The sequence below is a fragment of the Papio anubis genome, chromosome 15 (assembly GCF_008728515.1).
Source record: "Papio anubis isolate 15944 chromosome 15, Panubis1.0, whole genome shotgun sequence".
In the NCBI taxonomy this organism is placed as follows: Eukaryota; Metazoa; Chordata; class Mammalia; order Primates; family Cercopithecidae; genus Papio; species Papio anubis.
The window spans coordinates 77,132,625-77,196,013 of record NC_044990.1 but is presented as its reverse complement, the minus strand read 5'-3'; the positions used below and the strand labels follow the sequence as shown (position 1 = coordinate 77,196,013).

At 44.1% G+C, this 63,389-nt stretch overlaps 1 protein-coding gene across 1 annotated transcript; it reads left to right on the top strand.

Moving 5' to 3' along the window:
• Positions 1 to 21,161: 21,161 nt before the first annotated feature.
• On the top strand, positions 21,162 to 60,195 carry SLC15A1 (solute carrier family 15 member 1). Its single transcript, XM_021929733.2, is given in 22 exon segments — positions 21,162 to 21,206; positions 21,208 to 21,295; positions 21,400 to 21,541; positions 23,485 to 23,604; positions 25,607 to 25,706; positions 25,927 to 26,017; positions 28,150 to 28,233; positions 31,507 to 31,589; positions 34,994 to 35,080; positions 35,638 to 35,727; positions 37,660 to 37,704; positions 37,797 to 37,829; positions 37,916 to 38,004; positions 38,790 to 38,871; positions 41,321 to 41,440; positions 43,135 to 43,281; positions 45,035 to 45,084; positions 55,326 to 55,433; positions 55,547 to 55,655; positions 56,180 to 56,323; positions 57,585 to 57,692; positions 59,076 to 60,195. Coding segments are annotated over 22 exon segments (2,157 nt in total). The 3' UTR covers positions 59,268 to 60,195.
• The last annotated feature ends 3,194 nt before the right edge of the window (positions 60,196 to 63,389 follow it).

Sequence of the window (63,389 nt, the reverse complement as noted above, 5' to 3'; positions counted from 1 at the left end):
GATGCTGTCCCAGAGGCTGGTATCTGCTTCCCTTTGTGTTCTCTCCTCTTCTCTCCTTCTGGAGTCTGCTCTGAGGAAGAGTCTCTCTTCTCTCTCTCTCTCTCTTTTTTTTTTTTTTTTTTAATTGAGATGGAGTCTCGCTCTGTAGCCCAGGCTGCAGTGCAGTGGCGCAATCTCGGTTCACTGCAAGCTCCGCCTCCCAGGTTCATGCCATTCTCCTGCCTTAGACTCCCGAGTAGCTGGGACTACAGATGCCCGCCACTGTGCCCAGCTAATTTTTGTAATTTTAATAGAGACGGGGTTTCACCGTGGTCTCGATTTCCTGACCTCGTGATCCGCCTACCTCGCCCTCCCAAAGTGCTGGGATTACAGGCGTGAGTCACTATGCCCGGCGGGTCTCTCTTCTCTTTAACCTGAGCATGTATTTGTGTATTTACCCTCAGCAGTCTTGCATTTAAAGTGAGCCTGACTCTTAGTTCTGAAGGAAAGGTGTTCTTCTAGACTAAAAATATCCAGGTGTAGATCAGGAAGCTAACTTGGAGAGCAAGGGTTGCTGTACTAACATCCGGGAAAATCATCTCACCTGACTACCCAGCCCCTACCTGAGGCAGGACTTAGGACTGTCCTGAGATCTTTCCTGTTTTGCCAAACAGCTTTGTGACATGTTGAACCCTGGAGCACTCTGTGGCCTGGCTCACCTTTCCCTGAAGCTGAGAGCAGATTGGAAATCAACTGTCTGTCAGCATGTCCAAAGGTGGCGGGATCCTGGGCCCCAGAGGGATCACTTCTTCCTGAAGGAGGACAGGAATGGCGTTCAAAGATTCATGCCTGTAGTTACAGGAACAAGATGCTGAAAGTTGTAGGTAATTTACAAAACCGCGAGAGGTCAGCCATGTCAGGCCTCTGCAGCCTATGATTTTAGATAGTCATGTGTGGAAGGCTTTTTAAAAGACAGGAGGATATCTGAAGCTAAAGCAGTAAGTTGTGACTGTTGTGGTTGAATTGTTTATCCTCCAAAATGCATATATTGAAGCCCAATACCTTGGAGTGTGACCTTTCTTGGGAATAGAGTCATTGCAGATGTAATTCACTAAGATGAAGTCATACTGGGGAAGGGTGGCCCCTAATTCAATATGAGCAGTGTCCTCACAAAAAGAGGAAATCTAGACTGGACATGGTGGCTCGTGCCTGTAATCTCAGTACTTTGGGGGGCCCAGGTGGGAGGATCACTTGAGACAAGAAGTTTGAGACCAGCCTGGATAACAATGCAGACCTTGTCTCTACAAAAATTTCAAAACTTAGCCGACATGGCTGCACACACCTGTGGTCCCAGCTGCCCAAGAGGCTGAGGCGGGAGGATCCCTTGAGCCCAGGAGTTCAAGGCTGCAGTGAGCTATGATCGTGCCACTGCACTGCAGCCTGGGCAACAGAGTGAGACCTTATCTCAAAAATAGCAACAGTATTAAAAATGAGTAAAAAGAGGAGATTTGGACACAGATTCACACACAGGGCAAACGCCACGTGAGTATGGTGGCAGAGGTGGAGGTCATGTTCTTTCAAGACTGGGAACACCAAAGGTGGGCCTCAAAACACCAGGAGACAGGCATGGGACAGATTCTCCCTCGCATCCTCCGAAGGACCCACCCTGCTGACCTCCATCTCAGACTTGCAGCCTCCAGAACTATGAAAGACCACATTTCCATGTTGTAAGCCACGCAGTTTGAGGCACTTTGTAAGGCAGCCCTGGCAAACTCCTACACTGACCAGGAGCTGTCCCCATGCTGGAGCCATGGACACCCAAGCTGAGGGAGGAACTGTGTTAAAGAAAGGTGAAGGCAGGCTGTCCAGCACACGCCAGACGGTGCGGGGCTTGACTATGCACGCAAGAGGTACAGGCAGGGCAGCTCATGACCCACGTAGGCGGGAAGAGTGGCCCTGTGACAGCAGGGGCTGATGACAGGTGGCCACTGCCAAGGAGCCGGGGCCAGGCTGCAGCTGAGTGGTATCATGTTCCATGTCTCTCTTGTGAGGGTGCTGGGCAGAAAGATCCCCCCCCCCCCGCCACCTCACCAGAACCCTCGGAGGTCCTGAGGGAGGTGGAGCCCCTCACAGCCTTCCCATTCTCTTGTGTTCTGGAAGGACCACCAGGCGTCTGCTGAGACTCAGGTCAGCTGCAGTCAAGCCTTGGCCTGGTGGCCTGCGTGCAAGGTCCACAGGGCTAGGCTGCTGTCCACATGGCATCATGCTCGGTCACTTGATAAACCCACAGGCTCCGGCACGAGTTTCCCCACACGGTTTCTAAGTTAATTTCCTGCTGTTGGGGGTTACTGAGATTTCTTCATTCCTGGAGTCTAATACCTCGTTTGCTTTGAGCAGTGGTGCAGGAGAGAGAAGCAGGAGTTTGATGAAAGTGGCATTCGAATACCACACATCAGCACGTTCTATGTCTATGTCCCTGTTTGTTTATGGATTAGAGGAACTGCAGCACCTTCCTAGTGGGGAAGAAGGTAGCCGTGGAAAAGGAGGCCTTTTTTTGGTGGGGACGGAGTCTCCCTTTGTCACCCAGGCTGGAGTGCAGTGGTATGATCTCAGCTCACTGCAACCTCCACCTCCTGGGTTCAAGCAATTCTCGGGTCTCAACCTCTTGAGTAGCTGGGATTACAGGCAGGTGGCTACATTTTGTATATTTAGTAGAGATGGGATTTCACCATGTTAGCCAGGCTGGTCTGAAGCTCCTGGCCTCAAGTGATCCACCTGCCTCGGCCTCCCAAAGTGCTGGGATTACAGGAGTGTAGCTAATTTTTGTGTATTTAGTAGAGACTGGATTTCACCATGTTGGCCAGGCTGGTCTCAAGCTCCTGGACTCAAGTGATCCCCCCACCTTGGCCTCCTAAAATGCTGGGATTACAGGTGTGAGCCACCATGCCTGTCCCCGAAAAGGAGGCTATTTCTATGAAGAGCAGTTGAGGATGGGCGCAGCCTGGGTGCCAGCTATGCCTTCATGGCGGTCCCAGCAGGAGGACCCCTGGTATGGAATGCAGCCCATGCTCCAGTCACCAGCAGTGCAGCCATCAGGGACACCTTTTCTGATCGGAATGAGTGGCCCTCGCTCACTTGTCAAGCCAGGACTCCCTGGGCTGCATCCGGCCTAGAAGCCCACACTTTTCTAATCCATACCAGAATGTGGGTGGACAAGCAGAGTCCCCGAGGCTGGGAAAGGTGGCAAAACATTCAAATCCAAGAAGAAAAAGAATCATCAAGCTGGGCAAGAAACAGCCTCAACAAGAGCCACTCCAGACACAAGGGCTTTGGGCTACAGGCGCTGAATTTCTTCTAAAGCTAACCTGACTCTGATGGTACAAGAGCCCATTTAAGGAAAGAAAAACACTTTTCATTGCTCGATCAAAGTTAATCCATTTTGGAAAAAAACATCAAACCAAGTGTGTGACACCAGGCACCCACATCCTTCCTGTTTCCCACCACCCCACCCCTGTCCTCAGGGCAGTCACAGTGTAGCCTGGTGTAGGTCCCACCGCTGCTTTTTGAAGTGGCACATGCTTTCTTTTCTTAACAAGAAGTGGGAGACACCTATGCTAAAAGAGGCTCTGTGACGTTTTTTTGAAGTAGAACCCCTCACTCTGCCAGGGCAGCAGTAAAGGGCCTAAAGAACCCTGAGAAAGGAGAGAGGATTTGGGAAGCCGAGGAGGCAGAGAGAGACCACATAGCACGCGGAGTTCTGAAAGGGTTCAAATGGAGACAGAAAACTAGTCATGTGGACGGACAGCTGGGGTGGAGGAGGATGGAGCTGCAGTCAGACCCTAGAGGGCCTTGAATGCCAGGCCAAGGAGCAGGGCTTCACCTGCAGGAAGGAGAGAGCATGCAAGGTTTGGGAACAAGGTTCTCCACGCAGGGAAGCTAAGCTAAGCTGGACAGGCCAGGTGGAGTACAGAGCAAAGCAGGTGACCCTGGACAGGGGCCATGCCTAGCACGCACCTCCCCGCCCCAGGCATGTTTCTGCATCAACTCACAAGCGTGGTTTCGGAGCAACAGGCCCTTCACTCTCCCTAGCTCCTGCCTGGTGCACACCATAGCAACGTCCACCTAAAAAGCAGTTTGAAAGACAATATGATGCTTGTCGTGATGGCTTGTATTTGAGAAGACCACTTTGCTCTGGTCCACACCATCCTCATCCCCATGGTCTGACTTCCAGTGTGACATCATCAGGCCCTTCTACTTTGGGTCAATGTAAGTGATCCTGGAGGGGGCTCTTTCTTCTTCGATGGCCACCTCCTCACCCCTGCCAGGGGTCCCCCATGGTAAATTCTTGTCTGTGTTTTAAGTCAGTCCATTCTAAATATCCATCCACACTCAATTAAGAATCTGCCAAGTTGGCTGGGCACAGTGGCTCACACCTGTAATCCCAGCACTTTGGGAGGCCGAGGCAGGTGGATCACTAGGTCAGGAGATCAAGACCATCCTGGCTAACACAGTGAAACCCCGTCTCTACTAAAAATACAAAAAAATTAGCCGTGGTGGCGGGTGCCTGTAGTCCCAACTACTCAGGAGGCTGAAGCAGGAGAATGGTGTGAACCTAGAAGGCAGAGCTTGCAGTGAGCTGAGATTGCATCACTGCACTCCAGCCTGGGTGACAGAGCAAAACTGCGTCTCAAAACAAAACAAAACAAAACAAAAAAGAATCTGCCAAGTTGTCTTCCTGCGATGCAGTGAATAAAAAAACCTCATTTTATTCATTGTAGATTCAATCTTATTAACTAACTTTCAGAGAAAGTGGTAGATTGTGTCAGTTTGTTCTTGCAGTAGTATAAATAAATACCTGAAACTGGGTAATTTATAAAGAAAGAAGGTTTAATTCACTTATGGCTCTGCAGGCTGTACAGGAAGCATGGTGCTGGCATCTGTTCACTTCTGGGGGGGCCTCAGGAAACTTACAATCATGTTGGAAGGCAAAGGAGGAGCAGGCATGTCACATGGCTGGAGTAGGAGCAAGGAGTGAGCAGGGAGGTGCTACATACTTTTAAACAACCAGATCTCATGAGAATTCACAATTGTGAAGATACTACCAAGGGAGAGGGTGCTAAACCATTCATGAGAAACTGTCCCCATGATCCAATCTCCTCCCCCAGGCCCCACCTCCAACATTGAGCATTATATTTCAATATGAGATTTGGGCAGGGACATGCATTCAAACTATATAATTCCCCATGGCCTCCCCAAATCTCATGTCCCTCTCACATTTCAAAATAAAATCATGCCTTCCCAATAATCCCCCAAGGTCTTTTTTCTTTTTTTTTTTTTGAGACGGAGTCTCGTTCTGTCACCTAGGCTGGAGTGCAGTGGCGCAATCTCTGCTCACTGCAAGCTCTGCCTCCCAGATTCACACCATTCTCCTGCCTCAGCCTCCTGAGTAGCTGGGACTACAGGTGCCTGCCACTATGCCCAGCTAATTTTTTTTGTATTTTTAGTAGAGATGGGGTTTCACTGTGTGAGCTGGGATGGTCTCGATCTCCTGACCTTGTAATCTGCCCGCCTCAGCCTCCCAAAGTGCTAGGATTACAGGCGTGAGCCACCATGCCTGGCCATCTCCCAAAGTCTTGATTCATTCCAGCGATAACTCAGAAGTCCAAGTCCAAAGTCTCATCTGAGGCAAGGCAAGTCCTTTCCACCTATGAACCTGCACAATCAAAAACAAGTTACTTACTTCTAAGATACAATGGGAGTATAGGTGTTGGGTAAACATTCCCATTCCAAAAGGGAGAAATCGTCCACAAGCAAGGGGCTAAAGGCCCCACCCAGGTTCAGAATCCAGCAGGGCAGTCACTAAATCTTAAAGTTCCACAATAGTTTCCTGTAACCTCTGTGTCCCACGTCAAGGGCACACTGATCCAAGAAGTGGGGTGTCAGGGCCTTGGGCAGCTTTGCCCTTGTGGCTTTGCAGTGTTCCGCTCCAGAGGCTGCTCTTACATGTTGTTGAGTGCCTGTGGCTTTTCTGTGCTGAGGGTGCCAGATGTTGGTGGATCTACCATTCTGGGGTCTGGAGGATGATGGCCTTCTTCTCACAGCTCCACTAGGCAATGCCTCAATGGGGACTCTGTGTGGGGGCTCCAATCCCACCTTTCCCCTCCATACTGCCCTAGCAGAGTTTCTCTGTGAGTGCTCCACCCCTGCAGCAGGCTTCTGCCTGGACATCCAGGCTTTTCCATATATCCTCTGAAATCTATGCAGAGACTCCCAAGCCTCCTTCAGTTTTGCAGTCTGTGCACCATATGGAAGCCACCAAGGGTTATGGCTTGCATCGTCTGAAGCAGCAGCCTGGGCTGTATCTTGGGCCCTTTGAGCCAAGGCTGGAGACTAAGTGGCTGGGATGCAAGGAGCAGTGTCCTGAGGCTGCATAGGGCTGTGGGGCCCTGGACTGGCCCATGAAACCATTCTTCCCTTCTAGGCCTCCAGGCCCTGTGATGGGAGGGGTTGCCAGGAAGGTCTCTGAAATGCCTTAGAGGCCTTTCCCCCATTGTCTTGAGTGTTAGCACTTGACTCCTTCTTAGTTATGCAAATATCTCTGGCAAGTGGTTGCTCCACAGCCTGAATTCCTCTGCTGAAAAAGCATTTTCTTTATCTGCCACATAGCCAGGCTGTAAATTTTCCCAATTTTTACACTCTGCTTCCCCTTTAAACATAAGTTCCAGCTTTAAGTCATTTTATTTGCTCCCACTAATGAGCATAGGTTGTTAGATGCATCCAGGTCACATCTTGAATGCTTTGCTGCTTAGAAATTTCTTCTACCAAATATCCTAGGTCATCGCTCTTACGTTTAAAATTCCACAAATTCCTAGGGCATGGACACAATGCAGTCAAGTTCTTTGCTAAGACATGACAAAAGTGACCTTTGCTCTAGTTCCCAATAAGTTCCTCATTTCCACTTGAGACCTCTTCAGCCTGACCTTCATGGTCCATGTCACTGTTTGCATTTTGATCACAACCATTTAGACAGTTTCTAAGAAGTTCCAAACTTTCCCTCATCTTCCTGTCTTCTTCTGAGCCCTCCACACTCTTCTGACCTATGCCCATTCCAAAGCTTTTCTACATTTTCTGATCTCTTTATAGCAATGCCCCATTCCTTGCTACCACTTTTCTGTGTTGGGCCATTCTCGTATTGCTATAAGGAAACACCTGGGTAATTTATAAAGAAAAGAGATATAACTGGCTCACGGTGTTGCAGGCTGTACAAGAAGTGTGGCAGCATCTGCTTCTGGTGAGGTCTCTGGAAGCCTCAAATCATGGCAGAAGGTGAAGAAGGAGCAGGCATGTCACACGGCAAAACGAGGCGCAAGAGAGAGCAAGGGGGTAGATGCTACATATTTTATTTTCGTTTTTTAAATTATACTTTTAAGTTCTAGGGTACATGTGCACAACATGCAGGTTTGTTACATATGTATACAAGTGCCATGTTGATTTGCTGCACCCATTAACCTGTCATTTACATTAGGTATTTCTCCTAATGCTATCCCTCCCCAAATCCCCCACCTCACAATAGGCCCCAGTGTGTGATATTCCCCACCCTGTGTTCAAGTGTTCTCATTGTTCAATTCCCACCTATGAATGAGAACATGCAGTGTTTGATTTTCTGTCCTTGTGACACTTTGCTCAGAATGATGGTTTCCAGCTTCATCTATGTCCCTACAAAGGACATGAACTCATTCTTTTTTATGGCTGCATAGTATTCCATGGTGTATATGTGCCACATTTTCTTAATCCAGTCTATCATTGATGGACATTTGGGTTGGTTCCAAGTCTTTGCTATTGTGAATAGTGCCACAATAAACATACATGTGCACGTGTCTTTATAGTAGCATGATTTATAATCCTTTGGGTATATACCCAGTAGTAGGATGGCTGGGTCAAATGGTATTTCTAGTTCTAGATCCTTGAGGAATCACCACACTGTCTTCCACAATGGTTGAACTAATTTATATTCCCACCAATAGTGTAAAAGCATTCCTATTTCCCCACATCCTCTCCAGCACCTGTTGTTTCCTGACTTTTTAATGATCACCATTCTAACTGGCGTGAGATGGTATCTCATTGTGGTTTTGATTTGCATTTCTCTGATGACCAGTGATGATGAGCATTTTTTTTCATGTGTCTGTTGGCTGCATAAATGTCTTCTTTTCAGAAGTGTCTGTTCATATCCTTTGCCCACTTTTTGATGGGGTTGTTTGTTTTTTTTTTCTTGTGAATTTGTTTAAATTCTTTGTAGATTCTGGATATTAGCCCTTTGTCAGATGGGTAGATTGCAAAAATGTTCTCCCATTCTGTAGGTTGCCTGTTCACTCTGATGATAGTTTCTTTTGCTGTGCAGAAGCTGTTTAGTTTAATTAGATCCCATTTGTCTATTTTGGCTTTTGTTGTCATTGCTTTTGGTGTTTTAGTCATGAAGTCTTTGTGCATGCCTATGTCCTGAATGGTATTGCCTAGGTTTTCTTCTAGGGTTTTTATGGTTTTAGGTCTAACATTTAAGTCTTTAATCCATCTTGAATTAATTTTTGGATAAGGTGTAAGGAAGGAATCCAGTTTCAGCTTTCTACATATGGCTAGCCAGTTTTCCCAGCACCACTTATTAAATAGGGAATCCTTTCCCCATTTCTTGTTTTTGTCAGGTTTGTCAAAGATCAGATGGTTGTAGATGTGTGGTGTTATTTCTGAGGGCTCTGTTCTGTTCCATTGGTCTATATCTCTGTTTTCGTACCAGTACCATGCTGTTTTGGTTACTGTAGTCTTGTAGTATAGTTTGAATCAGGTAGCATGATGCCTTCAGCTTTGTTGTTTTTGCTTAGGATTGTCTTGGCAATGCAGGCTCTTTTTTGGTTCCATATGAACTTTAAAGTAGTTTTTTCCAATTCTGTGAAGGAAGTCATTGCTAGCTTGATGGGGATGTCATTGAATCTATAAATTACCTTGGGCAGTATGGCCATTTTCACGATATTGATTGTTCCTATCCATGAGCATGGAATGTTCTTCCATTTGTTTGTGTCCTCCTTTATTTCATTGAGCAGTGGTTTGTAGTTCTCCTTGAAGAGGTCCTTCACATCCCTTGTAAGTTGGATTCCTAGGTATTTTATTCTCTTTGAAGCAATTGTGAATGGGAGTTCACTCATGATTTGGCTCTCTGTTTATCTGTTATTGGTGTATAGGAATGCTTTTGATTTTTGCACATTGATTTTGTATCCTGAGACTTTGCTGAAGTTGCTTATCAGCTTAAGGAGATTTTGGGCTGAGATGATGGGGTTTTCTAAATATACAATCATGTCATCTGCAAACAGGGACAATTTGACTTCCTCTTTTCCTAATTGAATACCCTTTCTTTCTTTCTCCTGCCTGATTGCCCTGGCCAGAACTTCCAACACTGTGTTGAATAGGAGTGGTGAGAGAGGGCATCCCTGTCTTGTGCCAGTTTTCAAAGGGAATGCTTCCAGTTTTTGCCCATTCAGTATGATATTGGCTGTGGGTTTGTCATAAATAGCTGTTATTATTTTGAGATACGTCCCATCAATACCTAGTTTATTGAGAGTTTTTAGCATGAAGGGCTGTTGAATTTTGTTGAAAGCCTTTTCTGCATCTATTGCGATAATCATGTGGTTTTTGTCTTTGGTTCTGTTTAGATGATAGGTTATGTTTATTGATTTGCATATGTTGAACCTGCCTTGCATCCCAGGGATGAAGTCAACTTGATCATGGTGGATAAGTTTTTTGATGTGCTGCTGGATTTGGTTTGCCAGTATTTTATTGAGGATTTTTGCATCGATATTCATCAGGGATATTGGTCTAAAATTCTCTTTTTTTTGTTGTGTCTCTGCCAGACTTTGGTATCAGGATGATGCGGGCCTCATAAAATGAGTTAGGAAGGATTCCCTCTTTTTCTATTATTGGGATGGTTTAAGAAGGAATGGTACCAGCTCCTCTTTGTACCTCTAGTAGAATTCGGCTGTGAATCCATCTGATCCTGGACTTTTTTTTGTTGGTAAGCTATAAATTATTGCCTCAATTTCAGGGCCTGTTATTGTTCTATTCGGGGATTCAACTTCTTCCTGGTTTAGTTTTGGGAGGGTGTATGTTTCCAGGAATGTATCCATTTCTTCTAGATTTTCTAGTTTGTTTGCATAGAGGTGTTTATAGTATTCTCTGACGGTAGTTTGTATTTCTGTGGGATTGGTGGTGATATCCCCTTTATCATTTTTTATTGCATCTATTTGATTCTTCTCTCTTTTCTTCTTTATTAGTCTTGCTAGCAGGCTATTTATTTTGTTTATCTTTTTAAAAAATCGCTCTTGGATTCACTGATTTTTTGAAGGGTTTTTGCGTTGCTACCTCCTTGAGTTCTGCTCTGATCTTAGTTATTTCTTGCCTTCTAGCTTTTGAATGTGTTTGCTCTTGCTTCTCTAGTTCTTTTCATTGTGATGTTAGGGTGTCAATTTTAGATATTTCCTGCTTTCTCTTGTAGGCATTTAGTGCTATAAATTTCCCTGTACACACTGCTTTAAGTGTGTCCCAGAGATTCTGGTATGTTGTGTCTTTGTTCTCATTGGTTTCAAAGAACGTCTCTATTTCTGCCTTCATTTTGTTAATTACCCAGTAGTCATTCAGGTGTAGGTTGTTCAGTTTCCATGTAGTTGTGTGATTTCGAGTGAGTTTCTTAATCCTGAGTTCTAATTTGATTGCACTGTCATCTGAGAGACAGTTTGTTGTGATTTCTGTTCTTTTACATTTACTGAGGAGGCTTTACTTCCAACTGTGTGGTCAATTTTGGAATAAGTGTGATGTGGTGCTGAGAAGAATGTATTTTCTGTTGATTTGGGGTGGAGAGTTCTGTAGATATCTATTAGGTCTGCTTGGTGCAGAGCTGAGTTCAAGTCCTGGATATCCTTGTTAACCTTCTGTCTCGTTGATCTAATGTTGACAGTGGGGTGTTAAAGTCTCCCATTGTTTTTATGTGGGAAAGTCTCTTTGTAAGTCTCTAAGGACTTGCTTTATGAATCTGGGTGCTCCTGTATTGGGTGCATAAACATTTAGGATAGTTATCTCTTCTTGTTGAATTGATCCCTTTACCATTTTGTAATGACCTTGTCTCTTTTGATCTTTGTTGGTTTAAAGTCTGTTTTATCAGAGACTAGGATTGCAACCCCTGCCTTTTTTTTTTCTTTCTGTTTGCTTGGTAGATCTTCCTTCATCCCTTTATTTTGAACCTATGAATGTCTCTGCATATGAAATGTGTCTCCTGAATACAGCACACTGATGGGTCTTGACTCTTTATCCAATTTGCCAGTCTGTGTTTTTTAATTGGGACAATTAGCCCATTTACAGTTAAGGTTAATATTGTTATGTGTGAATTTGATCCTGTCATTATAATGTTAGCTGGTTATTTTGCCCGTTAGTTGATGCAGTTTCTTCCTAGCATGGATGGTCTTTACAATTTGGCATGGTTTTGCCGTGGCTGGTACCAGTTGTTGCTTTCCATGTTTAGTGCTTCCTTCAGGAGCTCTTGTAAGGGAAGCCTGGTGGTGACAAAATCTCTCAGCATTTGCTTGTCTGTAAAGGATTTTATTTCTCCTTCACTTATGAAGCTTAGTTTGGCTGGATATGAAATTCTGGATTGAAAAATCTTTCTTTAAGAATGTTGAATATTGGCCCCCACTCTCTTCTGGCTTGGAGAGTTTCTGCTGAGAGATCTGCTGTTAGTCTGATGGGCTTCCCTTTGTGGGTAACCTGACCTTTCTCTCTGGCTGCCCTTCACATTTTTTCCTTCATTTCAACCTTGGTGAACCTGAAAATTTTGTGTCTTGGGGTTGCTCTTCTCGAGGAGTATCTTTGTGGTGTTCTCTGTATTTCCTGAATTTGAATATTGGCCCACCTTGCTAGATTGAGGAAGTTCTCCTGGATAATATCCTGAAGAGCATTTTCCAGTTTGGTTCCATTCTCCCTGTCACTTTCAGGTACACCGATCAAATGTAGATTTGGTCTTTTTACATAGTCTTACATTTCTTGGAGGCTTTGTTCATTTCTTTTGCTCTTTTTTCTCTAAACTTCTCTTCTCACTTCATTTCATTAATTTAATCTTCAATCCCTGATACCCTTTCTTCCACTTGATCAAATCAGCTACTAAAGCTTGTGCGTGCATCACATAGTTCCCTTGCAATGGTTTTCAGCTCCATTGGGTCATTTAACATCTTCTCTAAACTGTTTATTCTAGTTAACCATTCATCTACCCTTTTTTCAAGGTTTTTAGCTTCCTTGCAATGGGTTCAAACATCCTCCTTTAGCTCAGAGAAGTTTGTTATTGCTGACCTTCTGAAACCTACTTCTTTCAACTCGTCCAAGTCATTCTCTGTCCAGCTTTGTACCATTGTTGGCGAGGAGCTGTGATCCTTTGGAGGAGAAGAGGAGCTCTGGTTTTTAAAATTTTCAGCTTTTCTGCTCAAGTTTCTCTCCATCTTTGTGGTTTTATCTACCTTTGGTGTTTGATGTTGGTGACCTACAGATGTAGTTTTGGTGTAGATGACCTTTTAGTTGATGTTGATGCTATTCCTTTCTGTTTGTTAGTTTTCCTTCTAACAGTCAGGTCCCTCAGCTACAGGTCTGTCGGAGTTTGCTGGAGGTCCACTCCAGACCCTATTTACCTGGGTATCACCAGCGGAGGCTGCAGAACAGCAAATATTGCAGAATAGCAAATATTGCTGCCTGATTCTTCCTCTGGAAGCTTTGTCTCAGAGGGGCACCTGACTGTATGAGGTGTCAGTTGGACCCTACTGGGAGGTGTCTCCCAGTTAGGCTACACAGGGGTCAGGGACCCACTTGAGGAGGCAGTCTATCCATTCTCAGAGCTCAAACACCTTGCTGGGAGAACCACTGCTCTCTTCAGAGCTGTCAGACAGGGACGTTTAAGTCTGCAGAAGTTTCTGCTGCCTTTTGTTCAGTTATGCCCTGCCCCCAGAGGTGGAGTCTACAGAGGCAGGCAGGCCTTGTTGAACTGCAGTGGGCTCCACCCAGTTCAAACTTCCCAGCCACTTTGTTTACCTACTCAAGCCTCAGTAATGGTGGATGCCTCTTTCCCAGCCAGGCTGCCGCCTCACAGTTTGATCTCGGACTGCTGCGCTAGCAGTTAGCGAGGCTCCGTGGGCATGGGATCCGCTGAGCCAGGCACGGGATATAATCTCCTGGTGTGCTGTTTGCTAAGACCTTTGGAAAAGTGCAGTGTTAAGACAGGAGTGTCCCAATTTTCCCGGTACAGTCTTCCTTTGGCTAGGAAAGGGAAATCCCCTGACCCCTTGTGCTTCCTGGGTGAGGCAATGGTCCGCCCTGCTTCAGCTCGCCTTCTGTGGGCTGCACCTACTGTCCAACCAGTCCCAATGAGATGAACCACGTACCTCAGTTGGAAATGCAGAAACCAGCTGTCTTCTCTGTTGATCATGCTGGGACTTGCAGACCGGAGCTGTTCCTGTTCGGCCATCTTGGAAAGGGCAGCTATGTTGATGCTACATACTTTAAAATGACCAGATCTAAGGTCGGGTGTGGTGGCTCATGCCTATAATCCCAGCACTTTGGGAAGTCACGGTGGGTAGATCATTTGAGACCAGGAGTTCAAGACCAGGCTGGCCAACATGGTGAAACCCCACCTCTACTAAAAATACAAAAATTAGCCAGGCGTGGTGGCACATGCCTGTAGTCCCAACTACTCAGGAGGCTGATGCAGGAAAATTTCTTGAACCCGGGAGGCAGAGGTTGCAGTGAGCTGAGATTGCCCCTCTCCTGTCCAGCCTGGGTAACACAGTGAGATTCCGTCTCAAAAATAAAAATAAAATAAAATGACTGGATCTCACAAGAACTCACTGTGGCAAGGACAGTACCAAGAGGGATGGTGCTAAAGCCCCTGTGATCCAATCACCTCCCACCAGGCCCCACCTCCAGCATTGAGTATTACATTTCAATATGAGATTTTGGTGGGGACATACATACAAACTACATTGTGGATGAAGAAATGGAAGCCCAGAGGGTAAGTACCTTGATCAAGGCCACATGGCTAGGAGGAATGTCTCTACACTGTGGTTCGATATCCTGATTCCCAAAAGCCCATGTCTTTCCACTGGCTAGATGCAGGGGCAATACTGAGAAAGTTCTCTCCTTAACTGAAAAACCACTTTTGCCATTAGCAAGGCCAAACTGTGTTCTTGCAGGGACCATTGGCTTCCTGGGGCTTTTGTGGGACTGACTTTGGGAACTTTACTCCTTTACTCCTGGCTTAGGAAACCATTTTCAGAGCAAGCACCAGAGTTTAGATTCTGCCAAATCCAGCTTAAAAGCCAGGTGCTAGGTATGCACTTCTAAGCTCCAAGTAGAAAAATATAGTTTAGGAAAAAATTAATAAAGAGAGCATTTCACCAACAAACAAAATGTGGCAGGAAATTTGAGTCTTAGTTATATGTAAATAGTGATTAAAGACCTGTATTTACAGAGTTTGGGGCAAACTTCTGTGTATTAGTTTCTAATTACTGCTGTAACAAAAAACCACAAGCTTAGTGGCTTCACACAGGTGTCTTCTTGTAGTTCTGGAAGTCAGAAGTCCAAAATGAATTTTACTGGGCTAAAATCAAAAGTCTTTTGGGGGGAACCCTCCTTGCCTTTTCCAACTTCTCCAGGCTGCCACATTCCCTGGCTTGGGGACCCCTCCCCCAACACTTGCAGTCACTCCCCTGCTTTTGACCTTTTCTGACTCTTTTTAGGGCACTTGTGATTATATTGGGTCTGCCTGGATAATCTAAGGTAAACTCTTCTTCTCAAGCCCCCAACTTAATCATGCCTGCAAGACCCTTTTGCCATAGAAGGGAACATATTCCTGAATCCCAGAGATTACCATATGGACATCTCTAGGGGACCACGATTCTGACCACCACACCTTGAAATTTCAGAAACACGTCCTCAAAGCAGTATGTGAAGCTTACAGTATTCCTTCAGTTTCACTCTTGGTCATGATAGAAAACAGTTATCCCTCTACCTGAAAGTGAGGCCTTGTCTCTTAGATCTCAGCAAAATGCCTTGTTCCTTCCAACTTCCGAAGTCTAACTCCTAGAGGTGCACTCTCGGCAGCCTTCCAGTTGCTGAGGGAGTTATTAATTTCTAGGTAATAAAACATCAAAGTTAGAGTTTCCATCCCGAAATGGTTCAAAATATGGAGCATGCTTTATATAAACAGTAGGAAATATTCACATGGATGGGCGATTTCACTGAGTTGTGGGGAAGAAGGGAGTCTCTTTTTTCTCCTGTGTTCCCTGTCCCCCACCAACCCCCAAGTCAATAATCATATAAATATATAATATACATTTATTTCATCAAATTCTTTAGCCAAAAGAAAGCAAAACCACTGCTGGGCCTAGAATAGCAAAAAGAGCCCGCATTGATTCAGCAATTGCAATGTGTTGGGTGTTAACGAACAGTCCTATGCGAAGTCCAGATTCTAAGCTGGGTTTGGCTCTGATCATAGTTCAACACAAGGGACTCCAGAGTGATACTAGAAACATTGGGCTACTCAAATATGCCTCTGAGGTTTACTAGGAGGGAACCAACGTAAACACGATTGCACCAAAGTAAACAGAATCTTGTGAGAGTTGTTACTTGAGTTCAGTCTGAAGTCTCGATGTAAACACCGCTTCTGCACTTGAGCTAAGATAGCAATCCTGTTGACACAGGTATATTAAGATAAGAAATGCTGACTGCAGTGTTACACCCAGTAGACAGCTCTGGATTCTATCAAAGAAGTTAGCAACCTCTGCCCTGTAATAATAAAAGCAGTTCTCGGAATATACACTTTCAGAAAACAAAATGCCTTCTCAGTGATGTCTGGGTACTGAGTCTCAGATTTACACTTGCAGGGATTTCCTTTCCAGTAATTTAGTTCTGTGTATAATGATGTTAAGACCTAAGCTTTCTGAATGGCCTCTTTTCTGTAACTGTAGTATGTTTGAAGTGGAGAAAAACTTTACCACTATTATTAAGCAAATAACAGGTACAAAATATTTAGCAAAGGCAAACGGACAACTCTGGAAAGGTGAAATCTTTCCCTGCAAATAAAAATCCGGGGAACACAGGAAAGGAAGGTTTGTGATGAAGCCCGGGCTCTCCCTGCTGGATTTGGGTGATTTGGGTGATTTGGGTTTTCAGAGCTCGCTCCTGCTTCCCTGAAGAGGGCCAAGGATAACACGGACCTTTGTGTGACTTCACCCCTCTCGTTGGCCTTGGGAGGCAATGGTCAGGCCATATTACCCAAAGTCTAAGTAGGCGAAGCGTAATGTGGTATTGCCATGTCCTCAAGAACGCACAGCACTGCAGCAATGACGCTTTGCACTCTCAGACTGGTTTGCACCAAGCTTGCAAAATGCAAGCTTGCCCGACCAGCCCTTCCTATTCGCTGGAGACTGGTGCTTTCCTGCCTGGTGTGAAAGATGGCCCAAGTCCACAGCGGGTGCACTGCCTCACCACGGACCTCCCAGGACACATAGGCCACGCTCGGCACAGGAGGGCTTGGTCACAGAAAGATGCTGCGGAGGACAGACACCACACATGGTAGCGTGGCACCTGGGTCTGCAGCAGCCTCCCTGATACCCTCTGGGCCTGCAAGATGAGGGGAAGGAGCCGCTGCTGAAACCTGGAAGGAAAGAGTTGTGTGGGAAGGGCTGACGTCAGAGAAGCCGTGACTGTCACTAGAGGTGATGGTCTGAGGTGACCTTGCAGGGAGGGCACCAGAAAAACAAATACCCCAGCGTTTCTTCCCTCCCTCTGATCTTCCCAGGGCTCCCTGTTGGCCAAACCGATGGGAGCCAGGTCGAGACCTGGGACATGGATGAGCTCCTTGCAGGTCAGGCTCGGGGCTGAAGAAGAAGGACCCTCCTGGAAGGGCTCGTGGAACCCACAGTGCAGAGCTGGATCTGAGCGCTGTGCTCTGTGACTGATAAACGGGCCTTAGGAAACGTGTCCCACAAACACTGAATTTCCGCTCTGCGGGAAGCGGCGCAGGGGCGCGCTGAGGACTCTGAGGCAGTCGCGTCTCCCCGGTAATAATGCACTGAGCGTTGTGGGGTTTGCAGGACTCTTCCAGCAACCCCACAGGGCCGAGGCCGTCCTCATTTGATTGTCGGACTGGCCCAAAACAGATGGGCTCACCCACCATGCAGCTGGCATGAGACGGAGGCCGGCGTGAGACTCGGCCGCAAGGCTGACTCCATGGCCCTCATTCTTAGTGTATTGCCCTGGAAGCAGCCCCATCCCACGACAGGTCTCGCTCGCGAGGAAACCAGGTTATTCGTGTGGAGGAATCTCTGGCCAGAACTCCAACAGGCAGGAAGAGTTGGGAACTGGGGTCCTGTGAAACCAGTACAGTGTATTTCCTGCTTAGGACAAGGACTAAAATAGCATCTAAAATGTTCTTTATTATTTTTTCTTTCCTTCTTTCCTTTTTTTCTTTTTTGAGATGGAGTCTCGCTCTGTTGTCCAAGCTGGAGTGCAGTGGCTTTAACTCAGCTCCCTGCAACCTCCGCCTCCTGAGCTCAAGCGATTCTCCTGCATCAGCCTCCTGAGTAGCTGGCCTGCACCACCACGGCCGGCTAATTTTTGTATTTTTAGTAGAGACAGGGTTTCACCATGTTGGCCAGGCTGGTCTCCAACTCCTGACCTCAAATGATCCACCCACCTTGGATGGAGGTGTGAGGTACCACGTCCGGACCTAAAATGCTCTTAAGGGAGTAAAAATGCAAGACCATCTGGTAGGAGGCCCCTGGGGCCACCCTGAGCTGCAGGAGTGGAAATAACCCCAGCACGGGCTGACCCGACCAGGAAGGAAGGCGCCTGCCCGGGAAGGGGTGGTGAAGCCTGGAGGGCCCCGTGGTCAGGGTCAGGAAGGGAGTTCCTCTGCCGGGGTTGTGGCTTTGTTTATTGTGGGATAGGGCTTTGAACTTGCACATAATGAAAATATAAGGCAGTAAATCTACAAGGAAGGGCCCCAGAGGGAAGTGGTGTGGGAGATGGAGGAGGGCACTGTGGCGGAGGCTTCAGCAGGCTGTATGGCTCCTGTATTCGATTTCTGCTCTGGATAGCTGGCATGGTCTTCCTGGCGTTTGGAGCCAGGGAAGTGATAAAACTTTCTTATGCAGAGCCATCAGGCAGCAGGACATCACAGCCTGCATGTGGTCCTCCAAGTGTAGTCTCTAGACCAGCAGCATTGACTTCATCTTGACTCTTGTTAGAGATGCAAATCTCAGGTGCAGAGAGAAGTCAGTCTTTTCAAATACCAGCCACAGTGGCAGACATTGACTTCCGGTTGAATTGCTTTTCATGTGGGCAGCTCTGCTGTAGTTTGCAACACATGGGCTGCCGTAGGGCTTTAAGGATTTAAAAATTTGTTATGGATACATAATAATTATATATATTTATGGGACACATATGATTTTTGATAGAGGCATACAATGTGTAGTGATCAAATCTGGATATTTGGAACATCCATCACCTCAAACCTTGATCATTACTTTGTGTTGAGAACATTCCAGATCTGCTATCTATTCTGTTTGTTTTTTGTTTTTTGGTTTTTTTTTGTTTGTTTGTGTTTGTTTGTTTTGATAGAGCCTCACTCTGTGGCCTAGACTGGAGTGTAGTGGTGCGATCTTGGCTCATTGCAACCTCCACCTCCCAGGTTCTAGCAATCCTTCTGCCTCAACTTCCCAAGTAACTGGGACTACAGTTGTGTGCCACCGCGCCCAGCTAATTTTTGTATTTTTAGTAGAGATGGGGGTTCGCCATGTTGGCCAGGCTGGTCTCGAACTTCTGACCTCAGGTGATCCACTCACCTCGGCCTCCCAAAGTGCTGGGATTACATGTGTGAGCTACCATACCCAGACTGTATTTTGAAATATACAATAAATTTTTGTTAACTGTAGTCACCTTATTATGCTACAAACACCAGCTCTTATTCCTTCTAGAGAACTGTGTTTTTGTATCCACTAACCTTGCTTCATCCTCCCGCCTTCCCCTACCCTTCCCATCCTCTGGTAACCACCACTCTACTCACTACCTCCATAAGATCAATTTTTTAGCTCCTACATGTGAGTGAGAATATGTAATATCTATCTTTCTGTGCCTGGCTTATTTCACTTAACCTGATGTCCTCCAGTTTCATCTGTATTGCTGCAAATGACAAGATCCAATGACAACCTTCATAGAAATAGAAAAAAAAATCCTAAAATTCTTATCAACCACAAAAAGCCTCGAAAAGCCAAAGTCATCCTGAGCAAAAAGAATAGGGCTGGAGGTACCACCTGATGTCAAAATATGCTACAAAGCTATAGGAACCAAATCAGCATGGTACTGGCATAGAAACAGACACACAGACCAGTGGAACAGAAAAGAGAACCCAGGAATAAATGCATCAATTTATAGCCAACTCATTTTTGACAAAGCTGCCAAGAACAAACCCTGGGAAAAGAACAGTCTAAAGATTAATTTTCCAGTGTAGTGATTCCCAAAGCACACTGCCTGGACCAGTGGCAACACCCACACCTGGGAGCTTGTTAGAAATGCAAGCTCAAGTGTCTCTCTCAGGCCTACAGAATCAACCCTGGGAGTGGGGCCCAGCTATCTGTTCTTGCAAGCCCTCTGGTGATTCTGAAGCTCACTCCAGTGTGAGACCCACTGCTATGGGGTCACCGATTCCTAGATTCCTAATAGAAGTGGAGCATGTTCAGGGAGCCCTGGTGACAAAGAACCCTAATATAAGGAAATCGGGGTGAGTGAGGGGGAAGGGGATGGACGCCCCATGGGAAACAGCGTAGTGTGTGATAGACACGGACGAACACAGGGCAATGTGTTTGTGTAGCAGCAAAGTGAGGAGGTGTAAAGACTAGAGACAAGGGCACAGCTCAGCTCTTGCCATAATTCTGGGGAGACAGAAGAGCAGGTGCTGATGGGGTGGGGATGAGGTGCTCCTAGGATGCAGATGGGAGAGTCCACTGGGCTTGACATGCACCGGCTCCCTTGTATTCTCTGGCTGTTTCTTCCTGCTCTTCTCATTCGTTCTCCTGACATAACCCCCTACCAGTGGTAGGTATTGTATAGGACGTTGGAAGTGGGGATGTCGGTGTGATGAATGGCACGTGATTCTTCTACCTGCAGAACCTGGTCCAGAAAGGAAGCAAAAATATAAACTGCCCATCATGACAGTACAGTGATGTAGGCACATCAGAGATGATTTGGGAAGGGAATATCGGTGGCAAGACTTAAATCATGGGGCAAGCCTGGCAGGCAGGCAGGGCCCAGGCCATAGGAGGTGGCGGCTGAGTGTGCACAGTGTGTCAGGCACTCAGAAGCATTTTATATTACAGAAATTTAATCCCCACCAAAACACTTGTGAGATATCGAAGAACATGCTAGAATGTGTGGATTGTATCCCGATGGGCAGCCTTTGAAGTGTTTCAGCAGGAAATGGTTTAGGCCTGATTCTCTGAGCCGCTGCTTCTCAATTTTGACGGCCCAGGAGAACTGCCTGAGGAGCTTCTTAAAAGAAAATACAGATGCCAGGCCCCACCTCAGATAAGAAGCGCGAGTCTGGGGCCAGGATCCCAGGGAGGGCTGGAGCTGTTTGGTGAATGGCCCCTCTGACCACCCTAAAAAGTCAGAGGCTTTGAGTTTAGACACAGCAAAAAGTACTGTAATGGCTTGACTTTAATATTGGGATTCTGTTTTTCTTTTAGGAATGTCGAAATCACCGGTGAGTACCCTTTTTTTTTCTCTACATATCTTCATCTTGTAAATTTTATCATCTGTTTTACCCCTAAGGGTTCATTCACCTAACAGATCTGTAGTGTACATCTAGAACCAGTGAGGGTGTGATCCTGGATTTCCATGTGAGATGTCCTCTCCCGAGGAAATGCTGTGGATAATCCTCCTCAGACTAACAATGCCACTGGATGCTTTATTTCACTGCTGTCTCTATGTGGAAAGATTAGTGTAGGGAATAAAGTGATTGAATTCTAGTTTCCTGCTCTAGACAGTCACTGGTAAGTTACTGAATCTGCATTGACTGCCTTTCATGCCACTGGTGCTCCTTTGTGGCTATGGACAAGTGAGTGGTGTATTTCAACCCTGTGCTTATTTCTTTCTTGTCAGGGTTGCTTTGGCTATCCCCTGAGCATCTTCTTCATTGTGGCCAATGAGTTTTGCGAAAGATTTTCCTACTATGGAATGCGAGGTAACTGTATTGGCTGCTTCTCACCCTTTGGGGAAGAGTGGGAGTGGCCGTAACAGTCCTAACTTTGCTTCCCCCCTCCTCTTCCACCTGCCCTCTGCAAAAAGGAATCCTGATTCTGTACTTCACAAATTTCTTCAGCTGGGATGATAACATGTCCACCGCCATCTACCATACGTTTGTGGCTCTGTGCTACCTGACGCCAATTCTTGGAGCTCTTATCGCTGACTCGTGGCTTGGAAAGTTCAAGTGAGTGGCTGGAAATTTCTTGTTCACAAACAAGCCAAAAAGTAAATGTAGGTTTTGTAGCTGGGAATGGTGGAATCTGGGAATGATGAATCAAAGAACATAAACTCTTAGGAGAGGTGGGTGTGGTATGGTGCACACCTGTAATCCCAGCACTTTGAGAGGCTGAGGCAGGAGTTTGAGACCAGCCTGGGCAACACGGTGAGACCCCATCTCTACCAAAAATAAAGAAATTAGCCAGGCACAGTGGCGTACACCTGTGGCCCCAGCTATTTGGGAGGCTGAGGTGGGAGGATCCACTTGAGTCCCGGAGGTCAAGGCTGCAGTGAGCTGTGATCACATCACTGCACTCCAGCCTGGATGACAGAACAAGACCCTGTTTCAAAAACAAATTAAAAACAAAAGCACACCCTTAGGAGAGCATTTACAGCTCTGTTTCTGCTCAGTATCCTGTCCCTAGAGCCTAACACAGTGCCTGACATTCAGTGACTGCAAGCAGCATCTATAGGTTTTTGTTTTTCCCTAATCCAAACAAATGTCACATCTTTGTCTCATCTTGACATAGTAGCAGGGATACTGTTTATTATTAGCGATTTGTGAGGCATGGAGTTAAGGTCTGGGGAAACGAAGAAACTCTCTAAAATACTCCCTGGCTGCTGAGGGGCTAACGCTGCTGAGGTCAGGTGATGTGAGGTCACTAAGGAGAGAAGTCACCCAGCCCTCCAGGAAGGGCTCCACGAGCACACCCAGTGGCATGTTGTCAGGAAAGTTTTCCCGGAACTTAATGAAGAAGGAAGTAGAGGCTTTTCCAGGACAAAGGAATGTCATGGGCTGTCTTAGTCCGCTTGTGTTGCTATAAAGGAATACCCGAGGCTGGGGAATTTATAAAGGAAAAAGGTATATTTGGTTGACAGTTCTGCTGGCTGGAAGACCAAGCATCTGGTGAAAGCCTCAGGCTGCTTCCATTCATGGAGGAAGGTAAAGGAGAGCTGGCAAGTGCAGAGATCACATGGCCAGAGGGGAAGCAAGAGAGAAAGAGGAGAGAAGTGTCAGGCTCTTTTCAACAACCAGCTCTTGCAGGAACTCACTCATGACCATGAGGACAGCACCAAGCCATTCATGAGGGATCTGCCCCGGTGTCCCAAACACCTCCCACCAGGCCCCGCTTCCAACACCGGGATTACATTTCAGCTTGAGGTTTGCAGAGACAGGCATCCAAACTGTAGCATGGGCAGAAGAAAGAATAAGCACTACCTCCAACGAATTCTACAAAAATTATCAAAGGTCTACTTCCTGGTCGAATATCATTACCAATCAGAAGATAAGTAATTCTTACTGTTTAAAAATATAAATATGAATTCCATAGGTAAAATAAAACATAGAGTCTTTCAAATACTTGAAAGATAAAGTAGATCTTTCCCCTCTCCTGGCCCTCTGGCCAAAATTTTGTTAATCTTTTTTTTTTTTTTTTTTAAGAGACAGGGTCTCACTCTGTCACCCAGGCTGGAGTGCAGTGGCACAGTCATGGCTCACTGTAGCCTCGACCTCGTGGACTCAAGTGATCCTCCCACCTCAGCCTCCCGAGCAGCTGGGACCACAGGCATGCACCACCACACTTGGCTAATTTTTTATCTTTTTGTTGAGATGGGGTCTTGCTATGTTGCCCGGGCTGGTGTTGAACTCCTGAGCTCAAGCGGTCCTCCTGCTTTGGCCTCCCAAGTGCTGGGATTACAGGCATGAGCCACCATGCCTAGCCCAAAACTTTGTTCTATTCTTTTTGCTCATGTGCCTTCCTGAGAGTTAACAGTGTTACTCTAGTTCGAGAAATACGTGTATTCAGGATTGGGCTCTTGAAAGCTTTCAAGGAGGAGGTATTTTGTGCTAGAGTCAGAAGTGGATGGCTATTGTGCAATTAACTTGGATTCTCTTAACCTTTGGGAACACAGGACCATTGTGTCGCTCTCCATCGTCTACACAATTGGACAAGCAGTCATCTCAGTAAGCTCTATTAATGACCTCACAGACCACAACCACGATGGCACTCCTGACAGCCTTCCTGTGCACGTGTGAGTTGATGCTCTCTGCTGCCCCCATCACCCTCCCACCGCGTGCTCATTCGATGCCTTAAGTCTTCATCTTTTTCCTTGAACTTCACTGTGAGCATAAGGAGGTTTTTCCTCCCTCTTTGGCAGCACGGTGAAGGCTGCCAAATGGATTGAGCTGGGTCTTCAGGATGTCACCACCCTAATGGTTGTCTGGAGGCAGCGCTCCCTCTGAGGCTCACTGTCATGGGCCGCCATATCCCACAGGAGGTACAGTCAGTGGGCAGGGGATTCATGTTGGTCTTAACCTACCCTGGAGGGATGTAAAGTCCCACAGACCTTGATCCTTCACACTGCCAGGTGTCCTGAGGACTCCAGGACCTTTGGTTTTCTGTCTCGTACCACACTTCTGCCTATTTTTCAATAATCCCGTTTCATAAATATTTGTTCCAGCCCTTTGTGCTGGGCCCTGGGTGGCAGGTGTCATTGACAAATGCTCACGTGCTGGATTAATCTTGCTTCACTGCAGTCTGGCCTAGTAGACTAGTTATAGAGATTTATTTTGTTTCCTGTTTTTGTGCTTCAGTTCCTTGATCTATGAGTAAACTAATGAGCTGGGAAACTAGAATAGAAACTCAAATTAGTATCGGCAATCCCCGCACTGCTGGCTTATCAGTTGATCAGACTGCTGTCCAGACTGAATCTCTTGATGCAACACTCTTGTTGTCCAGAGGGAACTGTGTCGGTGGAGGGAGTGGCTGTGAGCCCTCCCACAGAGCAGCTCTATGGCCTTGGGAAGGTGCTCTTCTCTGCGCCTCAGTTTTCTAATCTGTAATATCAACTAAGCACATGGACTTTGGAGCCAGTTTCGGGCTGTGCCTCTTCCTAGTTGTGTGAGCTCGAGCAACTTTCTTAACCTCTGTGCCTCAGTTTCCTTGTTTGTAATAGTGCCTACTTCATGTAGGACTGTCGTGGGTTAATCCAAGTAAAGCACCTAGAACACTGCCTGACAAGCGATCAGTGCTCAAGAAATCTTAGCTTTTCATTTTTCATTTCATGGAGTTCGTATTGGAGCACACCTAAAATTCTCACAAGAGTAAATTGTATATAATATTCAGTTGGCCGTGTTTTTGTTGTCTTTTAAAATGCTTAGATTGACAACATTAAATGCAAGTTGTATTAAGAGGCAGACAAGATTAAAGGGGTGATTTGGCCAGCCAATTCAGGGAGATTGGTTCAGGAAGCATGATTTTTAAAGAATTCTTTATCTGTGCAATATTTTCCTTGACTTTATCTGTTTCATAAAATTTTTTAAGTGTTTAAAAGCAACATTAGTAACCAACAAGATATGGGATACATGCCTATAAAACCAGAAATTTGTAGTACCTACCTGTAAGTTTAATAAAACTACAAAGTGAGGGTCAATAAATGCTATAATTTTTTTTTTCAATTCAGGAGTTAAAATACTTAGCAATAACCTAGAAAATACAAGAGTAAATTAAATAACCCTTAATCCCACCATCTAGACATGACAATAAGTCTTTTAGTCTATTTCCTCCAGTTTTCTGTACCTTGTAAACAAACTGAGATCGTACTACCTAACCTGATACTCTGCTTTGCAATGAAATCATGTTTTCCAATGTTACTTAATGACTATTATGAGTCTGTTATGACTGTACCAGACACAATGCTTATATTTGTTCAATAACTTTTCATTTATCCACTCTTTTACTGGAAACAATAAAGCTACAAAAGAACCCCAAACCTAAGGCTTTCCTCAGCTCGCGAGCTACTGTATTATGTTTTCTGGATGGTAAATTATTAGATGGGGGCAGGAGCTTGAAGGCCCATGAGTTCAAGTTTGCATTTGGCTATCACGTTGCATTCCTGTGAGCTGGCTTCTCACGAGATTGTCTTCCTCTCTATGTGTGTCACTGTGCCGGGCCCGCTGAGGGAACCTGGGGAAAAGAGAGGGCTCTGCTTGTGAGGATCTGCCGTGTTGGCCCTAACACCCTGTCTTTCCCAGGGCGCTGTCCATGATCGGCCTGGCCCTGATAGCTCTTGGGACTGGAGGAATCAAACCCTGCGTTTCTGCATTTGGCGGAGATCAGTTTGAAGAGGGCCAGGTAAGAGCAGGGGCATCCCCAGAGACCACGTGCATGAACTACACACATCCAGGAGTCAGAGGCCACTGGCACAAAGTCTGTTCTCCGTCAGATTCTTTTTAAGTACATTAGAAAGTAAGATACCAACCGAAACTAAGTTAGTAGTAAAGTGAGATCATCAGCTCCCTCTGCTCAGTTGATTGATAGCCAAAGTCATCTTACTTTCTCCTTTTCATTGCAGGAGAAACGAAGAAACAGATTTTTTTCCATGTTTTACTTGGCCATTAATGCTGGAAGTTTGCTTTCCACGATCATCACTCCCATGCTCAGAGGTAAGAGGTACCTGAAAGGAACTTCTATTTGTCTGTTTTTAGTAAAGCTAAGTCCGTATCTTCTTCTTTTTGTTCTGTTCTTCCCTTCTCCCCTGTCCTCTAGCTGTCAGCTACATGCTGGGATGCCATTGGGATCTGGAGTAAGCGCTTCCTTCCCTGTGAGTTTCACCTCCTTTTAATCTTATTTAAATCCCTTATCCCAGTGACCACTGGAGAGTCTAAGCCATCCTTAGCATGGGCATCCATCTCCCTAAACTGTTATTCATGCAAAGTCGTGCTCATGGTAAGAGGTAAGAGGCAAGAGAGGTGCCTTGGAAGCTGGGCTGGTGGCCGTAGCTCCCATTTCAGCCTTCAAGCTTCGCTCCCCAGTGATATTTCCGTGACTTAGGAGGAGTTTACTGGGCAAAATTATTTCGGTTTTTTGTTTGTTTGTTTTGTTTTTAGAAGGAGTCTTGCTCTGTTGCCCAAGCTGGAGTGCAGTGGCACGATCTTGGCTCACTGCAACCTCCGCCTCCCGGGTTCAAGCAATTTTCCTGCCTCAGCCTCCCGAGTAGCTGGGACTACAGGTGCCCACCACCACACCTGGCTAATTTGTTTGTATTTTTAGTAGAGATGGGGTTTTACCAAGTTAGCCAGGATAGTCTCGATCTCCTGACCTCGTGATCTGCCTACCTTGGCCTCCCAAAGTGCTGGGATTACAGGCATGAGCCTGTAATCTTTGCCAGGCCAAGGAAAAGTTTTTTTCTTTGCTTTCCCATCATCTCAAGTATTTCCAAAAGAACTGCTCAGATGAAGAGAATGGGACAGTGTCGGTAGCTATCAGACGTTTGTTCTTATTAATGCTCCATTGAGAGTTTGTGAATTTCCCATGTGGAAGGGAATATGTGGTGTTACTGATGACAAACTGACAAGACCATCCTGTCCACATTTGAATCAGATTAGATTATGAAATAAAGATTTCAGGGGGATTTATGTATTCCTGCACAGAATAGTGGTTTGAGGATGACAGACAAGTAAACCCCATTCCAACTTGTTTTATTTTTGTTTTTTCCAACTTGTTTTACACAAAAATGTAATAGCTTTTATTCCTGTGTCCTGTTTGCTCACCTCTCCCACCTCTAGGTTCTACTAGAGGGTGCATGTTTAAATTGTAGAATCTGTTAAAGGATAATTATTTAAAAGGAAATTCATGACTCTCATACAAATATAAAGTGAACATATGACAAAAATTTTATGTAACTTGTTAATTAGTTGATAACGAATCAGTTCAAATAAAGATTTGACTAACAAGTTTCTATTCTTTATAGGGGGAAAATTATTTTTTGCCATGAACAGGAAACATTCGTATGACTGTCACTTCTGCTAGTTAACTTCTTTCTCTCCCGAAGTGTGAGATAGCTGAACCAAATCAAAACCCTGATAGCATCAGATCATTCCTGGAGGCTCCAGCATTCCATGGAAAGGATTTCCAGGAATCTCTACGACTTCTTACAAAGGCTTAGTTTTTTTATAATTTTTATTTATTTCAAAGCTAAAATAGCTGTTGGTCAGAGGTTGCCAAGCTGTGGCCCATGGGCTCCAGAAATCTGGGCAAGACCATTCATTGATGTATTGTCTACAGTTGATTTCCCCTGCAAAGGTGGGGCTGAGTAGTTGACAGAGACCAATGGTTCACAAAGCCTAAAATATTTACCGTTGGGCCCTTCACAGAAAAGTGGACCAACCTCGGCCCTAGGTCATTGAATTGCTACCTGATTGGCATGAATTCAGGAATATTGATTTTCCAGTGTACTTTTGATTTACTGAGTCCCATATGATCAAGTTAGTGTATCCAGATCATCTTTATCTCCCCCACAAAGAAAATCTACAGAACCAAGAGGGGGCCACTGATTTTGACCAACCCAGGATCACTCATCTATTTAGGGGCTGAGATGAGAACTGGTTTCTATCTCCTGCTCCTCCTGCTACACTGCTGCTTTGCTTAGCTAGCAACGATGTCAGTAAGGCAAATGGATGTGTCTAGAACAGTATGTGAAAGCAATATGTAATTATCAGTGGGGGATCTTTACAAATGGGAACGATATGCTCGTTACCAATGCCATCATAATTTTAATCTTGTCATTTCTCCCCAGTTCAACAATGTGGAATTCACAGTAAACAAGCTTGTTACCCACTGGCCTTTGGGGTTCCTGCTGCTCTCATGGCTGTATCCCTGAGTAAGTGGAAATAGGTTGAATTAATAGAAGCCTAGGACCAGGTCAGGCTCTACATGAATGATTGTGACTAATGTTTTAAAGTGCATGTAACAAGTAGCAACAAAAAGTAGTGAGAAGAATTGGCATCAGATGTTAAACATGCTCTAAGTATTCAAAGAAAGTAGGATTGGCACATCAGTTCTGAGGGAATAGGATCAAAAAAAGGATTACAGGAAAAGGAACCAACTGAGTTGGTCATTGAAAGGTGTGATACTATTTAGGCAGATTAAGATGAAGGTGAGAGAGACCCAGCATGGTCGCTCAGCGTGGTGTCATGGAAAAAGGCACAAACAGAACCTAATAAGGGAGGAATAGAACTTTGGGAGGCCGAGGCAGGGGAATACCTTGAGTTCAAGACCAGCCTGGAATTCAAGACCAGCCTAGGCAACAGAGAGAGACCCTACCTCTAAAACAAAAAAAACAAAAAAAATTTTTTTTTTTTTTTAAGACAGAGTCTTGATCTTGTCACCCAGGCTGGAGTGCAATGGTGCGATTCCAGCTGACTGCAACCTGCGCCTCCTGGGTTCAAGCGATTCTCCTGCCTCAGCCTCCCAGGTAGCTGGGATTCCAGGCACCTCCCACCATGCCCAGCTAATTTGTGTATTTTTAGTAGAGACAGGGTTTCGCCATGTTGGCCAGGCTGGTCTCGAACGCCTGACCTCAGGTGATCCACCCACCTCAGCCTCCCAAAGTGCTTGGATTACAGGCATGAGCCACCACGTCTGGATGTTTTGTTTTGTTTTGTTTTTTAATTAGCTGGATGCTGTGGCTTACACCTGTAGTCCCAGCTACTCTGGAAGCTTAAGTGGGAAGATTGCTTGAACCCGGGAGGTCGAGGCTGCAGTGAGCCATGATTGTACCACAACACTTCAACCTGGATGATAGAGCGAGACCCTGTCTCAAAAAAAAAAAAAAGGATGAAGGTGATAGAATCTGCTGGATTAGCTGAACCCAAGGCTCAAAGCTTTTGTTCTTGTCAACGTGTACTTATCTATAACTTGCTTGAAGAAATGGCCACCTGGTTCAGTTGCCATTGAAACACGCCAATGAACGACTACATTTCCTTAATTGATTAGGTTGGTGCAAAAGTAATTGCAGCTCCTGCCATTAAAAGTAATGGCAAAAAGTGCAATAACTTTTGCACCAAACTAATATCACCCCCAAATGTTTCTACTAGAATTCTTTCCCAGTGGACAGAACATATATGTCTATTTGAGGCATTCATCGGCACATTAGTTCTTGGCATTGGCTTTTGGGAAATGTAGCATTGTCTACATGGGGTGGTTGGATGTGAAAGGTGGCCAAGAACGGTGCAAGAAGACAATAGCCCAGCCGCCACCTCAACTCTTTAGAGCCCCTTTCCCACTCAAATGAGGTTGTCATCAGCTTTGCTCAGCTGACAATCATGTCTCTCTCTCCGATTTTTGTTTTCAGATGTTAGTAGTGCATGGAATAGGACCATTTTAAATCTCTTTTGCTCACATTGTAGCAATTGAACTGTCCCCTTTCATTTAGGTGAGAGCTCAGTGTTCTCTTTTTAATGTCTCTTTTCTTCCATGGTTCTTCCCATACTGCCACTGTCCCCTAGCAGGCTCATTGATACCTCCTCCCCTTTAATTCTTGGCAGGAGACAGATAGCATTTCAAAAAATCTTGCTTTGCACCAGACACCATACTAAGCACATTAGGTACATTCTTATTTCATCTGTACAAGTCATTCCTCTATCAAAGATTATGCTTTTTCTTCTGGAGGAATTGAGAATAGGCCAAATCCGATGTGTCAGCACCACCTCTAGAAATTCCTATGCTTGAATTAGGTTTCAGTTAATCAGAAGCTTAAACATTCAATATTAGTTTGTAAAAGAAAACATAGACTCAATCTCTTGGACATCTTTACCATCCATGTCTGCATTGAGAAAGGTTGACACTGGGCAAGAATATAAGTAAACATCTCTTTCATCAACTATAAAGAACATCTATAGTATAGGCACATACTTGGAGCTAGCACCTGTCAAAAATCTCAGGCCCTCTTAATTGAGAAAAATAAGTAGAATTCAAGTTATCTATCAGTGTTTTTAAATTATTGAAGTGTGGTATTGGATAATCAGAAATCCTAGTGTATGGACTATGTTTTCAGAGACTCTTGCAACAATGCTTTAAATTTTTTAAAAAATTTGAATAACATGATAGAGATAGGATCTCACTATGTTGCCCAGGCTGCTCTAGAACTACTGGTCTCAAGTGATCCTCCTGCCTTGGCCTCCCAAAATGCTGGGATTACAGACGTGAGCGGCCACACTCAGCCCCAGAACGGTTTTTTCCAAGTTATTTTCACAATGTGACTTGCCAAAAAGGTCCATGAAAGAATGACCTCATTGAAAAGGTGCTTCCAACTTTTATAAAACTGTAGCTGCAGATGCAATTAATTGTAACTGCTTTTGTACAGTGGCCACAGAAAAAATTTCTGCAATGTATGATTAAGATTCTTTTTTCCTGAATATTAAAAAGAGAATGTTTTCTCCCTATTGCATTCAGAAAATTACAGCTCTATTTATTTTTATTTTTATTATTTTGATATGGAGTTTCACTCTGTCACCCAGACTGGAGTGCAGTGACACGATCTCAGCTCACTGCAACCTCCACCTCCTGGGTTCAAGCAATTCTCCTGCCTTAGCCTCCTGAGTAGCTGGGATTACAGGTGCCCATCACCACACCCAGCTAATTTTTGTATTTTTAGTAAAGAAGGGGTTTCACCATGTTGGTCAGGCTGGTCTCAAACTCCTGACCTCAAGTGATCCACCCACCTCGGCCTATCAACGTGCTGGGATTGCAGGCTTGAGCCACCGCACCTGGCCCCACTTATTGTCTTAGCAGAATAATACATTAATGTGTTCTATGAAAGCACTGATTTCTTTTGTCTCCCTTTAAATAGAGATAGAACTTGTGCTTAAATACCTGTGTGAGTGTACATGAGCTACCTTAAGTTATGGAAAGCAGATGATATTAGGCTTAAAGGTTTGCATATTAGAACACAAATATCACATTACTCATAGGTTTTTGTGGATTGTGAGGGTTAAAAGGACTTTCTAAACTGTGAGGTTGGTGAGTAAATCCATTCCATAAGTAATCCCATTATCCCAAAACAAAGTTATAATTCAAATAAAGGTGCATCTCTCTAGGCCACAGGTTGCTCTGGCACATGCTTTGCTGACATGTCTTCTTCTGCCCTATCTAGTTGTGTTTATCCTTGGCAGTGGGATGTACAAGAAGTTCCAGCCACAGGGCAACATCATGGGTAAAGTGGCCAGGTGCATCCATGTAAGTATCTCAGCTGCTCTTTCTCAAGGCCATTTAACTACCTCAGAACCTTCTATTAAATTAAATTAAATTCTTTAAATTAAATTAAAATCTAATATAAATTAAAATAATTCCTTTAAATGATAATAAATTAAATGAATTTAAATTAAATTAAAATCTAAGCTTTGACTTTCCTTTAAATATATTTTTAGTGTTCTTAACGATTTCAATAAATTGCAGTTTCTTCTAAATGGAAAAAGACACAAACAGAACTTAATAAGGAAGGAATAGAAATGGCTCTTGAGCTTATAAAATAAGATCAATCGTCAAAGAAAAGCAAATCAAAGTGACTCTTCGTCTGTCAAAATGGCAGAACAGCACCTGAGGTTTGTCAGGGAGCATGAATCAAAAACGAGGAGGCTCAATTTGGCAATGTGTAGCAAGAGTCTCAGGTGTTCAGATGCTTCAAGTCAGTCATGCTGCTTTCAGGAATTAAGAGTAAGAAAATAGGCTAGGCACTGTGGCTCAGGCCCGTAGTCCCAGCACTTTGGGAGGCCGAGGCGGGCGGATCACTTGAGATCAGGAGTTCGAGACCAGCCTGGTCAACATGGCGAAACCCTGTCTCTACTAAAAATACAAAAATTAGCTGGGCGTGGTGGTGGGTGCCTGTAATCCCAGCTACTTGGGAGGCTGAGGCAGGAGAATTGCTTGAACCTGGGAGGCAGAGGTTGCAGTGAGCTGAGATTGCACTGTTGCACTCCAGCCTAGGTGACAGAGGGAGACTCCGTCTCAAAACAAAACAAAACAAAACAAAACTAGAGTAAGAAAAAAAATTTAAAAAGTGAACACAGACAAAGATTATCATTGTAATACTTATAATAGTGAAAATGTCAGCGCACCAAATTGCTGCCAATAAGAAGATGGTGCCGAACTGACAGCTCATCTCTGGCATGACATGCAGCCGGGAGCTGTCTTCTTTCTAAAGAATATCTGGTGACAGGAATGTGCAGAATATGGTTTCTTCCATAACTACCTCCATAGTATATGCATATACACATACATTTATGGGTGGGAAATAAATGTCGAGAGTGGGAATCCTTAGATAATGGAATCACATAATTTTTTTCTTATACACTCCTCGTTTTTTTAGTGAACATACTGTATATGTTGTATAACTGGAGGTAAATGTGTCATTTATTTTAAAAAAAACCACGTGTGAATCTTTTGGATGAAAAGGCAGCCTTAAGATAATTTTAGACCACTTACTTTATCTTACCTGGCCTTATTGCATTAGATTATTGTATTATATTTCTTTCTTTTTTTTTTTTTTTTTTTTGAGATGGAGTCTTGCTCTGTCACCCAGGCTGGAGTGCAGTGGTACATTCTGAACTCACTGCAGCCTCTGCCTCCTGGTTCAAATGATTCTCCTGCCTCGGCCTACCGAGTAGCTGGGACTACCAGCACATGCCACCACACCTGGCTAAGTTTTCTATTTCTGTAGAGACAGGGTTTGCCATGTTGGCCTGGCTAGTCTCAAACCCCTGACCTCAGGTGATCCGCCCACTTCAGCCTCCCAAGGTGCTGGGATTATTGTATTATATTTCACTTGTATTGTACTATTAGATTGTTGTATTGTGTTGTATTTCACTTTTTGAAATAAATGTGCCCTCTCCCTGTCAAAAAAAAATCCCTTCAAGGCAGCTATACTCTTTTCTTCTAACATTAGACCTGTTCCCACCAAAAAGCTTTTTCCAAGCAAAGAGGGGACCTTACCAATTACCCGTCCAAGTCCTTCCTTAACGAGTCATTGACAACTTCGTTTAAACTCCAGAAGAACAACGTCAAGCTATTTAGAGTCATGAGAACTATATTGCGAAGTATCCTGAAGTCAGCCTGTAGCTTTAGCTTACTGCTTTTCTTTTTTTCTTCTTCTTCTTCTTTTTTTTTCCTTTTCCTTTTTGTTTTTGAGACAGAGTCTCACTCTGACACCCAGGCTGGAGTATAGTAGCATGATCTCGGCTCACTGCAACCTCCGTCTCCCAGGTTAAGCAATTCTCCTGCCTCAGCCTCAGCCTCCGGAATAGCTGGGACTATAGGCATGCACTACCACGCCCAGCTAATTTTTGTATTTTTAGTAGAGACGGTTTTTGCTATGTTGGCTACGATAGTTTTGAACTCCTAGTCTCAAGTGATCCGCCCACCTCAGCCTCCCGAAGTGCTGAGATTACAGGTGTGAGCCACCACGCCTAGCCCAATTACTGCCTTTCGATCACACTCATGCCTGCAGCCTCCACCAGCATCGCTTCTTGCTGTGTCATTGCAAATGCACTTTGCTCTTCCCAAAGGCCTTTTTCCTAAACAACACTAACAAGGAATCTTAGTGCCCCTAATTTTATGATGGGTGGGTCATCGTATTTTTCTGACCTGTGTTATTATATCTTAAAATGTTTCCCTATAGCCTTAATTTTTTAATAAATATATTTATCTGTAGTGTGTTCTTACTCTTAAAAACTAATACTCAGTTCAGTTATTGGAAAGCTTTTAAGTATGTTTGAAACAACTTAGTGTGTAAATCTAGTTTTTCAAACACAAACTTTATAAAACCTAAATACAGATCAAATATTTCTAATAAAAATCTAGCATCCAAATTGAGATATGCTGGCCGGGCATGGTGGCTCATGCCACCCCAGCACTTTGGGAGGCTGAGGCCGGTGGATCACATGAGCTCAGGAGTTCAAGACCAGCCTGGACAAAATGGCAAAACCCTGTCTCTATTAAAAATAAAAAATAAAAAAATTAGCCAGGCATGGTTGCACATACCCGTGGTCCCAGCTACTTGGGAAGCTGAGCTGAGAGGATCACTTGAGCCTGGGAGGTCAAGGCTGCAGTGAGCCAAGACAGTGCCACTGTACTCCAGCCTAGACGACAGAGCAAGACCTTGTCTCAAAAACAAATAAATTGAGATTATGACATAAGTATAAAATATTCTCTGGATTTTGAAGAAAATATGAAAGAAGGTAAAAATTCTTAATTTTTAAATATTGATTACCTATTAAAATCATTGTGGGGTTTATCATGTTATATAAGATGTTTGTAGAATGAATTTCACCTGTTCCACTTTTTCCTTTTAAGATGACTACTAGAAAACTTAAACTGCAAACACGTGTTCTATTTCTATTGGGCGTGCTTCTCTAGAGGATCTGGGGAGTGAAGTAGACACAGCTTAACTCTGTTCACCCCAACTCAAATGCTTGTTGGAAAGAGACTGTTAATAGAAATAAGTGCTCATATACTAGTAGATACAATTGTATATTTTGCTTTTCTTGCAAGCATATTTTTCTACTAAAGGTAGTTTAATTGAAATGTGCTTCCCTGACAAAGTCGTTGGTCCTGTTTTGAAATTTGATTTTTCTTCCTTCCTTCAGTTTGCCATCAAAAATAGATTTAGGCATCGGAGTAAGGCATTTCCCAAGAGGGAGCACTGGCTGGACTGGGCTAAAGAGAAATACGATGTAAGTAACTGTCATTGCTACAATGACCCTGATTCCCCCAGGAAGTAAACACCCAAAATCTCAATTGAGATTAAGGTTATATGGACAAAATGATCAGTTATACCTTCCTAACCTTTATAGCATATTAAATAAAACTATGCATGCATGCATTTTTTTAACTGAAGTAACTTGATAAATAGATCTGGAAATAATATTACCTTTTCATAGTTTTTCATTTGGTATAATCTGGCATTATATGTTACATGTAATTGGGATCATATAACCTTAGTTTGAATATAGGAGAGTCAAGCAGTGGTGACAGTGGTGGTGGGATTTACATTTAGTAAATGCACGTAATTTACCTCCTAAATAGATGTTTTCACTCATATTTTAAAAAGTTTAGACATTTTCGGTTTTCTAAAGAAAACTGCGGCAGTATGTTTTGGATTAATCACCTCCCAGCTTGTCTCTAGATGGAAATATCTGTGTCTCCACTGAAACTCAGCAGCAACTGCAAGCCGTGAGTGGCACAGGACACAGGGTGTGGCTAATTTGTCCCTCCCCCACTCCAACTACAGGAGCGGCTCATCTCCCAAATTAAGATGGTTATGAGGGTGATGTTCCTGTATATTCCACTGCCAATGTTCTGGGCCTTGTTTGACCAGCAGGTAATGTGAAACTCGGCTTCCTCTCCTTTTCACTGAGCAAGCGTACATCCCACACTGCCAGGTACCAAGGCTCACTTCGTATTTCACACCTAAAAAGTTCTCCTCCAGTTCCTCATGTATATTTCACTTGTTTAATTGTTCGATCACATTGAGTTTATTGTAAAAAACAAAAACAAAAGCAATTCTAAGTGGTTCTATCCACATTTCTGTTGCTAAACAATGAAGACAATTAGGTGAGGTCAAGTAGCCTTGGGAAAGATTTCATCCAGGACTCTTACCAATCAAAACTGAGAGTAAAGAGTTTGTTTTCCTACCAATACAGAGGGTAACAAGATACAGTGCCTTTTGTGGAGTCCATACATAAATGGAGAGGGACTTGACCTCTTCCACTCTAAGATGGAATGCTTGGGCTAGAAGTACCATCCTGGGGTGGAAAATGACTCCCCTCCAAGCAGGGACCTAGAACCCGGCAGGTGACCTGTTGTCTCTTTCTACCGCAGCCCTAAGACGCATACCCGGGAATTTTCCACAATCGTGTTACACAGCTGAACGCACGGAGCTCAGTAACCAAAGCAATTGCATAGTGTTTCTTTTTAAAGATCAATCCTGGTTTACAGAACAAAAAAAAATAGATATTGTTTCTCTTAGAAACTGGAGTTTAAAACAAATGTATGAACACACAGGGTTTGAGCAGGGAGGATGATGGTGGGGATAAACCATTGCTTGGGAGAAATGTGAGTGTCAGCTGTAAGTAGGAGATTGAGATGTGTCAGACGGACCCGGGAGGCAGCGCTGCATGCGGACAGGAACTGGTCACGGGAATGAGGCTTGCTCTGGAAACACACGCCTCACCTGGTAGCTGTGAGATTTGAGTCGCTGTAATAACTCTTAACCCTGCCCGAAGGGTGCTAATCACCCTCCGCAAGGCTGTGAGGGTCCAGTGTGAGAACATCCATAAGGTACTCAGTGACTGGCCTGTGTGAAGAACTCAAACAGGGGTAGATTTCTTTTTCTTTCTTTCTTTCTTTTTTTTTTTTTAGACAGAGTCTCACTCTGTCGCCCAAGCTGGAGTGCAATGGCACGATCTTGGCTCACTGCAACCTCCACTTCCCAAGTTCAAGCGATTCTCCTGCCTCAGCCTCCTGAGCAGCTGAGATTACAGGCACCTGCCACCACACCTGGCTAATTTTTAGTAGAGATGGGGTTTTGCTGTGTTGACCAGGCTGCTCTCGAACTCCTAACCTCAGGTGATCCACACATCTCGGCCTCCCAAAGTGCTGGAATTGCAGGTGTGAGCCACTGCGCCTGGCCAATTTCCTGACTTTCTATGATGTCTTTGTAGTGGAGTTGATGGGTTCATATGGAAGCATTTACATGTTTAGTCTTCCACGGACATAATCATATTGACCTGTACAGTCCTGGGTCCTCTTTCACTGTGAAATATGTTGACTGTAAAGGGGCTGTCCAGGTTTAAATTCACCACTCTCTTAATGGAGATCTAGTTGGGGCCAGCCTAGACTGTCAAAATGGCTGTTAACAATAATATTTTTGGATCTTGGATGGCAGTGAATATGGACCATCCACAATGTACACAGCTGCTATCACCTAGAAGACAATGCCATGCTTTCCAAAGAGCCTCAGAAATGCATTTTTGTATGTCCTAGGGATAGCTTCATCTCAGGGTAGTGCTTTGTGCAGCTTCAGGAGGGGTTGGAGCACTCCATATTTGTACACTCGTGCACTAGAAATGCAACCTGTTTCTTTTGACCTAGTAGTATAATAGAGCTGAGAGATTAACTTGATGTTTAAAACAACTTTAGATCCCATAACATGTCAGACCTCATTCCTGATGTGGAAAAGACTCACCATTGACTTGTAAAATTTTAAAAACCCACATTCCCAAATACTACAGCAAATTTATTCATTTTTAAGGGCTCCAGGTGGACACTGCAGGCAGCAACTATGTCCGGGAAAATCGTAAGTTTGACTCCTTTGTTTTAGTTTCTTTGTCCCCTTTCTTCTTCCCTTTCATGACATTTTGCACTGAGATTGTTTTCCTCTCTTTTTAGGGAGCTCTCGAAATTCAGCCCGATCAGATGCAGGTAGGAGAAGAAACGTTTAAGTTGCTTTCAGGGAGCAGAGTCATCTTTGAGACAAGCTTAACGTTTCTCCTCCACTTCCTCTGCAGACCGTGAACGCCATCCTGATTGTGATCATGGTCCCGATCTTCGACGCTGTGCTGTATCCTCTCATTGCAAAATGTGGCTTAAATTTCACGTAGGTGATGGGTGGGTTGGGTTGGGTGAGGCTCCCTTGGTCCCAGGACTTTGCAGATGGGCTGTGCTCAGCCTGCAGCCCCTCCCGCAACCTCACCTAGAGGATAGGGTTTTGAATAACGAAGAAAACAAATGTTTGTGTGCTGATGTTTCTGAAAATGTTCTTTACAATAAAAATGCTGTGAGTGACAGCCTGAAAATTAATCAGGCTTTCTTCTCTACGCAGATAATAGGAATGGTCATTGTAATCTGGAGTAGCACCTGAACTATAGTTTCTAGAAATTAATGTAAATATACAGGCCAGGCACAGTGGCTCACGCCTGTAATTCCAGCACTTTGGGAGGCCAAGGCAGGCAGACCACTTGAGGTCAGGAGTTTGAGACCAGCCTGGCCAACATGACAAATCCCCGTCTCTACTAAAAATACAAAAAATTAGCCTGGTGTGGTGGCACGCACCTGTAATCCCAGCTACTCTGGAGGCTGAGGCATGAGAATCACTTGAACCTGGGAGGCAGAGGTTGCAGTGAGCTGAGATCGCACCACTGCACTCCAGCCGGGGTGACAGAAAGAAACTCTGTCTCAAAAAAAAAGTAAACATGCAAACAAGAAGATATATTCCATTTATCCTCCTTGAATCCTCATGAATCCATGACCAAGAAGTGGGGGGCACTTTCAAGCCATGTTTTTGGAGAGAATTTAGTTTTGTTGGGGGATGGTGGGGGTGGGGTTTAGCTTAGCTCATCAATGTGAGACTGGTTGAGAGTCACTCTTCTCTTGTCCCATCAGCTCCTTGAAGAAGATGACAGTTGGCATGTTCCTGGCGTCCTTGGCCTTTGTGGTGGCTGCCATCGTGCAGGTGGAAATCGATGTGAGTTGTCCCCTGGTTCTCCCATGTCCTTTCCTGGTGAATTTAGCTGGAGCGTTCAGAATCTTCTTTCTTCAGGATGAAGGAGATTAGGGGAGGCCAAGGTCTTTCTCTGTAAACTGAGCGCTGGAGCTGTGGGCAGTGGGGGGCACCATAGGTGTGAGGGTAAAGTGGGTGGGCTTCAGCAGGGAAAAAAGCTTACATAAGTAACTTGCATTTCTAATACAGTTTTTATAATGGAAAAGAAGTTTATGGAACAGGTTCCTTCACAATCTAAATTCCCAGGGGATCTGGTTAAAAGAAGTTCATCATTCACAAACAAGTTCATCATTCACAAACAAGCATCACTTCAAATGTGTGTAAATGGCCTTTTTGATGTGAGAATGCATTTTGAATTCTAGTGTTTCTAAAATGATTGGTTTGTAAGTTAATCCACACATCTGTTGGCCTCACAGTGGGCTAAACTAGACTCCTGACGCTGGTAGTCTGAGATCAGCTCCTGGAAGCAGGGCTATGTGGTAGGTAAGACCCTCCTGCCTCTCCCGGCCATTCCCCACTACTTCCTCCCTCTCTTTGCCTCTCTCTCTCTTTCTCTCATTCCTTCCATCCCCCTCTCTCTCTCTTTTAATATCTTTATTTATTTATATTTTTAAGTGAAAGCAAGTTTATTAAGAAAGTAGAAGAATAAAGAGTGGCTACTCCATAAGCAGAGCAGCTCTTTTAATATCTTTAAATTAAAAAAATAATAATTGTGGTAAATATATATATAACATAACATTTACCATATTCTTCTTTTTTTTTATTTTTTGAAATAGGGTTTCACTCTGTCACCTAGGGTGCTGGAGTGCAGTGGTGCAATCATGCTCACTGTAGCTACAACCTCCTGGGCTCACACGATCCTCCCACCTCAGCCTCCTGAGTAGCTAGGACTGTAGGCATGCACCACCACACTCGACTAATTTATTACACATTTTTTGTAGAGACAGGGCCCCCTTATGTTGCTCAGGCTGGTAAACAATCCTCCCACCTCAGCCTCCCAAAGTCCTGGGGTTACAGGCATGAGCCCCCATGCCCGGTCACGTATTAACCATTTTTAAGTGTACAGTTCAGTAGCGTTAAGTACATTTCCATTGTTGTGCAATCAACCTCCAGAACTCTTCATCTTACAAAACTGAAATTCTGTACCCATTAAACAACTCCCATTTCCCACTCCCCTAGCCCCATCAACCCCCATTCTACTTTCTGACTCTATGAATCTGACTACTCTAGCACCTCCTATGAGTGGTATTAGATGGTATTTGTCCTTTTGTGACTGGCTAATTTCACTTAGCATGTTGTCTTCAAGGTTCCTCCTATTGTAGACTGTGTCAGAATTTCCTTCCTTTGTAAACTGAATACTAATCCCATTGTGTGTATACACCACATTGTTCATCCATTCACCTTCGACAGGCACTTGGGTTGCCTGCATCTTTTGACTGTTGTGAACAGTGCCGCCATGAACTTGGCTGTACTCAATGCTCCTCTTGGACATAGCCAGCTTTGTGGAAGATGAATTGTGGGCTAAGGTGGACATGGATTGCTTCAGTGACACTGGGTTTTGAAAGAGGGCATTGTAGAAAAAACACAAAAACTCTGAACAAAGGTACGGAGGCAGGAGGGCATCAGACATTTGTGAGATGTGTACACTGCTGCGTCTAGGGCTGGGGACGGGGCTTCCAGACTTACAGGAGAACACTGGAGTCGGGTGACGGTAGATCTCAGGTGTCACGACAAGAAGGATATTCGTTTAGGTTATAGTGACTCGGAGCCCGCAGATATTCGGCTTTGTATCCTGGCATCCTTTGGCCTGGAAGTGGCTAGATAAGACTAAGAGCAGCATCTTTCTGATTCGTTCGTGTATTAGTCCATTCTCACGCTGCTGATAAAGACATACCCAAAACAGGGTAATTTACAAAGAAAAAGAGGTTTAATGGACTCACAGTTCCACGTGGCTGGGGAAGCCTCACAATCATGGCAGAAGGTGAAAGCCACATCTTACATGGCGGCAGGCAAGAGAGAATGAGAGCGAAGCAAAAGGGGTTTCCTCTTATAAAACCATCAGATCTCGTGAGTCTTACTCACTACCACAAAGAACAGTATGGAGAAATCGCCCCCATGATTCAGTTATCTCCCACTGGGTCCCTCCCACAACACCTGGGAATTATGGGATCTACCATTCAGGATGAGATTTGGGTGGGGGCACAGCCAAACCATATCACTTCAATATTCCATACAAAAGTCATTTCTGTGGGTGCCATGGGGTCTGTGATTGGCAGCTTAGTGGGAGACACCTGGCGTGTCTCAGTCAGCACAGCTTTTCACAGCTGGGGTAAAGTGCCCCCATGCCAGGGTTAAGATGATTTTCCGTGTTGTATTGAAGACCTAATTGCCAATTTTCTTTTATTTTGCTCAGAAAACTCTTCCGGTCTTCCCCAACGGAAACGAAATCCAAATCAAAGTTTTGAATATAGGAAACAATACCATGAATATATCTCTTCCTGGAGAGATGGTGACACTTGACCGATTGTCTCAAGTAAGTAAAAGGAAATACTGCTTTCTTTTTCATCTTCTGACCCCAGTTATAAAAGAATTTAGAGAAGCTGTTTTTCTTGGTCCTTGTATAAATGTCAAGGCCAGCCCGGAAGTGAACTAAGGATCTTGATCTTATGTTGGCTGTACTCTAAACCAGTGTGTTCCACACTATGTTGTGTGTTGTATATGCAGATCGCCCAGGGAGCTGGTTAAAGTGCAGGTTTTTTTTTTTTTTTTTTTTTAAGGTGGAGTCTTGCTTTGTCACCCAGGCTGGAGTGCAGTGGTGTGATCTCAGCTCACTGCAACCTCTGCCCCCAGGGTTCAAGCGATTCTCCTGCCTCAGCCTCCCAAGTAGCTGGGATTCCAGGTGCGTGCCACCACACCTGGCTAATTTGTGTATTTTTAGTAGAGATGGGGTTTTGCCATGTTGGCCAGGCTGGTCTTGAACTCCTGACCTCAGGTGATCTGCCTGCCTCAGCCTTCCAAAGTGTTAGGATTACAGGTGTGAGCCACCATACCTGGTCAAAATGCAGATTCTTGATCAGCAGGCCTGAAATGCTGCATTTAACTAGCTCTCAGGAATGCTGCCGCTGCTGGAGCCTGGAACCACCAGATCAAGGATCTAAACTGGGGGTGATTTTGATGTTAGGGGATATTTGCCCATCTCTGGAGACATTTTTTGTTGTAGCAACTGGGAGTATGCTGCTGGCATCTCATGTAGAAGCCAGGGATGCTGACATGCAGCCCTCCATAACAAAGATTACCTGGCCCAGATGTTCACACTGCCAAGGATGGAAAACCCTGCTCTAGATCACCCTTGATCTGGATTCGTGGTACTCAACCTCCAGCCCATATTGGAATCACCTGGAGAGCTTTGAAAATTTTGATACACAGGTCCCAGCCCCACAGATCTTTTTTTTTTTTTTTTTTTTTTAAATACAGAGCCTCACTCTGTAGCCCAGGCTGGAGTGCAGTGACACTACCTTGGCTCACTGTAACCTCTGCCTCCTGGGTTTAAGCAATTCTCATGCCTTAGCCACCTAAGTAGCTGGGATTACAGGCACAAACCACCACGCCCAACTAATTTTTGTATTTTTAATAGAGACAGGGTTTTGCCCTGTTGGTCAGGCTGGTCTCAAACTCCTGCCCTCAAGAGATTGGCCTGCCTGAGCCTCCCAAAGTGCTGGGATTACAGGCATGAGCCACCGCGCCCAGCCCTAGCCCCAGAGGTGTTGAGATTTAGCCAGTCTCGTTCCTGTTTAGCCATGGTTGAGCACCGCAACCTTAGACCTTGCCAAACTAATAATCTTGAAGGTAAAAACAAAAAGCCCGATTCCTAATGCTTGGAGCAGCCCAGTATTGATTTTCCCCAGGGCTGTTGCTTTTGCCCTGATGCTGTTCTTTGCCTAACAGTAGAAATTAGTCTCATAGTATTTATTTTTATAAAAACAAAATAAAAATAAGATTCTTGGTGAAAAAGTGTTGTTCCTGTGGTGGTACTAAAAACCTCAAGACAGAGTCTGTAAGAGAGGGTGGGAAGCTGAGGCAAATAATTGCCAACTCCCCACAGGCATTTTTTGATATCTATGAACATGAACTTGGAAATGTGGAATGTCAGATAACTGCTGTTCCAGTGTTCAGTTGCATAGTGCTGAGACTGTGATATTAACTATGCCTCTTTCCCTCCCTCTATAGACAAATGCATATATGACTTTTGATGTAAACAAACTGACAAGTATAAATATTTCTTCTCCTGGATCACCAGTCACTGCCGTAACTGACGACTTCAAGCAGGGCCAGCGCCACACACTTCTAGTGTGGGCCCCCAATCACTACCTGGTGGTAAGTGTGTGAACACTTACAGTTGACTCTTTGCTGTTTGTGATACTGGAGGCCCAAATTTTTATGGTGTGACTTTGTTTTACTCCCATATAGTATTATATTAGATCATCCTCAATTTCTTCCTTCTTCTGAAACACAAGACTTCAAAAACACCAGTCAGACTTCCAATAAAAGTATGACTGGTGGATAGGAAAAGCTAATATTAATTGAAATTTCTAAAAAGACAACCTCTGGACATTGTATGGGGTCTGTGCACGGATGTGCGTGTGTGTACAGAAGTCACACAGAGTACATATGTGAATTCTCAGGGACTTTTTCAGAGAGTTTAAAATATATAATTGCACTGAATTTAAAAATTTGCACTAAATAGTCAGAAAATTAGAGCAGTCTCTGAAAAAGTATAATAAGCCTACCAGGTAAAAGCAATAAAATACTATACATACAAAATATTTGATGAGAAAATACAGAGATCTAAATATGTCATTCGCTCATAAAAAGCTATGAAACCTAGCCTGGACAACATAGTGAGACCCCTGTCTCTACAAAAATGTTAAACATTTGAGTGTGGTGGTGCATGCCTGTCGTCCCAGCTACTTAGGTGGCTGGTGTGGGAGGACTGCTTGAGCCCAGGAGGTAGAGGCTGCAGTGAGCCATGTTCATGCCAGTGTGCTCCAGCCTGGGTGACAGAGCAAGACCCTGTCTCAAAAAAAAAAAAAAAAAAAAAAAAAAGCTGCAGCAGCTATGAAGGTATAGTTGAGCTACATGAAAGGGTTGTGGACATTCTGTAAAGTACATTTAAGTGAGCTTCTATGGAACTGCAACATGGAATTAAGACTCTTGGTCATTTGCTTAATTAGGGAGCTGCTGAGTGGCTTGTTCTAAAGTTTTGGAGAGTAGTGTTCTGTGGAAGCCCGGCAGCCAACGATCAAAAATTGTAGAGGCTCACGTTAGCTTTAAAGAAAATCAAAGCTAAAGAAACGGAGACCTTCTTCCTTCTTCCTTCCTTTCTTTTCTCCTTCTCTTCTCTTTTCTCCTTCCCTCCCTCCCTCCCTTCCTTCCTTCCTTCCTTCCCTCCCTCCCTCCCTCCCTCCCTTCCTCCCTTCCTTTCTTCCATCCCTCCCTCCCTTCCTTTCTTCCATTTTTTTGTTCTTTCTCTTTCTTCCTTTCTTTCTTTCACTTTCAACAGGATCTCACTATGCTGCCTAGGCTGGTCTCAAACTCTTGGCCTCAAGAGATCCTTCCAGAGCTCTGGGATTTCAGGCATGAAGCACCATTCCTGGCCCAGAAACCCTTTTTTTTTTTTTTTTTTTTTTTTGAGACAGGATCTCCACCTGTTGCTCCATCTGGAGTGCAGTGGCATGATCACAGCTCACTGCAGCCTTGACCTCCCAGACTCAAGATTCATTGTCAACAAATGATTCTCCCTCCCACCTCATCTTTCTGAGTAGCTAGAACTACAAGTGTGCATCGCCACACCTGGCTAATTTCTAATAGAGACAAGGTCTCGCTGTGTCTCTCAGGCTGGTCTCAAACTCCTAAGCTCAAGTGATCCTCCTGCCTTAGCCTCCCAAAGTGCTGGGATTACAGGCGTGGGCTACTGTGCCCAGCCTCCGGAGCTCTTCTAATGTAACCATGTCCTTAGCTCCTAGGATAAGTGTCAATACCACCTTCTTAAAGACTGAAATGTTCATCTAAACTCATTCTAATGAATATTATTTTGAAAATATTTTTATGTTACTGTTTTCTCCCTCAGGTAAAGGATGATCTTAACCAGAAGCCAAAAAAAGGAGAAAATGGAATCAGGTATGTATATTTCTTTAAAATTTAAGTTTTATCAGCTTCTTATAGAAGTAATGCATACCGATAGTAAAGTCCAAATGTAACAAGGATATGAAATGAGATGATAGGGTTTGTCCCAACAATGTAAGGCTGGCTCTATATTCCAAAAAAAAAAAAAAACCAATCCATGTAACCCACCATCTTAACAAACTAAAGAGGAAAATGTACATCATCCTATCAATTGATTAAAAAAAAAGCATTTGATAAAATTCAGCATCCATTCATGACAAAAACTCTCAGCAAACTGGGAATAGAAGGGAACTTCCTTACCTTGAAAAAGGACATCAAAAACTCGAGCTAATATTATACTTCATGGTGAAAGTCTGAAAGCTCTCCACTAAGATCAGGAACAAGGTAAGAGTTTTCCACCCTCCCCACTTCTATTAAACATCCGCTGGTTGCAAGAGCAAAGATACAAGAAAAAGAAGTAAAAGCATATAGATTAGAAAGGAAGAAATAAAAATATTTCCAATTGGCCGGGTGTGGTGGCTCACACCTGTAATCCCAGCACTTTGGGAGGCTGAGGCGGGCAGATCTCTTGAGCCCAGGAGTTCGAGACCAGCCTGGACAATATGGTGAAACCCCATCTGTAACAAAAATTAAAAAAAATTAGCCGAGCGTGGTGGCACACACCTGTAATTCCAGCTACTCGGGAGGCTGAGGCAAGAGAATTGCTTGGGCCTGGGAGATGGAGCTTGCAGTGAGCTGAGATTGTGCTACTGCACTCCAGCCTGGCTGACAGAGCGAGACTCTGTCTCAAAAAAAAAAAAAAAAAAAATTTGCTGAGTATGGTGGTGTGTGCCTGTAATCCCAGCCATTCAGGAGTCTCAGAGGGGAGGATCACCTGAGCTTGGGGAGGTTGAGGCTGTAGTGAACTGTGATCCTGCCACTGCACTCCAGCCTGGGTGACAGAATGAGACCTTGTCTCAAAATAATATAAATAAATAAATAAAATAAATTTCTACTTATAGATGACAATTGTCTATACAGAAAGTCCCCAGGACTCTACCAAAAGAAGCTCCTAGAGTCAATAAGTGAATTTAGAAAAGTCACGGGACACAGGACAAAAACAAAATCCACCACAGTTCAGTGTGCTAGCAATGAAGAGTTGGAATCTGAAATTTTACAACCATTTCGTGTGTACTATCTCCCCCTACAAAATATGAAATACTTAGATATAAATCTAACAAAACATGCAGGATTTGAGTGGTAAAAACTACAAAATTGCTTATGAAAGAAATTAGTGAAAAGCTAAATACATGGAGAGACAGCTGTGTTCACTGATCCAAAGATTTAATATAGTAAAGGTGTCACTTCTCTCCAAACCTAAAGTTGACCTATAGGTTTATTGCCATTCCTATCAAAATCATAGCATTATTTGTATGGGTATAAAAAAGCTGCTTCTAAAATGTATATGGAAAGGCAAAGGAGTTAGAATAGCTCAAATAATTTTGAAAAAGAATTAAGTTGGAAGAATCTTACTACCACTAGTTTTAAAATGTACTGTAAAGTTACAGCGATCAAGACAAAATGGTTTTGGCAAAGAAAAAGACCCATAGATGAATGAATAATCCAGACCCAAGCAACTGATTTTTGTCAAAGGTGCAAAGACAGTTCAATGGATTAAGGGAAGTATTTTCAACAATCAGTGTTGAAACATTTGAACATTCATACGTAAAAAATGAACTTGACCTAAACCTCAGATCTTATACACAATTCATATATAAAAATTATACTAAATTCTTATACATCTTATGTGAAAACTCAAAACTGATTATAGATCTACAAGTAAAATATAAAACTATAAAATTTATACAAGAAATGTAACCTCTTGTGACCCTGGGTTCTTAGCTATGACACCAAAAACACAATCTATAGAAGAAAAACTTGATAGAGTTCACTAAAACTAAAAATGTTTGTTCTGTCAATGTCACTTTTTTTTTTTTTTTTTTTTGAGACAGGGTCTTGCTCTCCTGCCCAGGCTAGAATGCAGTGGTGCAATCACAGCTCAGTGCAGCCTCATCCTCCTGGGCTCAAGTGATCCTTCTGCCTCAGCCTCCCAAGTAGCTGGGACTAAAGGTGCGCACCACCACGCCCAGCTAATTTTTACTTTTGGTAGAGGTGGGGGTCTCACTATGTTGCCCATGCTGGTCTCAAACTCCTGAGCTCAAGCAATCCTCCCATCCCAGCCTCCCAAAATGCTGGGATTACAGGCATGAGCCACTGTGCTGGGCCTACACTAAGATGTGAGTACAAATTTGAACACATGTACCCAGCCAATATCAGTCTGAAGAGAATAAAAAGATTCGCTACGAACTGGGAGAAAATATTTAGAAATCATGTATTTGACAAAGAACTTGTATCCGAAATAAGTTAAGTACTCTAAAAGCTCAAAGTAAAGAGAATTATACAGTGTGCAACTTTTTGAGGCTGGTTTCTTCCACAGCAAATTCATATAACCTTAATTTAAATTTAATTTTAAATAACCCAATTAAAAACACAAAAGATTTGAGCAGATATGTTACCAAAGGAGATACACATGACAAATAAGCGCATGAACAATAGCATTGGTCTTACTAAGGGAAATATAAATGAAGACCACAGTGAGTTATCACAACACACCTATCAGGTGGCTGTAATAATTGTTTTAACCCTGACAGTACCAAGTGCTGGTGAGGATGCCGGGCACCCAGAACTCCCTTGCATTGCTGGTGGGAGGACAAGATGCTGTAGCCCCTCTGAAAAACAGTTTGGCAGTTTCTTATACAGGTAAACACTCACCATGTGAACTAGCCATCCCACTCCTAGATATTTACCCTAGAGAACTGGAAACATGTGTTCACATAAAAGCCCGCACATGAATGTTTACAGAAGCTCTGTTTATAATCACTGAAGATTGCGGGTCACCCAAATGTCCTTCAACAGGGGATGCATAAACATCCACCACTCAGCATAAAAGGGGACAGACTGAATACAATGATATGAGTGCATTTCAAATGCATTGTGCTGTGGAAGAAGCCAGCCTCAAAAAATGACACACTTTTCTTTCTTAAACACTGAGGGTGTGGGGAGGGGCTGGTCCTGCCCTGGGTTGGAGTTCCTTTTCTCACACCTGTGATTGGAGATGTGGAGAAGGGAAAGGGAGGGACAGCTCACTGGTTCCTTTTGCAGTAGCTCTGTGGTTAAAAACGGAAATTGTTCTCTTGCCCAGTCCCACTCCCCCCAAAAAAGTGGCATTGACAGAACAATTGTATAATTCCATTTACATGACATTTGCAGAAAGCCAAAAACTCCAGGGACACAGAACACGTTAGTGATTGGCTTGAGTTAGGAGTGGAGGAAAGGTTTGACTATGGGGTAGCACAATTTTGGGGTCCACGTATTGTGATTGTGACAGTATTTATAAATCAAGATAATGTTAAAATTTATATAGCACTGTACACCCCAAAAGTCAATTTACTATAAATAAATCTTTAATAAGAATAAACTGGGGGCAATGAGAGTAGTTCTCCTGTTCACCTCAACGTTCAACCCCAGTCTCCAGTCCCCTGTAGGCACAACTTTGATAATTTCTGATTTTAGCTTTTACGAGCTAGCACTAAAACACAAAATAATAGAGACTTAAGTATACTTTGGGACCATGTCTATTAACTTACTAATATTGGCTGGGCATGGTGGCTCATGCCTGTAATCCCAGAACTTTGCGAGGCTGAGGTGGATGGATCACCTGAGGTTAGGAGTTCAAGACCAGCCTGGTCAACATGGTAAAACACTGTCTCTACTAAAAATACAAAAATTAGTCAGGCATGGTGCATGTGCCTGTAATCCCAGCTACTCGGGAGGCTGAGGCAGAAGAAATGCTTGAACCCGGGAGGCGGAGGCTGCAGTGAGCCAAGATTTTGCCACTGCACTCCAGCCTGGACAACAGAGTGAGACCCTGTCTCAAAAAAACAAAACAAAACCAAAAAACAACTTACTAATACAAATGGTGGTGAAATGAACTTTTACTTTTCATCTCACCTCCTGTTTGCTTCACATTGTTAATATTTATTAGATTTATGTTTCTGTTTTCCCTGTGCTAGGCTGAGTCTAAATAATAGATCCATAAACAGGATTTACAATATGACCCTATAAATAATATTTACAACATCATAAAGTGTGATCAGTCTGCAAGAGAAAATGTTACTTTATATCCTTGAAAATGTTTCCCTCCACTGAAAATGTCTTGACTGTCCAGAGGCATTGGAATCTCCTATTACATTGATGAATTGTTCAGCAGTGCCCGTCTTGGTTGCTTTCATTTCACCAAGGCTTTCTTGCACAGCTTCATCTTTTTTTCCCTGTAACCCAGTTGGCCTCTTGTTAACAAAAACATAAGCCTTTACCCAGTCTCCAAGGTTACCAGCTTCCTAATTATGCTATTATCCTGGGAATCCACTTTTCCTCCTGAAAAACCAACTCTTCAGCACATTCTTCGAGCTAACGGGAGCACTGGCTCTGTCGTCCTGCTGAACCACTATCCTGGTAGAATTTTTCACTGTGTGCCAGGTTAATGCCTTTCTTTCTTGGATTTCATGTCATCTTTCTCAGCCTTCTTTCTACTTTTGTGGCAGTGTATGGCCAAGTATCTTGTCAAGAGGAATATGAGATCAATTCCAAGTCATTGCTTGCCTGAAAATGCCTTTTTGTGTTCTCACACTTTGTTCGTTGGCTGGACACCATTTTCTTCCATAACTTTGGAGTCTTGACTAAAAGATTTAAAAAAAAAAAAAAAAAAAAAAGCACCTGCCAATCTTTGTGGTTGGTTTCCTTTTCTTCTCATCAAGCTTTCGGCATCTTCTTTCTCTTTGGTGTTCCCAAATTTCTCTGCAGTGTAACTAAACGCGGCTATAATTGTATATAATTGTATTCATCTTGCCAGCACAGTGACTTTGGGGTCCTGAGGTTCTACTTTCTTTCACATAACCGAAACAATGAAATTTATAGAAGAAAACCAAAACCACAAGTGATGAAAAAAAGGAAAAAGAACTTGGGCTTCATAAAAATGGAAAACCTTTGTGCTGCAAATGATGTGATCAAGAATTGAAAGGACAACCCCCAGAATGGGAGAAAATATTTACAAATCATATATCTGAGAAGGGACTCATATCCAGAACATAAAGAACTCTCACAACTCAGTACTAAAAAGACAACCCAAGTTTTTAAATGGGCACCGTATTTAAATAGATATTTCTTCAAAGAAGATACCCAAACAGTCAATAAGCATATGAATATATGCTCAAAGTTGTTAGTTTTTAGGGAAATTTAAATGAAAACCACAGTGAGATACCACTGCATACCTTCTAGGTTCTGATCAGAAAGATAGGCAATAGGCCAGGCGCGGTGGCTCACGCCTGTATTCCCAGCACTTTGGGAGGCCAAGGTGGTCAGATCACCTGAGGCCAGGAGTTCGAGACCAGCCTAGCCAACATGGTGAAACCCCGTCTCTACTAAAAATACAAAAATTAGCTGGGCGTGGTAGCAGGTGCCTGTAATCCCAGCTACTTGGGAAGCTGAGGCAGGAGAATCGCTTGAACCTGGGAGGTGGAGGTTGCAGTGAGTCGAGACTGTGCCGTGGCTCTCCAGCCTGGGCAACAAGAGCGAAACTCCATCTTTTTTTTTTTTTTTTTTAAAAAAAAAGGTAGACAATAACAAGTATTGTTAAGGATGCGGGTAAACTGGACCTCTTAGCTGGGCATGGTGGCTCATGCCTATAATCCCAGCACTTTGGGAGGCCAAGGTGGGCTGATTGCTTGAACCCAGGAGTTCAAGACCAGCCTGAGCAAAATGGCAAAACCCTGTCCCTAAAAAAATACAAAAATTAACCAGGCATGGTGGTGTGTCCCAGCTACTCGAGAAGCTGAGGTGGGTGGATCACCTAAGCCCCGAGAGGTCGAGGCTGCAGTGAGCCATGTGGGTGTCACTGCACTGCAGCCTGGTGACAAAGTGAGACTCCATCTTCAAACAAACACATAAATGAATAAAAATTAGAAACTTTATTCACTGCTGGTGGAAATCTAAAATGGTACAGCCACTTTGAAAAGCAGTTCTTTGAAATGTTAATCATAGAGTTTTACTATATAACTCAGCAGTTTCACTCCTAGGTATATAACCATGTTGACCAAAATTAAGGGTGTCGAGGCAGAAATAATTTGATTTATTGGAAGCCAAATGTGAGGATCAGCCTGGGAAGAGACATCAGCAAAGTAGGGCATGTCCCGGAGTCTGCTGCAAGTTGGAAGGCTCTTATAAGAAAGTTTAGGAAGACTGGGTGTGGTGGCTCATGCCTGTAATCCCAGCACTTTGGGAGGTGGAGGCAGGAGAATCACTTGAGGCCAGGAGTTCAAGACCAACCTGGGCAATAAAGCAAAACTCCCTCTCTATAAAAATAACAATTTAAAAATTAGCCAGGCATGTGGTGCACTCCTGCAGTCCTAGCTACTTAGGAGGCTGAGATGAGAGGATTGTTTGAGCCCAGGAGTTCAAGGCTGCAGTGAGCCATGATCGCACCACTGCACTCCAGCCTGGGTGACAGAGTGAGGCCCTATCTTTTATTTAAAAAAAAAAAAAAAAAGGTAAGTTTAGAAGAGAGGGGGACTCCTCATATTAGAGCTTTCCATTTTCTTTCTTTCTCTCTTTCTCTCGCTCTCTTTCTTTCTTTCTTTCTTTTTTTTGAGATAGAGTTTCACTCTTGTTGCCCAGGCCAGAGTGCAGTGGCACGATCTTGGCTCACCGCAAACTCCGCCTCCTGGGTTCAAGCGATTCTCCTGCCTCAGCCTCCCGAGTAGCTGAGATTACAGGCATGCACCACCGCACCCAGCTGATTTTGTATTTTTAGTAGAAATGGGGTTTCTCCATGTTGATCAGGCTGGTCTTGAACTCCCGACCTCAGATGATCTGCCCTTCTCAGCCTCCCAAAGTGCTGGGATTACAGGCGTGAGCCACCATGCCCGGCCTGAGCTTTCCACTTTTAGTGGAGTTTATAATACAGAGGTTATGATCACTGACTACAGATGACAACATATGGGCTAAAATGTTTTAGCACAAGACAGTCAGTAAAACATCATGATTCAGAAGCAAATCTGCGTCCTTTTCAGTGTCAGTGGGCTATGTATTAATCAGTATATCAACACAGTAAGATTGGAGGGAGTCACAATAAGACTCTCTACTGAGGGACAGGATGTAAGCCATGCATTGTGAGACCTTCCCCAGGTGGTTAATTTGGAAGCCTGCCAAATGTGACATGTGAGGTGTCACCCCAAAGAGATGAAAACATGTCCACACAAAAACTTGTGCATGAATGTTCATTGCAGCATTATACACAATAGAGAAAACATACAAACAAATGCAATGCCCAAAAGCTGGCAAAAGGTGGTATATCCATAGGATGGAATGTTAGTCATAAAAAGGAATGAAGTGGCCGGGTGTGATGGCTCACGCCTGTAATCACAACACTTTTTGGGAGGCCGAGGTGGGTGGATCACAAGGTCAGGAGATTGAAACCATCTGGCTAACACGGTGAAACCCCATCTCTACTAAAAATACAAAAAATTAGCCAGGTGTGGTGGCACGTGCCTGTAGTCCCAGCTACTCAGGAGGCTGAGGCAGGAGAATCGCTTGAACCCAGGAGGCGGAGGTTGCAGTGAGCCGAGATCGCACCACTGCTCTCCAGTCTGGGCAACAGAGAGAGACTCTGTCTCAAAAAAAAAACAAAACAAACAAAAAAAAGGAATGGAGTGGGGATACGTGCCGCAATATGAACGCATGCGAAAGACAGTATGCTGAGAGGGAGAAGCTGGTCACAGAGACCTGCATGGAATGATTCCATTGAAAGGAAGTGGCAGGCAGAGCCATAGAGACACAAGGCAGATGAGTGGCTGCCAGGGGGCCGGGGAGGAAAGAATGGGAGTGTTTAGACATGTTTAAATGTGCAAATCCTTACCATTGTGTCACAGTTGCCTCCAGTATTCAGGGCAGCCAACATTGCACAAGTTTGTAGCTTAGGAGCCACAGGCCATACCCATGCAGCCTGGGTGTATAGCAGGCGGCACCGTCTAGGTGTGGGTGAGTGCCCGCTGTGAGGTTCCCATCACTGCAGAATCGCCTCCTGACGCATTTCTCAGACCCCATCCCCATCATTAAGTGACCCGGAACTGTGTTTTCATTTCTTATTGCACCAGCCCTAAGACACAGGCCAGGCAGCTCCGAGTCCTCAAGTCTGATGGCTGATAAGTTATAAGCCAGGCCTCAGGCCCAGCGCTCTGCTTCCTGGTCTCATACTCTGCCCACGCGCTCTCTTGCGTGTGGATGATCTTCACCTTTGATAAGAGCAGCTCTTGTAGTCTAGAGTAGTGTGAATTCTAGCTAAGGCCCGTGTGGATCTGTCTCAGGCTCCATTTTCTGTATTCATCACCTATCAAATGACACCGAGGAGAAGGCCTCGGGACTTCAGGACCTGAGTTTAATTCATAGATATTTTCTCCCAGCACCTAGAATTTGACCAGTATTATTTGTTGCCACAAAGCTGATGAACCTTGGCCCCATATTTTGGGGATGGAGAGGTTAAATTGTCCTTTACACTGCTGAGGTAAGACTTACTGTTCTCTGCGTTGGATGATCTGCTCTCGGCCTTCACTCACGTGTTTGGTAGGAAAAGTTGACTGGTCTTGTTTTTGGCAGCACCCTCCTGGTCACTAGGGTTGTATGAGAGTTTCAGGGTCGTCTATAGCCTGGAACAGCTATGAAAGGGGTCTGTAATCAGCCATCCGTGCTGTTCACCATCCGTATGGTCCTATGAAGGCAAACGATTCACTGCTTCCATGTGAAATGTAGCCTCGTGGGCTTTGTAGAGATAGGAAGCCTCGGACCTGGAAGCCGGTCTTATTGGGTATATTCCATTCAAAGCTGGATTCCAGCAGGATGCTGACCACTGTCAGTCCAGGATCACACAGGCCTCCACCCTCTGAAGGGGATTCCTTAAAGCTGTCTCTCAGCCAGGTGTAGTGACTCGTACCCATAACCCTAGTGCTTTGGGAGGCTGTGGAGGGAGGATCCCTTGAGGCCAGGAGTTTAAGACCAGCCTGGGCAACACAGCCAGACCCTTGTCTCTACAAAATAAAAATAAAAATTAGCCAGGCACAGTGGCACACACCTGTGGTCCCAGCTACTCAGGAGGCTAAGGTGGGAGGATCACTTGAGGCTGAGAGTTCGAGGCTGCTTTCAACTGTGATTATATCACTGCACTCTAGCCTGGGCAACAGAGCAAGACCTCATCTCTAAAAAAGACTAAAAAATCTGTCTCTTGTTACGGGGTTGGCCCACTTGTTCCTCTCCAATCCCAGGTGCCCTTCCCCACCTGAGGCTCCTAGAGGTAGGAAGTAGGTGGGCTTTCCTCCTCAACCCCTAAAGAAGGGGGGTGTCCTTTAGGAACTGGGGTCTATCTTTTAGGAACTAGGCAGCATCTCGTTTTGGTCTTTCACTACTCAAACTCTAGTTTTTGGCCAGGCACGGTGGCTCACACCTGCAATCCTAGCAATTTGAGAGGCTGAGGTAGGCAGATCATCTGAGGTCACGAGTTCAAGACCAGCCTGGCCAACATGGTGAAACCCTGTCTCTACTAAAAATACAAAAATGAGCTGGGCATGGTGGCACATGCCTGTAATCCCAACTACCCGGGAGGCTGAGACAGGAAAATCGCTTGAACCTGGGAGGCAGAGGTTGCAGTGAGCCGAGATTGCACCACTGCACTCCAGCATGGGCGACAGAGCGAGATGCCATCTCTAAATAAATAAATAAATAAATAAAGTTTCTGAAACAAGGAACACAAAGGCATGGCTACCTTCCTGAAGGGAAGAGGCCAGTACCTACTTCAGTCCCTGCTTAATATCCTAACGTATTGAATTAGGTTAGATTTACAAAGTATGTAGAGCAGTACCTAGCACGTATAAACACCGTTAAATACATTCTTTTAGGTGTGTTCTCGTGAGTGGGTGAGCAGGGATAAACCTAGGGTTCTTCACTGTCTGTCTTTATTCTCCAGAAATATTCTGAAAACATCTTAAACTCCTTCAAAATAGGGAGTATTGCCCAACTTCAGGTGCATGAACTGTGACCTAGAATATATTATTCTCTAGTTCAGTTACAAGACAGGTGGTTTTCTGTTTCAGATTTGTAAATACTTTTAATGAGCTCATCACTGTCACAATGAGTGGGAAAATTTATGCAAATGTCAGCAGCAACAATGCCAGCAACTACCAGTTTTTTCCTTCCGGCATGTAAGTACCTAGACTGAATGCTTCACTCAAAGGTTCAATAGTTTTTCTTTAAAAAATACACTGAAACTTTTAATGCCAAGAATGTTAACCAATATTATTCTTTCTTTTGATAGAAAAGGCTTCACGATAAGTTCAACAGAGATTCCACCACAATGTCAACCTAATTTCCATACTCACTACCTTGAATTTGGTAGTGCTTATACCTATCTAGTCCAAAGGAAGGTTGGTAACTCGTTTCATTGTATCAGAAGATCTGCTCAAACTCGATTGATACCCGAAGACTCACAAGCACTTAGGACATAATGATTTAACTAGAGTGATATTAGGATCTGTATTTTAAATGGGCTTAGAATTAATTCACTTGGCTAATTCTTTAACTTATTGTTGACTTAATCATTAGAAAGAATCTAAACAGACTGACTTCCCCTGGAGAATAATTTATGTTAACCAATATCTGATGCCTCTTTATAGACTATTAACATGGACTTAAGGAACTCATAGTTCAAAGAGAAGGCAGTGTTTTAAAATGACTTCCAAACTACTCTCTTATCTGAAAGAAAAATGCTAGTGAACATATCTTCAAATCCCATCGCAAGTGTAAAATGTAGTGTTGCCTTATGTTTAAAATGTGTATGTACTTGACAAATCATATGATGTAACCCTAGAAGGTCAAACTCAGTTTACCTGTTCGAACAATTTTTATTTTAGAAGCTATCTCAACTTCTGCTTTTTCCTCACTGCTGCAGGATGACAGCTGCCCCGAAGTGCAGTCATTTGAAGATATTTCAGCCAACACAGTTAACATGGCTCTGCAAATCCCGCAGTATTTTCTTCTCACCTGTGGCGAAGTGGTCTTCTCTGTCACGGGACTGGAATTCTCATATTCTCAGGTTTCTTGTTCGTTGTATTTACCACCCATCTGCTATACCCCTGCCTGCAGAAAATGCTGATGGGACTTAATTTAAATCTGGGATAACGATGTTTTTTAAAAGTCTAGAAAGCATTATGGTATCTTCCGTAGAGCAAGGTCTCTGAGATCAACAAGTGTTGTCCTTACTGAATAAGAATTATTACTCTCTTCAGCTTTGCGAGAGCATGTGTTCATATGTGTCTATAGATCCACAGTCATACCCTAGACATTTAGCGTCCAGTATTTATTACTGACTGCTACCAGAGTGATAAAGGTCAGCAGATTCTCCTTTCTGAAACAACCAAATGTAACCGACCATTCATAAAACAGCTCAATTACAGGTCTATGTCCTCACGATAGGTTTGGTTGAGGTCTCTTTATAGCTCCCAGTAAACACACCAAATAAGGTCTAGCTTTAAAAATAAAAAAAATATTAGCTGAGCATGGTAGAGCACGCTTGTGCTCCCAGCTACTTGGGAGGCTGAGGCAGGAGGATTACTTAAACCCAGGAGTCCGAGGCAGCAGTGAACTGTGATCGCACCACTGCACTCCAGCATGGGCAACAGAGCAAGACACTGTCTCAAAAAAAAATTTTTTTAAAAGTTTAAAAGAATTACTGCTTTTAAGTGTGTTAGACTAATGAGCTAGGTTTTATTGATACCCAAATTAGAGCTTAATTGTTGAACTGTGTTGTCAGAACTATAGTTATAGGCATTATAGCACACAATGCCTAGTACCATCAATTTTTATAGTAAAACAGCCAAGATGAGTCAGAAAATCACTTTCTGTGATAACCTCACAGGTTAATAAAGGAGATAACTGTAATACAGGTGACAGGTGTTTGAAGAGATATTTTGGAGATGTGGCAGGAAAGCCACAGAAGGGCAAGCTTGCAGCCCAGGGCAGCCTGCATTTGAGGGGAAGACTATGCCAGGCTGGGTGGCTTCGCTTGGAAGCTCTCCTGTAGAAACAGGATCAGCTCCTCTGTAGATGTGTCCATGTAACTAAGAGGACAGCTTTGCAAGGATGTGGAGCATGAAACACAGAGATTCTTGTCTACTCACCTGTGAGTGTGTGGGTGTCTTGTTACTTAAGTGATGATCCTTTTTACATTGAGGCCACCTGACTTTTCGTGTGCATTGTTAGGGTGCTCTGCTTCACTAAATGCCCATCAGTGAGCTGTGCTCTCCTGCTTGGAGGGTGACATCTGGAGCAGGACTCACTTTGCTTTGCTTCCTCAGGCTCCTTCCAACATGAAGTCGGTGCTGCAGGCAGGATGGCTGCTGACGGTGGCTATTGGCAACATCATCGTGCTCATTGTGGCAGGGGCGGGCCAGTTCAGCAAACAGGTATGGCGTGGGAGAGGAGATTGCACATCCCTCTGTCTTTCCTATTCATGGCCATCACAGTGGCTCTCCCTAGGCCTGTCTGCTCTGTCTGGTCATCTGGGCTAATAGCTGGATTAAACTGCCAGACCAGCCAGGGCTGTTCCCAAATAGCCTTACAGCAAACTATCTGCTGATCCTTCTCCTTCTCCTTCTTCTTTGCCTCCTCCTCCTCCTCCTCCTCTCCCTCTCCCTCCTCCTCCTCTCCCTCTCCCTCCTCCTCCTCCTCTTCCTCCTCCTCCTCCTTCTTCTTCTTTCTTCTTCTTCTTCTTCTTTTTAGACAGAGTGTTACTCTATTGCCCGGCTGGAGTGGAGTTGCGCGATCTTGGCTCACTGCAACTTCCGCCTCCCGGGTTCAAGCGATTCTCCTGCCTCAGCCTCCGAAGTAGCTGGGCCTACAGGCGTCCACCACCACACCCGGCTAATTTTTGTATTTTTAGTAGAGACAGGGTTTCACCTGGATGGCCAGGATGGTCTCGATCTCTTGACCTCGTGATCTGCCCACCTTGGCCTCCCAAAGTGCTGGGATTACAGGCGTGAGCCACTGCACCTGGCCTGCTGATTCTTCTTATTTCCACTTGTTGTTAACGCAGCTGGAAATTGATAACCAAAATAGCCGGAATGGCTTAACTTGAAGTCACCCTTATGTGTTTTACTGTCAAGGGAAACATCTCTCCTAGCTTCAGTGAATGCAGCTTAGTAGCTCCAAGCAGACACATGTTATCCTGAAACTTTCATAACACCTGGAGTTAAAGCCATCCTAGAGATGGTTATAATTTTTCCAGCCAAAATTAAATGAGGGCTCTACTGATACTTACACTCTTTCCTTCTGCACTGTAGCGTGTCTACCTCATAAGGGAGCTGTTATCCCATCCGTTTCATGACTTCCTGCACCAGGTGCCAGCAGCAGATGTGCTCATGCTGTGTGCTTATGAGCTCCAGGTGTTTCCAAGGGGGAACATGGTGCTCTTAACTTGCTAGAATTCAGCACATTCATTTTTCCCTCGTGGGCACTGCTTGCTCTTCTCTCAGTTCCCACCCTTCCAGGGTCCAGCCATATGTCTTAAGGCTTGAGCGTTTCAGACATTTTCTCTCATCTTCCCAAAGTCTGTTGTTTCTGTACCTTAGTGCTGTTCAAAGCATGTTGTCTATATTAGCATCTATCTATCTGGGACATTCAAGAAAAGCTGGCCCTACTGTATCTGTATTGGCTGCTTACTAATTTTCCATAATTTAACTTCAAAGCACTCTCCATCTGCATGTAGCAAGGAAATGTACACACCGTATATTCATCAATATGACCTGTTTTATTTTCTTTTTCCTGCTCCAACTCTGATTTCTTCACAGTGGGCTGAGTACATTCTATTTGCTGCATTGCTTCTGGTCGTCTGTATAATTTTTGCCATCATGACTCGATTCTATACTTACATCAACCCAGCAGAGATCGAAGCTCAATTTGATGAGGATGAAAAGAAAAAGAGCCTGGAAAAGAGTAACCCATATATCACGTTGGGGGCCAACTCCCAGACACAGATGTGAAGGTCAGGAAGCAAGTGGAGGATGGACTGGACCGGCAGATGCCCTGACCTCTGCCCCCAGGTAGCAGGACACTCCATTAGATGGCCTCTGGTGGGGAAGACTTCAGAATTGGAAACTAAACCATGAATGCTATTTTCTTTTTTTTTCTTTTTTCTTTTTCTTTTTTTTTTTTTTTTTTTTTTTTGGAGACAGTTTTGCTCTTGTTGCCCTGGCTGGAGTGCAATGGCGCGATCTCAGCTCACTGCAACCTCCGTCTCCCAGGTTCAAGTGATTCTCCTGGCTCAGCCTCCCGAGTGGGCTGGGATTACAGGCATGCACCACCATGCCCGGCTAATTTTGTATTTTTAGTAGAGATGGGGTTTCACTGCGTTGGCCAGGAAGGTCCCGATCTCTTGACCAGGTATTCTGCCCACCTTGGCTTGCCAAAGTGCTGGGATTACAGGCGTGAGCCACCGCACCCGGCCGTGAATGCTGTTTTCTAAGCAGCCAGCAATGAATCTGAAACTCTGGAAGAAGTCTTCTGTTTGAAAGGCTTATTTAAGCCACATATACACACACTGTCTCAGAGCACTGAGAGCCCACCCTGCATTTGTCATCTTCCCGATCACACAAATGATGTTATTTTGGACTAGCTTAATCTTGAAAGCGTAACAAAGTTTCCTATTCCACATTGTTCATTTCTAACACTCATGAAAACTATTCTAAAGAAGGCAGGAGCCAAGGCTGCAAGTGAACGTGCAGGTTTGAGAATGGCTGTGATAAGGACCAGCTGGTATTAACTGATAACTTTGCCTTTGGGTTTTTGTTGTTTTGTCTTTCTAGTCCCTACCTCTATTTAAATTATGGATAACTCGAAAGACAGCTCATGTGAAGGCCAGTAATGATTTTTTTGAAGTTTCAATGGTGTGAAATAAATTTCTGTTCTTAATCATAAGTGCTCATGGGTCTTTGGGTAGGGTAAGAAATCTTTAACATACTATCTGATTATAAAAGGAGTACCGGTTCATTAAAAATTCTTCCTGGTCCTGTTTTCCCCAGGGATGATTGATTGATTGATTGATTGATAGACAAATAGATAAACGTAGGTAGGTAGATAGATGATAGATACATAGATAGATAGACAAACAGATAAAGGTAGGTAGGTAGATAGATGATAGATAGATAGATAGATAGATAGATAGATAGATAGATAGATAGATGTAGATAGATGCAGATAGATGATAGATGATAGACAGACATGGGTAGGTAGGTAGATGATAGATTAGATAGATAGAGACTTATATTACTAGGACCTTCCTATGTACACATTTGTGTACCACTTCCTAGTGTTTTTCTCGATACCAACATTTTCTGCTGGCGTAAAAATTCTTCTAAAACATTGTAAACACCTAATGCCTAACTTATCCTATAGATGTTTATCATTTAGCCATCCCAGGTGTCAGGTCCAGAATGAGTCTACCTTGGCACTCCTACACAAACAAGCCACAGTTCTTAGACAAACTAGTGCACAACTCTGAAGATTGAAACTGGTTCCTGGATTCGAAGGAAGAGTTCGCATTTGGCCTCTAAAACGCTGGTATACAAGCTCGTCATTGCACCACAGGGGCTGCACTGAAGGGGAGACTCAAAGTCCAGAGTGCAACACATGTGATGATCAAACCTGAACACTTTTTCTAGCCTTGGGATCAAGTCCTAATTCCTTGACTAGGGCCCGTGAGGCTCTTTTTCCCTCTGGACACACTCCCTTTCTCTCTGTGCACTCGGATCCTGCCAGCATTGGGCTGCTGCTCCTTCCTGGAACACATCACATTCTCATTCCCAAAACAAAAGCCAAGAAAAAGAATATCCCAAGACACTTAATTCTCTACCCACCACCCCCAACCCTCCACCTGGCGAAGCCCTCTTCATTTTCACGCCATGTCCTCCAAGAGTTTTCCTGTCCTCCCTCCCTCCCATGCTAGGCTGTGGCCCTGCTCTGAGCTCTCGTAACACATCTTAACGTTTTCAAGTTGCACAGACCTCAGTGGATCATAACTATCTAGCTTTTCCTAGACCAAAAGTTCTATATATCTTGTTCACTGTTCAATCTCCAGAACATAGTAATCCTCTATTTGTTTTTTAATTTTTAATTTTTTTTTTTTTTTAAGAGACAAGTTTTCACTCTGTTATCCAGGCTGGAGTGCAGTGGCATGGTCATAACTCACTGTAACCTTGAACTCCTAGGTTCAAGGGATCCTCCCACCTCAACCTCCCAAGTAGCTAGGACTACAGGTTTGTGCCACCACACCCAGCTAAGTTTTTAATTATTTTGTAGAGGCAGGGTCTCACAGGCTGGTCTCGAACTCCTGGGCTTAAGACCTTCCAAAGTGCTGGGATTACAGGCATGAGCCACCAAAACCAGCCCTAATGCTAACTCTTACAGTTGCTGTGTAACTTTGGGCAGGTTTTGATCTTTTTAATCTCATTTCCTCTCCTATGAAATAAAGAGAATACCAGGCAGACAATGTGAGGCCTTAAAAATCCTTTATTTGACTGGGTCCAGTGACTCATGCCTGTAATCCCTGCACTTTGGGAGGCTGAGGTGGGCGGATCACTTGAGGTCAGGAATTTGAGACCATCTGGCCAACATGGTGAAACCCCATCTCTATTAAAAATATGAAAATTAGCCAGGCATGATGGCACATACCTGTAATCCCAGCTACTCGGGAGGCTGAGGCAGCAGAATCACTTGAACCCAGGAGGCAGAGGTTGCAGTGAGCCGAGATCACGTCACTGCACTCCAGCCTGGGCGACAGAATGAAACTCCGTCTCAAAAAATATATATATAAATAAAAAATAAATCCTTTGTTTAAGGGTGCCTGGCACACTTATTCATGTATTTGAATGAAGGCCGTTGTCATGCCCCTCAACCAAGTCTGATATTAACACATAGTGTGCTTCGCGTGTGAGTAACTATCATGTAGTGTGCTTTGCATGTGGGTGGAAATGATGCCTACAAGCTCTTCTTCAACCTTTGATGGACAAGCAGAGAGTGCAGAGGGGAGCTTGGGCATTTTGCCCATCGGATTGACTTTTCAGAGTAATCCTCCCTCTGGCTCTCATTTGGCCACTTCCAAGCCTAATCAAGATGGACAGACGCCAACACGGGTGCCCTCTTTGCAAGACCTCACGCAATTACAAATGTCATGGATGGGGGTGGTGGAGGGGAACGCGGAGGCCACACCAGTAACCTCTGCTTTTCTGCACTTTCCTTGCAGTTCATTTTTTTGTGTTTTGTGCCTTTCTCTAAATTCCACACCAACCAATGTATAACCAAAATAGTACACTGACTTGACCATTGTCTACTAAAATACAATTCAGCATGGGTTGGGAGGAGCTAAAGAAGCCCCTGGGATGGAAATGCTTTAATTGGACACAGCAGGACTTCATATCTTACTCCTAAAAGCCAGCATACCTTGACAAGTGTTCACAATGCATATATGAATATTTTTCATGTCGGCCTATTCTTGTTTTGTTTCTATGTGCTCCATAATTTTTTTTCTTTTCTTTTCATTTTTTTTGTGGGGGGGTGGGACAGAGTCTCACTCTGTGTTACCCAGTCTAGAGTGCAGTGGCACAATCCTGGCTCACTGCAACTTCCACCTCCCAGGTTCAAGCGATTCTGCTGCCTCAGCCTCTTGAGTAGCTGGGATTATAGGTGTGTGCCACCACGCCCAGCTAATTTTTATATTTTTAGTAGAGACGGTGTTTCACAATGTTAGCCAGGCTGGTCTCAAACTCCTGACCTCAAGTGATCCGTCTGCCTCAGCCTCCCAAAATGCTGGGATTACAGGTTTGAACCACCATGCCCAGTCAATTATGTTTTTCATTTTGTGAATGTTCCTTCTTTCAGGGCACTAAAATATTTATTTTGATATCTCTTTTAGATGTTATAAAATTACTTTAGTTAATGTATGTCCAGGTTTGATTTTTGTTGACTATTTTAGACATAGATTTTTGTCATGCATTCTGGAATATTTTTGGTAGCCTTTTTTTTTTTTTTAAGACCAGGTCTAGCTCTGTCATGCAGGCTGGAGTGCAGTGGCACCTTCTTGGCACACTGCAACCTCTGCTTCCTGGGCT